This window comes from Stegostoma tigrinum, chromosome 47 (assembly GCF_030684315.1).
Source record: "Stegostoma tigrinum isolate sSteTig4 chromosome 47, sSteTig4.hap1, whole genome shotgun sequence".
Lineage (NCBI taxonomy): Eukaryota > Metazoa > Chordata > Chondrichthyes > Orectolobiformes > Stegostomatidae > Stegostoma > Stegostoma tigrinum.
In genome coordinates this window covers 7,723,172-7,795,260 of record NC_081400.1, presented here as the reverse complement: position 1 = coordinate 7,795,260, position 72,089 = coordinate 7,723,172, and the positions used below count along the sequence as shown (strand labels likewise).

At 45.3% G+C, this 72,089-nt stretch overlaps 1 protein-coding gene, 1 long non-coding RNA gene and 6 other non-coding genes across 8 annotated transcripts; 4 read left to right on the top strand and 4 right to left on the bottom strand.

Moving 5' to 3' along the window:
• Positions 1 to 26,415: 26,415 nt before the first annotated feature.
• Positions 26,416 to 26,489, top strand: trnai-aau (transfer RNA isoleucine (anticodon AAU)). The gene has a single exon. It is a non-coding gene; the product is annotated as a tRNA-Ile (tRNA).
• A 3,348-nt stretch (positions 26,490 to 29,837) lies between these two features.
• Positions 29,838 to 29,911, top strand: trnai-aau (transfer RNA isoleucine (anticodon AAU)). Its single transcript has one exon. It is a non-coding gene; the product is annotated as a tRNA-Ile (tRNA).
• Positions 29,912 to 30,406: 495 nt separating this feature from the next.
• trnar-ucu (transfer RNA arginine (anticodon UCU)) lies at positions 30,407 to 30,498 on the bottom strand. Its single transcript is given in 2 exon segments — positions 30,407 to 30,442; positions 30,462 to 30,498. It is a non-coding gene; the product is annotated as a tRNA-Arg (tRNA).
• Positions 30,499 to 36,828: 6,330 nt separating this feature from the next.
• Positions 36,829 to 42,458, bottom strand: LOC132207458 (uncharacterized). Its single transcript, XR_009443473.1, has 2 exons — positions 42,412 to 42,458; positions 36,829 to 37,376 (listed from the first exon to the last, which is right to left on the bottom strand). It is a non-coding gene; the product is annotated as an uncharacterized LOC132207458 (long non-coding RNA).
• On the top strand, positions 41,044 to 41,117 carry trnai-aau (transfer RNA isoleucine (anticodon AAU)). The gene has a single exon. It is a non-coding gene; the product is annotated as a tRNA-Ile (tRNA).
• trnas-cga (transfer RNA serine (anticodon CGA)) lies at positions 41,314 to 41,395 on the bottom strand. The gene has a single exon. It is a non-coding gene; the product is annotated as a tRNA-Ser (tRNA).
• On the bottom strand, positions 41,664 to 41,737 carry trnai-aau (transfer RNA isoleucine (anticodon AAU)). The gene has a single exon. It is a non-coding gene; the product is annotated as a tRNA-Ile (tRNA).
• Positions 42,459 to 47,259: 4,801 nt separating the features above from the next.
• Positions 47,260 to 69,787, top strand: LOC125449773 (toll-like receptor 13). The gene is made up of 2 exons (XM_048525663.2): positions 47,260 to 47,463; positions 66,703 to 69,787. The coding sequence occupies exon 2, from the start codon at positions 66,789 to 66,791 to the stop codon at positions 69,624 to 69,626; it is 2,838 nt and encodes a 945-aa protein (XP_048381620.2). The 5' UTR covers positions 47,260 to 47,463; positions 66,703 to 66,788; the 3' UTR covers positions 69,627 to 69,787.
• The last annotated feature ends 2,302 nt before the right edge of the window (positions 69,788 to 72,089 follow it).

Genomic DNA, 72,089 nt, shown 5'->3' with positions numbered 1-72,089 from the left:
CTCTGGAGGTGCATGAGGGTAAATGTATCTTCAGTACCTGATCAAGTCTGCCCTAAGCATTGTAGGAAGCTAAGAAAAAAAATTGCAAGGCTCCTGGCAGAGACAGTTGTATCATCTACAGCCACAGATAAGGTTCTGGAAGACTGGAGGTTGAGCCGGTGGGTTTGGTTGTAAACGTTTCGTAACTCTGCTAGGTAACATCGTCAGTACATCTCCAGTGAAAAATCAGTGTTCTATCCCACGGGTTATATATACATACCTTGGTTAGTTGGGCATTTGGTACCTCTTCCGGTTCTGTTTCTCAGTGGTTTGTACACAGGGTCTGACTCAATGTGTTTGTGAATGGAGTTGGCGTTAGAATACCAGGCTTTTGGAAGTCCATGGCGTGTCTCTATTTGGCTTGTGCAATTATGGGTGTGTTGTCCCAGTCGGATTCATATTCCTCTTTGACTGTGTGTGCTGAGACAAGTGAGAACTGCTCACGTTTCTTGGTGCCTAGTTGGTGTTCATGTACCTGTATTGTTAATTTTCTTCCAGTTTGGCCTATGTAGTGTTTCTCACAGTCTTTGTGTGGTGCATTGCATATTACACCAGTTTTGCTGGTTTTGGGTATGGGATCCTTTGCACTTATCAGTAGCTGTCGTAGGGTGGTTGTTGGTTTGTGGGCTACCCTGATACCTAGGGGTCTGTCTAGTCTTGTGGTCGTCTCTGAAATGCCCTTGATATGCGATAGGGTGATTAATGAGTCTGGTCGTGTTGTGGCTTCCTGTTTCGGAGGTAACGGCGGATTGTGCTTTTTAGGTATCCATTCCTTTTGAAGACTCCATAGAAGTGCTCCCTGTCTGCACTTTTCACTGCACTCCCACATTTGAGTACACTTGACATTAAAATCTAAATCTAAAATTCAAATCAGTACCATGATCTTTATCTGTTTGCCCTCCTCTTTCAGAAGCCATTCCATGTCAACAGGGAGGCAACACAGCATCCCACAGTCTCTTTTGCAAATGCAGAAACTGTTCTTACAATTTAAGCCCCCACTACTATAGCTCAGCCATTCGTCTTCCTCCCCCTTATACAGCAGACCCATCCATGGTGCCATGAACTTTATTGTTACTGCTATTCAGTGCACCGACATTTCTCCCAGCAGCATCTGTTGGATAGTGTGCTTGCTACAGGGAACTCCTGCACTATCCATCTTCCCCTGCAGTGTCTGGTAGTCACCAGTACCCTATTATCTGCCACATAACACAACAGAGGCATTTCAAAGGCATGAACTCTGCTCCCATAACTTCCTTTAAGCCCCTTAATTACTCCCTATTTTTAAATTATTTCATAAATTTTACCATGGCAGGATTTGAATCTGGGTCAAATGAACAAATGAAAAAGTATAGCAGAAGAACAGGCCCTTCGGTCTTCCACGTCTGTGGTAACTATCATGCCTTAATTAATCTAAAAACAAACCTGCCATTTTTCGATCCATATCCCTCTATCCCCTCCCTATTCATGTACCCATCTAGGTGCCTCTTCAATGTCTTCAACATGTCCACTTCCACCACCTCTTCTGGTAGTGCATACCACTCTCTGCATGAAAAACTTTCCTTGCACATCTCACTTAAACTTTCCCCTCTGACCTTGAACCTGTGGCACCAGAACCTGGGTCTTCAGAACATTACCTGGGTCAGTGGATTAATAGTCTAGTGATTATACCATTAGGCTATAATCCACCTTTCTGCAGATTCGATTCTACAATCTCTGTTAGTTACTCCAGGAACTGGAGTAAACCCAAGCATTGCTTTCCATTTGGAATATGTGTGGATTCTCTTCATTGCATTGCAAATCTGTTTCTATTAAATTTTGAATTCCATTATTTTCCTTGTGCAGATATTATTTTAACTGCTCTTTGTTTTTTTCAGACTCGATCTGTTTTAGCTCTGTTTTAGGTACTGGAATCTCATTCGCTGCATCTCATTCCCTTGCTGACGATTTTATTAGAGAATACTGTTGTCTCTTTGTTTCTCAAATATATTTGGATGTCATTATTCAAACCCAAATGTTTACATTTTCTTTGATTATTTTATCCAATAACCCCCACCCACCCTTTAAATGCATTGATGTTTTTTGGGTTTTTTTCCATGAATATTTTAGAGTTGAATTCCTCTCCTCAGAGCTCTCTCTCCCTTTTTCAGGCTCTAACTTCACATCCGTGATTGGTTATTCCTGGAGTGCCTGGAAACATTAGCGACTTCTTCCATCCTGGGCTCCGAGATCAGACGTTAATTGCTATTTCATCTAAGTCTGTCTTTCTCAGGATGCTGCAAAGTGAAGGTATCCTCAATTTGTCCTTAAGACCCTTGGTTGACGGACACCATGAGACCCTAAATTTGACAATTTTACTTCACCACATTCAGCTGGGCCTTTCTGAGGATGACTATTGGAATGAAGTTGTTTAGCTGCTATTTTGCTACCTATGACCCACTAAAGCTGCTCTCATAGAGCAATAGGATCAGACAGCATGGAAACAGAACCTTCAGTCCAACTACTCCACGCTGACCATAATCCCAAATGATACTAGTCCCACTTGCTTGCATTTGGCCCATATCCCTCCAAACTTTACCTTTTCATGAAAATATCCAAATGTCTTTTAAATGTTGTAAATGTCCCTGCATCCATCGCTTCCTCTGGCAGCTCATTCCACACACGAACCACTTACTGTGTAAAAAAGTTGCCTCTCATATCCTTTGCAAAACTTTCTCCTCTCACCTCAAAAAGTTTGGAACTCTATGCACTAGGAAAACGACCCTTGCTATATTCACCATATCTATGCACCTCACAATTTTATAAACTCCTATAAGGTTGCCCCTCAATTTTGTTGGCTCCAGTGAGAAAAGTCCCAGCCTGTCCAGGCTATTTTTATAACTCAAACCCTCCAGTCCTGGCAACATCCCCGTAAATCTTTTCTGAACCCTCTCCAGTCTGCTCATAACCAGGTCGTCCTATTTTTATTTCAAAGTCATGGATTCTTTGCCCCCCAGTCCTGCTGATGACTCATTTTTCTCATTTTAGCCTTTGGCATTTTGGTGACTATGATGCTTCCTTTTTCTTTGTGGTTTGTTATTAACTGGGCAGCTCACTCAACACTACTTGTAAATTCCGCCACCTTTAATGATTTGACTCTTGGCATTCCCTTCCATTCAGCTCGCTCAGTTGTACTTCTACCCTTCAATTTCTGGAAATCTTGCTCCAAGATGTCTCTATGCAGCGATTCCACGTGTTTTCATCGTTATAGGGATAAAACATTTCAGATTACAACCACCTTTACTCTTTTTCAGAAGTGTCTGTGCTGGTAATGCAACCTGATAATGCTAAAATTGCTGGGAGTGGAGGCCTGGATGATAGCATTCAGGGTGTACAATATTCTATTTGCACCAAACTAGCCAGTAGGTCTACCCCCTGGTGGCTTGTTATGAGTTACCATCCCTTTATTGGGTACTGGAGTCCGCAATAACTCACCAAGTCACCCTTTGCTTACAAGTGGACAGTCCTTGACACTGATCCAGCTCCATCAGAAGCAATTCTCAGAATGAGCAGAACACCCGACACTCTGTTTGCATCTGTCAGCCAAGATTCCCTGGCTGGACCATATTAACAGCCCCAATCAGGGAACTCATATTCTATGCGGTCTGCCTGGCTAAACTCACTACAATCATTACATCCTTAGCTGGGCTCAAAGACGTAGGCTTGTTCTTTCTTTTGCAGCTCCTCCTGTGGCATTTTAGCTCTTGGTCAGGTTCTTCCAACTCTGCCTCTGATAGGGGCGGCGCGTAGGGCACGGTAGCTCATCTTGGAAGAAATGCACTCTCTTTATCAGGAGGCAAAGGCATCAAAGCAGCGAAAATCTGCTGTGTCCATCTCAGATTCGGAGGTATCTTCATGCTTGACAGAGACGGAGAAGCCATGGGCTCGGCAACAGTCAGAAAGGCTGTCGAGAAGCCGGGCATGTTTTGCTCCTGCGCCATTTGTGAGTTTGCAGCCTCCATGCTTGTTTAAGACCATTGAACATACCCGAACTTTATATAATATATATTATATATTCCTTAACGAAACATGTTAACTCTTGAGGGCTTTTAATAACTGGTGTCTCAGGGAAAGTTAGGCTCCGAATAACCAAAAAAGCTGCCAGTCCCCAAGCCATCAGGAGATTTACTTGTTGCTTTTAATCTGTTCCAATATCATTTGCCAGAAAGAAAGCTATGTATTCTTTCCACATATTGGGTCCAGCATTTGACAGCAGGATCAAATGAGTCAAGCTTCCCAAATAACTGCATGATGCCAGAAAAGCTTAGCCCAACTTAAAGATAACTGATGCCAGCAAGGTTCTTCAGGAGTGTGCTTTTCTCTCACTGCCACTGAAATAACTCCAGAGAGACTGGTATCCTATGGCCAAGTCACCCTTTATTTAGTTGTAGAGAGTCCTTGACACTGATCAAGCTCCCTCAGAGTCAGTTCTCAGAGAGAGAACAGGATGTCTGACACTCCTGTTCTTATCTTTCAGCCAAGATTCCCTGATTAGACTAGATTAACAGGCCCAATCATGGAACTCACTTTCGATGAGGTCCATCAGGCTGATCTCATTAGAATCATTAGAGTCTTTCTTTGTATACTGCAGTTGGTCAACTGGAAATACCTCCTGACACCCAAAGACAATCCATCATTGACTTGGCATACGTTTTGAGTATGATGATATACATCCCACTTGCCTGGATGAGTGCAGCTCCAACAACACTCGAGAAACATAACGCCACGTCAAAGCTGCCCCATTTGATTGATACAACATCCACAAAAAAATCCAGTGCCTCTACCACCATTGCTGAGTAGCTGCAGTGGATGCACTGCAGAAATTCACCACAGCTCCTGAGACTGCACTTTCCAAACCACCACCTAGAAAGTCAAGGGCAGCAGACACTTGGGAACACCACCCCCTGAAAAGTTCCCCTCCAAATCACATATCATCCTGACCTGGAAATACAATACCATTGGGTCAAAATCGGATTTTGATTCCCCAAGGATTGAGCCCCAGGATTGGGAACCCCTTCTCGCATGATGGAAGCAAAAGTGATTTGACAAAGGGATCAGGCTGAGCCAGAAGGAACATCGGCTCAAGAAAATCAGATCTGATCGAAGCAAGTGGTCTTATCCCGAGTCGTACATGATCCTGGGAGATTCTAGCTAACAGTTGGGAGAGAGGTCAAAAATGGGGGATGCCTGATCTGATAGAACTGATTGAACCTGGGCTTTTTCCCCTTACTGAAGTGTGTCCTGAGCTCTTGTTGTGGGTCTTATTCAGTGTGGAGTTGAATAACTGACACCCATTATAATCAAATGCATGATTGGAGGGGGATGATTAATGGAGAAAGGTCTGACATTTGGTGGGGATTTGTGATGGCTCAGATCTTGTTTGATGAGGGGTGCGGGATCTGATTGTAGAAACCAGGGGGTCAGAGTTAAACTTGTAAATTAGATTAAATCAGAGGCTTCCAGTCTTAGTAAAATATTTAAATTGCAGATTCCCCTCTTGGCACCAATGGTCTATCCAAAGCCTGTACCAAGTCTACTAAATCCAACTGAGCATATTGGAGGTGAGTTACTGTAAGTGAGGAGAATTATTTCTCATTTTAAACTCTGAACAACGTATCCTTCCTGCCGACACCAAACCATCTCACCTTTTATTTTGTTAGTCAGAATCACAGAATTGTTACAGGATAAAAGGTGACCATTCGAGTCCCATCACGCACGCACTAGCTCTACCACATCACATCAATCTCCTGCCCTTTCTCCTGCACACTATTTCTGTCCAAATAATCATCCAACGCCCCTCTCAAATGCCTCAGTTGAACTCAACCTACTCATATTTCTGAAAACTTCTAAAAATTTCCTCTCAGCCTTCCTTCTCCATGAAGAACAGTCCCAATTTCTTCAATCTATCCTCATGAGTGAAGTTTCTCATTACTGGAATCATTCTTACAAATCGTTATTTCACTCTCTCCAATGCATTCACATCTTTCCTACAACGTGGCACCCACAACTGTACATGATACTCCAGCAGAGGTATAACAAGTTCCACACCATCTCCCTCCTCTTGTACTCCATGTACTTATTAGTAAAGCTGAGAACACTGTACGCTTTACAAACTACACTCTCCATGTGTTGCACCTTCAATGATTATGCATATCCACACTCAGGTCCCTTTAAAATCATAACCCCTAATGAAGAATGCCTTTACAGCCTGAGTCAGACAGTGTGCATGTTTGTTCAGTAATTTTCAGTCACTTGTCTTTTCTCTCCCTTACCATTAATTTAGTGGGAATTGTAGTCCTGTCATGTGGTATTGGCTTTTTTTCCTAAATGCACCACGCAATACTGATATCCATGGTAACTGTGGATCTACTGGTCAATATCATTGCTGTAATATTGGGACAAATCAATTACTGTAATTTCCCAGTGTCTTTCCTGGATCCGACCCTTGTCTACAGTGTTCACAATATCCTGATCTACACAGCTGCAGACCATTGTGTCTGGTTCACCGTCATGTTACCACTTCATCGATTTGTGGCCAATTTGTTGTCAGCAGCTAAACACCAAATATTTCTCAGTGGAAACTGTGGCTGTGGTTCTAGTTACAACCTGCACTGTGCTCTATTTAAAAAGCATTATATCATTTGTACAGTTTGTGCTAATTAACACGTAGAATGGCTCTCTCTTGTGAAGCGGAGCTAAATGCAATGACTCCAATGGGGGCTTTTGGCTGGTTCATGAATATTTTGATGCCCATTGCTCTCATTTCTTTCAAATCTGTTGGTCAATGCTCAGACAATCAGACATTATAGCAGCGTAGAGTCCTCAAGGGGCTAAAAGTCAGACAAAGGAAGAGAAACATACAGATCCAGAGATGGAGAGTTGAATGAAATCTCTTCTCACCACGTTCAGAACCTTCTTACTGTTACAAAATGTTTATGTTAACAAACTTAAGGAACAGATCCTGTGGATTACAACCATTCTGAATATATATTTAAACAAGTTTTTAATGTTTTTGAATTCATGTTGCTGCATGAATTCTTTATTTATGGGACAAGGTAATGCAGGATCAGAGAACAGCTCAAGTGCATGGTGAAATATCCAAGAGCATCAATTATTGAGTTTGTCAGGAAACAAATCAGAGAAACACCTCTCACACTGAAGTGACAGTCAGGTCGGCTAATCAGGAACCTGCCTACAGTCAGATTGGTGCACCTCTATAAAACTGCACTCTGATAATGAAACTGTCTGTATATCCCGCTACCCAGGAATGCAGCCAACATAATCAAAGAACCCTTGCATCCTCTTCCATTGGGCAGAAAATGCAAAAGTTTGAAAACACATATGAACAGGTTCAAGAACAGCTTCTTCCCTGCTGTTATGAGACTAATGAATAGACCTCTCACATATTAGGGTTGATCTTTCTGTGCATCTTCTCTGTAGCTGTAATACTATATTCCCTATTCTGTCTGGATAGTGTGCAAAACAATACTTCTCACTGTATCACGGTACCTAAAGTCATAGAGTCATGCAACATGGAAACAGACTTTTAAGTCCAACCAGTCCATGCCAAACAGAACGCCAAACTAAACTAGTCCAACCTCCATGCTCCTGATCCATATTCTTCCAAACTTTTCCTACTCATGTACTTACCTAGGCGTCTTCTTAATACTGCCTGTATCCACCACTTCTTCTGGAAGTTAATTCCACGCACAAACCACTCTCTGTGTAAAAATAAATTGGCCACACATTTTTTATAAATATTACTCCTCTCACCTTGAAAATGCACCCTCGTCTTGAAATCATCCACCACAGGGAAAAGATACCTGTCATTCACCTACTCCATACCCCTCATTATTTTGAAATCCTTGATAAGGTCAACCCTCAACTTCCTACACTCCAGTGAAAAACGTGACAGCTTCTCCTTACGATTCAAATCTTCCACTCCTGAAAACATCCTGGTAAATCTTTTCTGAATCCTCTCCAGCCTAATAATATCGTTCCTGTAGCAGGGAGACCAGAACTGGACACAGTACTCGGGTACAGGCCTCACCAACATCCTGTACAACCTCAACATAACGTCCCAACCCCTATATTCAAAGGTAAGCACACCATGCACCTTCTTATCCACTTTCTCTACATGTGTTACAAATTTCAAAGAATTATTTGCCTCAATCACTAGGTCTCTCCATTCTACAACACTATCCCATAACCCCCCACCCCCCACCGACACCCACCGCTCAAGGATCTATTTTCAATTTATAAATCCTGCCCCTTGTTTGTTTTACCAAAATGCAATACCTCACATTTATCCAAATTAAACTGCATCTGCCACTCCTCCAACCCACTGAACCAATCGATCAAGATCTCATTTTAATCATAAATAACTATCTTCATTGTCCACTATACCACCAATCTTGGTATCATCCATAAACGTACTATTGCTGCCTTCTATATTTTCATCTAAATCGTTTAGATAGATGACAAACAAAAGCAGACCCAGCACCAGCCCAGCTGGTAACAGGCCTCCAGTCTGACAAACAACCCTCCATCACCACCCTCCATCTCCTGCCATTAGGCCAATTTTGTATCCAGTTAGCAAGCTCACCCTGAATCCCATGTGATCTAACTTTACTAATTAGTCTACAATTCAGAATCTTGTCAATGCTTTACTGAAGTCCATGTAAACAACGTCTACCACTCTGCCCTCATCAATCTTTTGGGTACTTTCTCAAAAAACTCAATCCAGTCTGTGAGACATGATTTTTCTCGCACGAAACCATGTTCACTTTCCGTAATCATTGCTTGCACCACCAAATACACAGAAATCCTATCTTTCAGAATCACCTCCAACGACTTACCTGTCACCAAAGTCAGACTCACAGGTCCACGGTTTCAGGCTTCTCCTTATATCGTTTTATTTAAACAAAGGCATAATATTAGCCACTATATAGTCATCGGCACCTTACCCACAGTTACAGACAATACAAATATTTCTGAACCAGGCCCTGCAATTTCCTCCCTAACTTCTCACAATGGCCTTGAGATTTATGCTCCTTTATGTTTTCTAAGGTATGCAGCACACCCTCTTCTGTATTATGAACTGTTTTCAAAGCATCATTATTTATTTCCCTGTGTTCATGAGACTCCATTTCTTTCTCTACAGTAAAAACTGATGCAAAATATTAATCACTCTCCAATCTCATGAGGTTGAACACAGTGAGGATCTCTGATGTTTAAGGGCCCTACTGAATCTGTAGTTGCTCAGTCACATGCACTTTCAGTCTCTTCCTCTCTTTCTCTCTTAGTTACTTCCTCTCTCAGTCCTTTCCCACTCTCCCATTCTCAGTCACTCCCTCTTCCTGCTTCTCCCATGCTCCAAGATCCACCCCTGGTTCCTGGACTAGACTAGCGGCCTTTTGAACCTTAGGAGCAGGAAGGCTGACGTTTCAGGCCTAGACCCTTCATCAGAAATGGGGGAGGGGTAGGGGATTCTGAAATAAATAGAGGGGGGGGGAGGCAGATCGAAGATGGATAGAGGAGAAGATAGGTCGAGAGGGGACAGAAAAGCTAAAGGGGCGGGGATGGAGCCAGTAAAGGTGTATATGGGTGGGGACGTAGGGAGGAGATAGGTCAGTCCAGGGAGGACGGACAGGTCAAGGGGACGGGATGTGGTTAGTAGGTAGGAAATGGGGGTGTGTCTTGAGGTGGGAGGAGGGGATAGGTGAGAGGAAGAACAGGTTAGGGAGGTGGGAACAAGCTGGGCTGGTTTTGGGAGGCGGTAGTGGGAGGAGAGATTTTGAAGCTTGTGAAATCCACACTGATACCTTTGGGCTGCAGGGTCCCCAAGTAGAATATGAGTTGCTGTTCCTGCAACCTTTGGGTGGCATTGTTGTGGCACTGCAGGGGGCCCATGATGGACATGTCATCTGAGGAATGGGAGGGGGAATTGAAATGGTTCACGACTGGGAGGTGCAGTTATTTATTGCGAATCGAGCATAGGTGTTCTGCAAAGCGGTCCCCAAGCCTCCACTTGGTTTCCAAGACGTAGAGGGAGCCACAATGGGTACAGCAGATGGCACATCTGCTCAGAGATGCTATTACACACCACTAAAGCAGGTGGAACTTAAACCCAGGCTTCCCAATGCAGGGATAGGGATGGCCATGGCCATTGCATCATAAAAGTAAAGTTTTTTTTCATTCTCAATTTTCTGTTCACCAGCAGTAGGTGCGGCTTGGAGAACTCCACCTCTGCAGCGCCACCATAGACTGGAGGACTGGCTGGGGGGAGCATCCACTTGCAGCGCCACCTTGTACTGGAGGACTGCCTGGGAGGAGTCATCCATTTGCAGCGCCACCAATGGCTGGAGGACTGACTGAGAGGACACATGCCCATTACAGCACCACCTCTGGCTGGAGGGACTCAACTCCTCAGTTCCGGGCAGCTCCACCACCACTGGAGCTGAAGGACTGTTGGGGAGGCCGCGTCCCGTCTGCCACTTGCAGCGCCACCGCTGGTGAACTAACTGGAAGGTCACCGCCTGAGGTGTTTAGCGCCACCCCTGGCCCGGAGGACTCAATAGGAAGTTAGAACATCACCTGAGCTTTGCACAGGTATGACTGGCCTGGAGAATGCAGATTTCTCCAGCATCTGCAGTTCCTCCTATCTCAGGACAGTTCCAGGTTTCAGTGCCGCTCCTAGAGAACTCCGGAGGAGGCAACCAAAGGTAGAAGACGTGCCACATTTGCTTTCTAATCGTTTATAACAAACTGAAGTTGAATTTCTTCATAATCATGGAATCACAGAATCCCCTACAGTATGGAAACAGGCCCTTCGGCCCAACAAGTCCACACCGACCCTTGGAACATCCCATCCAGACCCATCCCCCTGTAACCCACCTAATCTCCAGACCCTGGGCAACTTAGCATGGCCAATCCACCAAACCTGCACATCTTTGGACTGTTGGAGGCAACCGGAGGGAACCCATGCAGACACAGGGAGAATGTGCAAACTCCACACAGACAGTCACCCGAGTGCAGAATTGAACCCGGGTCCCTGGCGCTGTGAGGCAGCAGTGCTGCCCCACCCTATGAAGTCCTGTTCCTTTATACAAAAGACACATATTGTTTAAGTCCATCTGCAGGTTTGGTGGGTGTGTCTGAGGGTATCAGTGGTCTGTGTGCAAGTGTTCTTTATTCACTCATTGTTGACTGAGTTTATTGCATTTATTGCTCATCCCTAATTAGAGTCATAGCGTTATACAGCACAGAAACAGACCCTTCCGTCTATCCAGTCCATGCCGAACATAATTCCAAACTAAACTAGTCCCACCTATCTGCGCCTGGCTGACATCCATCCAAACATTTCTTATTCACATATCTATCTAAGCATCTTTTAAATGTAATTGTACCCACATCCACCACATCTTCTGGAAATTCACTCCACACGTGAACTACTTTCTGTGTAAAAAAAATTGTCCCTTGTCTTCTTTAAATATGCCCCCTACTCTTGAAATTTTAGGGAAAAGATCTTTGCTGTTCACTTTATTTATATCCCTCATTGTTTTATAAACCTCTGTATGGTCACCTCTCAGCCTCCTACACCCCAGTGAAAAACACTTTAGCCTATCCAGCCTCTCCTTGTAACTCAAACCCTCTATTCCTGTCAACAACCTGGTAAATCTCTTCTGAAACCTCTCCAGCTTAATAATATCCTTCCAATAACAGAGCAATCAGAACTGGGCCCAGTACTCCAGAAGATGCCTCACTAACATCCTGTACAATCTCAACCTTACTACCCAACTCCTACACTCAAAGGTCTGAGCAATGAAGGCTAGCATGCTAAAAGCCCTCTTAACCACCCTCTCTATATATGATGCAAACTTCAAAGAATTAGGCCTCTCTGTTCCACAACACCACCTAAAGCCCTCCTGATAAATGATTTAAATCATATTAAATGTATAAGGCTTCTCTTTTGTTTTACCGAAATGCAACACCTTGCATTTAACCAAATTAAACTCCATTTGCCACTTTTTGGCCCATTGAACCAATTGTTCAAAATCTCTTTGTAATCTTCAATAACCTTCTTCAGTGTCCACTATACCACCAGTCCTGATGTTATCCACAAACTTACTAACCATGCTTTCTATATTCTCATCTAAATCATTTATATAAATGACAAATAAAAGTGAACCCAACACCAATCCCCGTGGAACACCACTAGTCACAGGCCTCCAGTGCGACAAACAAATTTCTTTTGAGAACGTGGTGGTAAGTCAATTTGTGTAGATAGACCCACAGTGTCTTTAGGGACGGAATTCCAGGATTTTGACCCAGTTTCTCTAAAGGAGCTGCCGATATATTTCGAAGTAAGAATGGTGAGTGGCTCAGGGGAAAACAAGCAGGTGGATGGTGTTCGCATGTGTCTGCTGAACTTGTAATTCCAGATGAAAGTGGACATGGGCTTGGAAGGTGTCCAGTAAGCACTGGCGAATTTCTGCAGTATGTTGTAGATGATACACTTTTTCACTACTGAGCATCAGTGATGGAGAGAATAAATATTTTCTTTCTCAAGCAACATTGGTTCCGCCACGAGACCCTTGCCTTCATTTTGGTCACCCCTCAGTAGAAAGTATCTGATGCCTTTGAGTGTCAATGATGAGCTACAGTGATTGATCAATTAGGGATTTCAGTGACATGGATACACCATTGAGCCTGGATCCTGGAAAAGAGATGATAGAGAGTGTTTAAAGACCAAAAGAACTGCGGATGCTGTAAATCAGGAACAAAAACAGAAGTTGCTGGAAATGCTCAGCAGGTCTGGCAGAATCTGTGAAGAAAAGAATTAGAGTTAACATTTCTAGTCCGGTGACCCTTCCTCAGAACAGGGAATAGAGAGTATTTGATCCAGGTCTTCATCATCATGGAGGTCTAGGCAAAATTGACAGGGAGAAATGGCACCCAATGGTTAAGAATCAGAGAGCAACGATTAAAGATGATTGGTAATAGTACCATCAATCACAAAAGTAACATTTTAAGAAGCATTTAGAAAGATGCACGAACAGGCCAGAAACAGAGGGATGTAGACTATGTGCAAACAGATGGAATTAGTTTATAATGGCATCATGATCAGTGTAGACAAGGTGGGCTGAAGGGTCAGTTCCTGTCTTCTATGTTAACATTTTTTCACTTGGCTACTGGCTAGGACCTTCAGTGACGTTTGGATCATTTTCCAAAGAGGAGCAACATGCAGAATGAGGATGGAGCAGTGGGTCCTACTGAGTTGTTCTTGCAATGAGCCACTTCCTGAAAAGTATTCAAAATGGTGAATATTCAAGATAGCACAGATAGGAATAAACAGTTGATACTCATGACAGGACAGATTCACGGATGTTCACAACACCAAAGGAGGTCATTTGGTCTATCATGCCTCGTCAACAACCCTCTGACTGCATTAGCCCCATTTTCCAGCTCGAACAATGCAAGTGAGCATCTAAATGCTGCTTAAAAAGTACAAGGATTTCTGACTCAACCACCCTTTCAAGCAATAGGCTCCAAACTCCCACTATCCTCCCAGTGGAAAAAAAATTTCCTCAATTCTCCTCAATTCCCCTAAATCTCTGTGTTCTGGTAGAGGGACAAAATGTCGCCCTATCTTGTCGCTGTTCCCCTCACAATCTTGTACTCCTCGATCAGCACCCCTCTGAAGCCAGGGAGTTACAGAGTCTCACATCAGTGCTAGAGAAACTATTAGAAAATGTTCTGAAGGTGAAAATTAATCTGCACTTGGAGAGTCAAGGGTTGCCTTTCCAAGGACCAGCAGTAGTCAACGTTGGTTGTCAGAGAGAAATTGTGCCGAGCAAAATTGACTGCATTTTTCATGGAGGTGACCAGGTCTGTAGATGAGGGTAGACAGTTGATGTAATTTGTATCAATTTCAGCAAAATCTTTGAGAAAGTCTCACACTGGAGACTGATAAAGAAGATAAAAGAACATGGAATTCAGGGTAAGAGATAATGGGAACTGCAGATGCTGGAGAATCCGAGATAACAAAGTGTGGAGCTGGATGAACACATCAGGCCAAGCAGCATCTTAGGAGCACAAAAGCTGACGTTTCGGGCCTAGACTCTTCATCAGAGAGGGGGATGGGGAGAGGGTTCTGAAATAAATAGGGAGAGAGGGGGAGATGGACCGAAGATGGATAGAGGAGAAGATAGGTGGAGAGGAGAGTATAGGTGGGGATTCAGGGTAACTTGGTAGGGTCCAGAACTGGATGAGTGACCAGAGACAGAGGGTGGTGGTAGAAGGCTATTTGTGTGACAGGAGGCCAGTGTCCAGTGGTGCAGCACAAGGATCAGTGCTCAATGCCTTATTGCTTGTGATATATATAAATGATGTAGAAAATTTGCAGGGATTGATAAGTTTGTGGACAATACACAGGTTGGCCACATGGTTAATCATGATGAATTATGGCTGAGGATACAGGAACACATGGGCATGCTGGTCAGATGGGCAGACCAGTGACAGATGAAACTGAAGCTGATAAGTGTGAAATGATGCATTCTGGAAGAAGTAAGAGATGAGGGAGTACCGAATGAATACACTCAAGTCCCTAGGAAGCCCAGAGGAACAGAAGGTATCTTGGGCACTTGTCCACAGATCCCTGAAGGTAACAGGATAGGGTCAGAGGGTAGTTAAGAAGGCATACAGGATTCTTACCTTTATCGGTCATTGTATAGATTATAACAGCAGGAAGGTTACGTTGGATCTATGCAGGACTTTGATTAGGCCACAGTTGGAGAACTCTGTGCAATTCTGGTCACCACACTATAAGAAGGATGTGATTGCACTGGAAGGAGTGCAATGGAGATTCACCAGGATATCATCTGGATCAAACATGTTAGTTATGAAGAGAGACTGGATAAGCTAGTGTTGTTTTCTTTAGAGCACAGAAAATGAAAAGGGACAAGATAGATGTGTATAAGATTATGAAGAGCATGGGTGGGGTGAATGGAAAGCTGTTATATACCTTTGTCAAAGAGTCAGTAACAAGGAGGCATAATTTTAAGGTGAAACACATGAGGATTAGAGGGGAGCTGAGGAATTTTATTTTGATCAAGTAATGGTGGGAATCTGGAATGTAGTGCCTGGGAGGGTAGCAGAGACAAGAAAGCTCACAACCTTCAAAAAGAACATGGATCAGCATTTGACATCTGCTATTAGAAAGTGCTAGAAAGTGGGATTAGTGTCGATAGATCAGTATAGACTTGATGGGCCAACAGGCTACTTCAGTGCTGTATGACTCTATGACTTTCAGAGGTAATGGCTGGGATGAAGAGACAAAGACGTTTATATGTGGGCTTGAGCTCACAGAACATGCGTTCAAACTTTGCAGATGGCACATAAACTGGCAATGGTGTAAACAGGGAAGAAATGATACCCTCTTATTTGATTGTATGTATCTCCATGACTCTGACTATGTAGTCTAGCATTACATTAGCAACGAGACAATAAATATCCCACAGTTGAGGGTCAATCTCCATTAAGAGAACTTCTGATTGACAATGTAGTGATTGGAACTAAGACAGCAAACCAGAGTCCACTGATTGGGACTGTTAACCTGGTCTATCAGGGAATCCTGGCTGACAGATGTAAACAGGGGTTCCATTCACTTTAGAAGCCAGCTTTGAGCTAGCTGTGTCAATGTTGTGTACTATGCATGTGTAAATAAAGAACGACTTGATGACAGGATACTGGTCTTTATGGAGATATTGCAGTGGTGATGAGAGAAAAACATGCCCCTGAAGAGATTCGCACGCAGCAGTTGTTTTTGAGTTGGAGTAAGTGTTTCTGGTATCATGCCACTACGTGGGAAGCTTGGCTTGTTCGCTCCTGCTGTCGAAGATCCTGCCGTCCCAATATGTGAAATATATTTCTTCCAGGCAAATGATATTGGGGGCAGATGAGAAGCAATGGGTAATTTTCCTGACAGTTTGTGGACCCGGTGCTTTCTCGACTATTAGAAACTTAGGCTAGAAACTAGATACTAAACCTTTCAAGAGTTGACAGATTTGGTCAAGGAATATTACAATCCCGAGCCTCTTGCAATTCTGAGATGTTATCAGTTATACTTGGCAGTTTGAGAATTAGGTGAATCTGTATCGGGATTTAAGACAAGGTTAAGATGATTGGCAGGGGCAGTGTGATTTTGATTTAACCCTAAGTGAGATACTGAGAGACCATTTGGTATGTGGGATTAATTATACGACCGTGCAAAAGTGCCTACTAGGTGAGGCCCAACTGGATTCCAAACAGGCATAGCAACTGGCTTTGTCATTAGAAAATGCAGTAAGTGGAGAATATGAGTAACAGGGTATTCCGATGGAAATGGACACCCTCGCCAACTTGGGGAACACTACTTCAGTGAAGGCAATTGCATTACCTCACTCGGGACATATCCTGGACAGAGGGACTCTAGGTCAGCCCACAGCAAAACCCCAAAACAAAGCCAAGCCTTGGCCAAACGATCAAAGTTTTCCCGAGGATCCAAGCCAATAGGCCAGTGTAGTTGCTGTTCGTATGCAGACTCTAGGCAGCAAAAGAGGCCAACCTGGTCTGAGTTGAATAAGAGAACTCATTCACTCGTATCCAGGAGGTTGCACAAAACTGGAATGTCCACCTACATCTGCTTTGGAACAGTTAAATTGCTTCACAACATCCAAGTCAAAACCAATCAAAATAACCGTCTGTTTAAATGGTCACCTAGTTCTACTGGAGGTTGATACTGGCACAGCTCTATCAGTGATTGCAGACCCATTCACACCCTGTTTAAATGGTCACCTAGTTCTAGTGGAGGTTGATACTGGCACAGCTCTATCAGTGATTGCAGACCCATTCGCACCCTGTTTAAATGGTCACCTAGTTCTAGTGGAGGTTGATACTGGCACAGCTCTATCAGTGACTGCAGACCCATTCGCACCCTGTTTAAATGGTCACCTAGTTCTAGTGGAGGTTGATACTGGCACAGCTCTATCAGTGATTGCAGACCCATTCACATCCTGTTTAAATGGTCACCTAGTTCTAGTGGAGGTTGATACTGGCACAGCTCTATCAGTGATTGCAGACCCATTCACACCCATTCACACTGGACTCCAACCCTTAAGATTGCTTAAGACCTCAGCAATTCCTACAGATTAAGGGCACAACTTCAGTTCCAGCTTCTTATGAGAAGTAACTGGTTCAGTTACCACTGATTGTAGTAGAAGGCTCAGGTCCCAAGCCTGATGAGGGTTAAACTGAAAAAGATTCACCTTGATTGGCTCAACATTTCTCAATTGGAAGATGGCTGCCTGAGTGAAATCCTAAGTAAACGCTCAGAGGTTTTTCAGGGAAGCTCTAGGCTACCGTGCATGTTGACCAGGAAGCAATTCCACAGATCTGCAAGGCCCAACCAGTGCCATTTGCCTTATGGGTAAAAGTAGAGGCAGAAATCAGGAAGCTGGGAAGCAAAGGAAATGTCAAACCAGTCCAGTTTGGAGAATGGGCACTACCAGTCATACCGATTGTGAGGTCCCAATGGGTTGGTTCGCCTTTGTGGGGATTTCAAGCAAACAGGTGAGCAGCTCTTCACCGCTAGATAAATACCCAATCCCTCGCATTGTGGAGTGATATGCAAAACTGGCAGCGGGTCTGTCCGTCACGAAGCTAGACATGAGCCCTGTGTACCTGCGATTGTGCTTAGATGGGGATTCCCACAGTACGCTATAATTAGCAGCCATAAGGGTTTGTACCAATATACGAGATTGCCTTTTAGGGTGTCATCAGCCTGGGCCCTTTTCCAGCAGGCAATGGAGAACATTTCACAAGGTCTACCCCAGGTCGCCAATTATCTGGATGATGTACTAATAACCAGGAAGACTAATAAATTTATAACAGTAATAGACCACAAACTCCTGCTAGGGCTAATTTGAATAAGATAGAACCATGCCTCCAGTAGTTTCAGGTTAAATTCAAAGGCAGGTTCTTATTGAGTGCGTATAATTCCAAGTTGGAACACCAATTCAGGGGACCAAGTGGCAAATGTGGATGGCCTGAGCTGCCTCTCACTGGCAGATACCCCATTAGTGGTGCTACCATAGAAGAGTGCATTCAGGTTTTAAACATTTTGGACACCCTTTCAGTCACCACTGATAATACCAGGCTGCAGACATAGAAAGATCCTGTACTGGCAAAACATAGATCTTCATAGAGGACGGTGTATTATTATAGGGAGCAAGAGTGATTGTCACGAGCAAAGATCACTACCAGATGTTGTCTGAACTCCAGCAGCGTCATCAAAATGAAGGAGCTTTCAAAAAGAAGGTGCTGGCAAGAAGTCAGGTCTGGTGGCCAAGTTTGGATGCTGACACAGCCACGTTGATGGAGCAGTGCCCAGAGTGCCAACAAGGACAAAAATTACTGCCAGCAGCTCCCTCACATTCATGGGAATGGCCGGGAAAACGCTGGACTCGGTTTCATGTCGATTATGCCAGTCTTTCCATGTGTTCAATGTTTTTATTCATTGTGGGTGCTCACTCAGAGTGATTGGATGTGCACAAAGTTAATTCATCAAACACAGGGACGACGATTGAAAAGCTGCAATACGCGGGCCCTCGGAAGCATTGGTATCAGACATGGGTCATGATTTAACAGCAGAGAATCTGCGTGTTTCTTGAAGTTGAATCGCATGCGTTGTCCAATAGTCTGGTGGAAAGAGCAATCCAAACTTTGAAGGCAGCCTGAAAGAAGCAGCCTCCAGGTTTATGGTTCCTGTTTGATTATCAGACACACCTCATGCAACTACTGGGATAGGTCCTGCAGAGTAGCTAATGCGGAGAAGATTCCGCACCACGTTAAATCTCATCTTTCCAGACATGGGTGGCAGAGGGTGAAACAACATCTTGATAGCCAATGCCAGACACAGAACTCCCTAAGCAAGAGAAGCAGTTTACTTAAGGGGGTGAAGTTTGGGAGTTGAAACCATGGGAAACAGCCCTGCATGGGGTAGGAGGCATGGTCGACGAGAGGTTGAGTCCCATGAGGCACAAAGTTCAGGTAGGAGGGGCAGTCCTGAACAAGCGCATGAACCACCTGAAACCCGCAATCTCACAAACTGGGCAGGAGCAAAACATACCCGGCCCCTCAGAATGTCCAGCAAAGCTGTCAGAACCTGTGGGTCCTCCCCCCTCCACCTGGCACCAAAGAAATCTCTGAGAACGAGAGGACGAGATAGACATGGCAGAAGTTGTGGCCTTGACAGTGTTACCACCTGAAGATGATGAATTTCAGCGGAGATGCTCTGGGCACAAGAGGCAGGTTACAGTCCGGTACATGCCGCCGGTATCTGAGGCAGAGTCAGGGGAATCGGACCTGGTGTGAACACACCCCTGGAGAAGCTGCAGGGAAATGAATGGACCTACACCCTGGACTTAGAGGAACAGGGATGTAGTGATTCTAACAAGGTCAGCCAGGTCAATCTCATAGTGCATGAGTTCCCTGATGGGGCTGTTGCCCTGGTCTAATCAGGGAGCCCTGGATGACAGATGTAAACAGGAGAATCAGGGGTTTTGCTCACTCTCGGAGTAGGCTCTTAGCTATTTGGGTCAGTGTCATGTACAATGCAAGTGCAAATAAAGGGTGGCTTGGTGATGGGGTGTAAGCCTTCATGCAGTTATTTCAGACTCCTTTTTAATCATTAGTCTCTATTTGTTGATTAAAACACATCCTGCGCTTTTCAACCTCCTCTTTGCGTTCTGCAGTCTCTTATGACCCACCAGCAGAGGGTGCCATCGTATCACATTAATCCCTAGAAAGAGGCAATAGGGAGAGAGTCTGTGAGCCTTTCTTTGTTCGTCCCCACCAACCCAAAGAAAAAGAAATCCGGCATTATAAGAGCCAGTTGCTGCTGAAATGTAATTAGGTGAACAGCCTGTTTGTGTATGTGTGTTTGTGAATATGATTTTATCTGTGTGTATAATGGTGTGGCAGGAAGAGGCTGTGTAGCTTGTGTGCATTAATGAGAATATGCGACGTGAGGAAGTATGTGCAAACTGTGTGATAGTTTGTCATTGTGCCAGTGTGAGTCTCAAGTGTAGATATTTGTCATCAATTTCAAGTATGTTAGATTCCAATCTGTAACTCACTCCTGGGTATCTGTTATTTTATGTATACCCACACCGAACTGCTCGATTAGATTCCAGTCTGTAACTCACTCCCAGGTGTCTGTTATTCTATACATAAACTCCCCAAACCACTCAATTAGATTCCAGTCTTAACTCATTCCTGGGTATCTATTAGTCTATGAATAAACCACCCCAAATTCCTCAATTAGATTCCAGTCCGCAAGTGATTCCCAGGTTTCTGTCATTACAGGGAATCTCCTTCGTTGCTGTCAACTGTTGGAAAAATCTTCGCCAAGGTCCTCCTCGACCATCTCCACCCCGTGACTGAGGAACTCCTCATGGAATTACATTGTGTCTTTTGAACGAGTCAAATGGACATGATTTTCACTGCACGACAGCTGCAGGAAGAATGCAGAGAAAAGAACCTTACCCCAGTACGTGGCTTTCTTTGACCTCATAGAGGCTTTTGACACCATCAATCAGGGAGCAGTATGGAGTGACCTTCTCTGATTTGGCTGCACCATGAAGTTTGTCACTACCCTTCGCCCGTTCCGCGGTGACATGGAAGTCGTGCTAATGACAAATGGCTCCACCACTCCCCATGTGGACCGTTCCCACTGTCCTTTATGGTTCTGAGATGTGGACTGTCCAAGGCAAACACCTCAAGGCACTGGAGCAGTACCACCAACGCTGCCTACGCAAGATTCCGCAAATCCACGGGGAAGACAGACACACCAACACCTCGACCAGGCCAACATTCGCCAGCATCAAGGCACTGACCCCAACTTGATCAGCTACGATGGGCCGGGCATATCGTCCATGTGACTCCCCAAGCACACGCTCTGTTCCCATCTCCAAAGCGTCGGGCGATCCCCAGGTGGACAGAGGAAGTGCTTCTGTGATACCCTCAAGGTCTTGCTGGCAAATTGCCAGCGCTTTGAATAGGTTCCAGTCTGTTACTCACCCCCAGAGTGTCTGTTATCCTGTATATAAATCCCTCGATTAAATTCCAATCTGATTTACTCCCAGTTATTTGTAGTTCTAATTTTAGCAGTTGAGTAGCAGGAAACAGTCAGGGTAGCAGATCGTACAAAGAGGGAATCTTGTATTAAAAACTGCAACCTCACACGCACACAAGACAAAAGCAGAGACTAAAACCACACTCACACGCACTGGCTGTCTCACTCTGACTGGTACAGGCATAAATGAGTAAAATCAATGGCGACCTGGTATTTATTGCTGGGGATTTGGAGGACAGTGTTTGGGGAAGGCTTGCTGTGTTGACACACACATTTGGTGATAAAATTTTCACTGCATTGTAAAAATGGGAACCTGATATTGCTGGGACTTTACAGATACTCTGAGAGAGGAGAGGGAAACATAGAAGGTGAGACTTGGGACTAATGTCTCCATGAGGAAGAGATAAAGTCTCAGACTTGAACAATGAAAAAACTTGACAGAACCAATTGTTCAGAGTGGAGGGAGCTATGGAATGTGTGAGGTGATGCACTTTGGTAGGAGTAACCGGAAGGCAAAGTACAGGGCTAATGGTAAGATTCTTAGTAGTGTAGATGAGCAGAGAGATCTTGGTGTCCATGTACACAGATCCTTGAAACTTGCCACCCAGGTTGACAGGGCTGTTAAGAAGGCATACAGTGTTTTAGCTTTTATTAATAGAGGGATCGAGTTCCGGAACCAAGAGGTTATGGTGAAGCTGTACAAAACTCTGGTGCGGCTGCACTTGGAGTATTGCGTCCAGTTCTGGTCACCGCAGTATAAGAAGGATGTGGAAGCTTTGGAAAGGGTGCAGAAGAGATTTACTAGGATGTTGCCTGGTATGGAGGGAAGGTCTTATGAGAAAAGGCTGAGGGACTTGAGGCTGTTTTCATTAGAGAGAAGAAGGTTTAGAGGTGACTTAATTGAAACATATCAAATAATCAGAGAGTTAGATAGGGTGGGTAGGGAGAACCTTTTTCCTCGGATGGTGACGGCGAGCACGAGGGGGCATAGCTTTAAATTGAGGGGTGAAAGATATAGGACAGATGTCAGAGGTAGTTTCTTTACTCAGAGAGTAGTAAGGGAATGGAACGCTTTGCCTGCAACGGTAGTAGATTCGCCAACTTTAGGTGCATTTAAGTCATCATTGGATAAGCATATCGACGTATATGGAATAGTGTAGGTTAGATGGGCTTGAGATCAGTATGACAGGTCAGCACAACATCGAGGGCCGTAGGGCCTGTAGTGTGCTGTAATGTTCTATGTCTATCCCCGTTGTCCCACATTAGGACCACCGCCTTTTCTGTCATACATAAATGAACTGGACTTGTATTCACAGGATATGTAATAACAGGGAAGAGAACAGTAGCAGACTTGCGGATGATAGAGAAAATGGACAGACATATGACAGGATGCATGTCAGAAGGAACACAGATAAAAATAAACTAATGTTCAGGAATGGTTTGTGTGTGTGTTTGTTTCAAGGTGACTCTGAGAAAGTGTGATGTTTCTGTCTATGAATCTGTGCATTTAAGGCAAGTTTTAAAGAGTGTGTATGTGTGTGTGTTTAAGGTGCAAGTGTGTCTGTCTGTGAGTTTGTGTGTTTGTGTGTGTGTGCGCGCGTGTGTGTGTGAATGTGTTTTTGAAGGTAAGTCGGAGAGTGTGCGTGTTTTTGAGGGTAACAGTGGGCACGTGTGAGAGTGTATGAGTATGGGTATGCATTTTAGGGTAAAGTTGAGTTTCTGTGTGTGTGAGTGCCTGTGTGTGTATGTGTGCATTTGAGAGCAAGGCAGAGTTTGTGTGTGTGTGTGTGTGTGTATCAGGGAATGTGTGTTTAAGAATGAGTCAAAGAGTGTGTGCATGTGTGTGCCCATGTGTTTGAGGGTGAGACTGTGAGTGTGTGTGATAGCAGGTGAGAGTGTGTGAACATCTGTGTCTTTTAAGATGAGTCAGTGCACGTTTATGTGTTTGAGGATGAGTGTGTTTGAGGAGTGTATGTGTCTGTGTATTTGAGGGTGAGTGTGTGCATTTGTGAGTATGTGTTTGAGGGCGAGAGTTTAAGTATGACTGTGTGTGTTTGAGGGTGAGTATGTGTATGTGTGAATGCCTGCATGTTTGAGAATGAGAATGTGTGTATCTGTACATTTTGAGAGTGAGAGTGTATATGAACCAAACCTCCTTCCCCACACGTCTAAAGTATGTGACCAAGAATTAAACAAGGCTTAGACCAAGTGCATAAAAACCAGTCCAAACCCTAACAGTAGAATCAACAAGTAAAACAAGATCCTGAAGAAATCCAGGAAATTGTCTGGAGGGATAGTCTGTGGAACTAGAGACATATTAACCTCTAGGCCAGACTATTCTGCTATGTAAAAATGGAACGAACTGCAGATGCTGTAAATCAGAAACAAAACAGAAATTGCTGGAAAAGCTCAGCAGGTCTGGCAACACCTGTGGAGGACAAAGCAGAATTAACATTTCAGGCCTGGTGTGAGTCTAGAACTGAAAGGGATTAGAATTTTGACAGAGGCAGAAAACCAATACAAAATACAAAGGGATTGACCATGATGGAGAAAAAAGGATTAAAAATGGATGTACATTAAGGTGTAAAATTGAGAGAATGGACATTGACTCATAGAGCTCCGCAGCACAGATAAACGCTCCTCAGCCTTTCTGCACCAATCAAAAAGAAGCAGCTAACTATTCTAAACCAGTTTTTCAGCACAAAGCCATTGCCCCGGCATCGCAGGTGTACATCTAAGTGTACATAGCCCCTCAGATCCTTCCAGTAAGATGACAGTGAAATAAAATACACTAGCTGGAGCACCTCCACTCTGCCTGTTACTTTTCTTCTTTTAATCCCTCTTTCCTCCCTTCTCGCAATCTCAGATTCCTGGCCCCAGCTTCTGACTCCAAGCCTCCGATGCATGGATGGCTGACGGCAGCCTGAAGCTGGTATGCCAGTGACTGGTGGCCCAAAGTGAAGCGGGGGCAGTGTGCCAGTGTGGAGCATGGTGACAGCAGCCTGGACCAAAGCGGGGGCAATTGTCCAGGGCAGTGTGCGGCCAGCCCCCTGGCACTGGTCTGTTGCAGACGATCCTGGAGAGAGGTTGTGATGTTTGCATTTCAGATTCTTATTTTTCTGACTTTCTGACCTATGACTATACTGTGTATAGCTGTTGTGTAACTTTTTTCTTCATTTCTCTATTCTGTAACTAAGGAATGTACCTAGATGAAGGGTCTAGGCCCGAAACGTCAGCTTTTGTGCTCCTGAGATGCTGCTTGGCCTGCTGTGTTCATCCAGCCTCACATTTTATTACAATGTACCTAGGTACTCTGTACCTAATATGGCATCATGTGTTGGTGATATTGTTACACTGTAATTAATGTGTAACTGAAGCATCTGTACCTAGGTACTCTGTACCTAATATGGCATTGTAAGTTGTAATTTACCAAGTGAGTACATGTGACAATAAAGCTAATTCGAGTCAATTCAAGGTGGCAGCAGAGTAAAACTCCTCAGCTGAGGCTCGTCTATTCAGTCCATTTCCTTTTTTTCTCTCTCTCTCTCTGTCTTTCCTCTTCCCTTTTGTGTTTCTTTCTCTTCTTTCTTCTCTGCAAGGTCCTGAACTGTCGGCGTCAGCTTGGACATGGACTCTCGGCCGCAGCGCAGACCCGGCGTGGTGATCACTTCGCTCAGCATAGAGGTCCCTCAGTGGCCCTTCCCTGTGTTCTTTCATCACAACACAGACTTCCAACCTCGAGATGATTCCAGAGCGATCTCCCAGCCTTGAGAGCCCTGTTGAAGCCCAGCATTTTCTGGAAGCAGGGCTAGGTGCCAGGACTGAGTTGGGAAAGACTGTTACTCTGAACTTTTTATTTCTTTATTTTTCTAATATTTTCACGAATAATTTGCATTTAAGAATCTGTACCTATAGCTTTGTATCTAAGACAGCACTGTAAGTGGCGACCTGTAAACTTTCCCTGTATGTGACAATAAACCTAATTCTGTTCTAAGAATTCAGTTTCCTCTGTTCCAAGGAAAACAGGCCCAATCTCTCTAATGTCTCCTGAGAAGAGAAACTCTCCAGCCCAAGTTACATTCTGGTAAATCTGTATATACAGCTGCAAATAGCTTGTAATTTAAGGTGGGGGTACAGACAGATTTAATGGCAGTTGTCTTTTGCCTAGGCTGGGGGATTTCAAGACCAGGAGCATATTTTTAATGTGACAGGAGGAAAGTTCAAAAAAGTCACGAGAGACAATCTTTTCACAAAGAAGGTGGTATGCGTGTGGTGAACTTCCTGAGGTGGATGTGGTACAGTTACAACATCTAAAGGCATTTGGATAAGTACAGGAATCGGAACGGTTTGGAGGGATATGGGCCAGGAACAGTCAAGTGAGACGAGTTTAGTTTGGGATTATGTTTGGCACGGATAGTCGCTCTGAAGGGTTTCTTTCCCTGCCGTATGGCGGCATGACTCGATGAGCAAGGTTCTGAGATATGATAGATTGGGACATATCCCTCTGGGAGCAGAGTTTTAAGGTAAGGAGCGGGAGGGTGAGAAGGAATTTGAGTGGAAAAGGAAAACTCCCAGAGTCTGGTAGTTGTCTGGAACTGATTGAAAGGATGCTGGAGGTGGGAGCTCGCAAGACATTTAAGATTTGAGTGCCAGTGCACGAAAGTGTGCTGAATTGCAGTTCTTTCAGTCAGAGGACGTGCCTCAGCCAGAAATGATAGGGGTAGGGGGGAGGGGGGGGGGGGGCTTAATAAACAAGGTGCGTTGGATTGTCAAAGAGTGAGGAAAGTAACAGTGTGGGGTTAGCGATAACGAAATGTGAGGCTGGATGAACACAGCAGGCCAAGCAGCATCTCAGGAGCACAAAAGCTGACGTTTCGGGCCTAGACCCTTCATCAGAGAGGGGGATGGGGTGAGGGTTCTGGAATAAATAGGGAGCGAGGGGGAGGCGGACCGAAGATGGAGAGAAAAGAAGATAGGTGGAGAGGAGAGTATAGGTGAGGAGGTAGGGAGGGGATAGGTCAGTCCAGGGAAGACGGACAGGTCAAGGAGGTGGGGTTGTTGTGTGCGTATGTTTCAGAAAAAGTGATGGCTTTAAGTGCTTGTTTAACAGTTTTACCAAATTCCACAAATAACAGGGAATCTGGTCAGCCTTTTCAGCAGATCTTGGCCGGTTAGCTCAGTTGGTTAGAGCGTGGTGCTAATAACGCCAAGGTCGCGGGTTCGATCCCCGTACGGGCCAATGGAGTTTTTTATCGGAAATTTCACACGCTTCGTTTATCTCTGCCTTGAACAGATTTGATACTTAATTAAACCGATTTGCAAGACTCCAAACCGACCCACCCAGACAACGTGGATCTCAAAAATTACAGAGATAATGGGAACTGCAGATGCTGGAGATTCCAAGATAATAAAATGTGAGGCTGGATGAACACAACAGGCCCAGCAGCATCTCAGGAGCACAAAAGCTGACGTTTCGGGCCTCGACTGATGAAGGGTCTAGGCCTGAAGGGTCTAGGCCCGAAACGTCAGCTTTTGTGCTCCTGAGATGCTGCTTGGCCTGCTGTGTTCATCCAGCCTCACATTTTATTATCTCAAAAATTACATTTGGCTTCATACCCATGTGGGAGAAGTGGTTACTGTTTCAAAATCTGACTAATAATTCCCCATCGCTGCAACAAGTCTTTTTAGGTTATCCCATATAATTCTGAGCAGCATCAGATTACTTCCAGGAGCTGCGAATGCTTTTGAAAGATTCCAACAATCGCTGATTCACCTGCAAATTCTGTTTTGCTTTTAAATCCAATTCTTTGCTCTCCAATTGAAGGTAATCCAATTTAATTGCCAGCAACAATGCATTGAAGAGGCTGCAAGGTGAGCATCGCTACCGCGAACTCGACAAAACAAATTCCTTTTCTTATTATAGGTAACAAACTGTGGAGCTGGATGAACACAGCAGGCCAAGCAGCATCTCAGGAGCACAAAAGCTGACGTTTCGGGCCGAGACCCTTCATCAGATTGATAACAAGGTGGAGAGCTGAAAGAACACAGGGACCCTTCTAAGGGTCTAGGCCCGAAATGTCAGCCTTCCTGCTCCTCTGATGCTGCTTGGCCTGCCGTGTTCATCCAGCTCTACACCTTGTTATCTCAGATTCTCCTTCACCAGAAACGTTGACAGCTCCTTTCCTCTAGATGCTACCTGGCTTGCTGTGTTCTTCCAGGCCCTGTTTGTCAGCGGTGTTGTGTTCTGCTTCTTCCAAAACCAGGGTTTCTCCCATCAGGAATGATGTTCTAAGCTTAAGAAAACAGTACAGACAGCTTTCTAGCTTGAGGATTTTATCAGCAGAGTTAAGGAGTACTGTGATCTGTCCTTCTGTACACGAACTGTAATGATCCCCTCTGTATATAAACACACTGTGATCATTTCCCTCATGTATCTGCACACAGTAATCAGCCCCTCCGTGTATTCATACAGTGATCAGTCCTTCTGTGTATATTCACAGTGTGAGCATTCCCTCATGCACATGCACACAATAATCAGCCCCTTGTGTGTTTACACAAACTGATCAGCCCCCCCCCCCAGTGTATACACTGTGATCAGCCCCTCTACATGTACACAGTGTAATCAGCCCCTCTGTATATATACAGTCTGACCAGTCTCTCTATACGTATGCACACAGTGTGATCATTCCCTCTGTATATGCACATATTGAGATCAGTCCCTCTGTATATACACACACTGTGATCAGTCCCTTATGTATATACACAAACTGTGATCAGCCCCTTTTAATATACACAATGTGATCATTCCCTCTGTATACACACAATGTGATCAGTCCCTCTGTATACACACACTGTGATCAGTCCCTTGTGTATATGCACAAACTGTGATCAGCCCCTTTTTAATATACACAATGTGATCATTCCCTCTGTATACACACAATGTGATCATTCCCTCTGTATACACACACTGTGATCAGTCCCTTGTGTATATGCACAAACTGTGATCAGTCCCTTTTTATATACACAATGTGATCATTCCCTCTGTATACACACAATGTGATCAGTCCCTCTGTATACACACACTGTGATCAGTCCCTTGTGTATATGCACAAACTGTGATCAGTCCCTTTTTATATACACAATGTGATCATTCCCTCTGCATAAATACACAAACTGTGATCAGTCCCTTTTTATACACACAATGTGATCATTCCCTCTGCACAAATACACAAACTGTGATCAGCCCCTTTTTATATACACAATGTGATCATTCCCTCTGCATAAATACACAAACTGTGATCAGTCCCTTTTTATATACACAATGTGGTAATTCCCTCTGCATAAATACACAAACTGTGATCAGTCCCTTTTTATACACACAATGTGATCATTCCCTCTGCACAAATACACAAACTGTGATCAGCCCCTTTTTATATACACAATGTGATCATTCCCTCTGCATAAATACACAAACTGTGATCAGTCCCTTTTTATATACACAATGTGGTAATTCCCTCTGCATAAATACACAAACTGTGATCAGTCCCTTTTTATATACACAATGTGATCATTCCCTCTGCATAAATACACAAACTGTGATCAGTCCCTTTTTATATACACAATGTGATCATTCCCTCTGCATAAATACACAAACTGTGATCAGCCCCTTTTTATATACACAATGTGATCATTCCGTCTGCATAAATACACAAACTGTGATCAGCCCCTTTGTATAGACACACTGTGATCAGCCCCTCTATATCACACTGTGATCAGTCTCACTGTGTATACACACAGTGATCAGTCCTCCTGTATATATACACACACTGTGATCAGCCCCTCTATATCACACTGTGATCAGTCTCGCTGTGTATACACACAGGGATCAGTCCTCCTGTATATATAGACACACTGTGATCAGTTTGCCAGTGCACGTATAATACGCACTGTAATCTGTTCCTCTCAGTCCCACAATGAAATCGGTGCGTGCCGCTACGCCTTTCCCCCTTCCATTCACACATAATAATTACAGGGACAACAAGGTGTAGATCTGGATGAACACAGCAGGCCAACAGCACCAGAGGAAAGCGGTCTCCAGCATCTGCAGTACCTACTATCCGTAATAATTACAATCGCAATTCTGATTGTCCTGCAGAGATGAGAGGCCCAGTAATGGGCGTGCGAGAGCAATGTTGGAGCTGACAGCTTCTGGTTGGAAGTTTCTCATGAATTTCGAGCAAAGATTATAAGCGGAGGGGAGAGAGCTGTCCATCAGCTGTTTCCGAGAAAGTGAGTTAGTCACGAGAAAGGTGGAGCACGGGTTTCTATCAGTAGTCTATCAGCAGTGTTTCTATCAGCTCTACAGAAAGAGATGTAGCAGTGTGTTGTGCGCTTTTGTGCGTGTTGTGTGCATTTTGCAGAGGGAGAGATTGAGGGACCTAGTTTGGAATCCGGAGGCTCTTGTGTGCAAACCCAACAATGTTTGATCAAAGTTATCAAGTGCAATAGTAAATGACAGGGAATTCAATGTAAGCATCAGAGAGACAGAGAATGATAGGGAATCTGATGTAAAACAACCGTACATCAGGGCCGGTTAGCTCAGTTGGTTAGAGCGTGGTGCTAATAACGCCAAGGTCGCGGGTTCGATCCCCGTACGGGCCATCGTGTTTTTACCAGTTCGGATGGCGCTAGTCTGTATTTGTCAGTTAACCACTGCGCGAATGGACGGGATGGGCTAAATAGGGGGCACTTTCCGTGAGACATACGCACACAGCAAGATCACAGTGAACAGAGAACTCTGCTGGTTTAATAATGATCATGTGTATTTGTGTGTGCGAGAGAGTGGGTGTGTGTGTGTGTGTCTCGGGATGAAATTCCAAGGTTATTTCCCAGACAGGAACGTCTCTGAAAACGGAAGTTGCTGTTGGCTTTTCGTTGCAAATTAACACAGAGCAAGCCGTTTCTCAAAATATAGCTTCTTTTTTAAAAAAAAACACTCGACAAAACAAAATGAATCAAAACAATCATGCCCACGTTCCAGACAGGTCCGCCAGCTTGATGTCTTATGGTCCGTCCCGCAAGTTAATTCTGAACGTTAAAGCAAGAAGGCGCGCTGACAAAATCCTGACACTGCTCCCAGGAATGCAGCTCAAAACCCGACTCTGGTGGGACTCGAACCCACAACCTTTGAATGCCTTCAACAGCCTCAGACTAGAAGTCCAACGCGCTATCCATTGCGCCACAGAGCCTCTTATGAAGCCAAATTTTCGCATTCTTCTTATGAAGATGCATGTGAAGAACCTGATCTGGTATCTCGATATTTGATAGAGTGCCGCTTATAAACAAACTGAAAAGCCCAATTTAAATGAAACGATCCGCCCTCGGATTGTTTCTGGGCTGCAAGGGAAAGACGTGACTTTAAGAGATAGTAGGAACTGCAGATGCTGGAGAATCTGAGATAACCAGGCGTAGAGCTGGATGAACACAGCAGGCCAAGCCGCATCAGAGGAGCAGGAAAGCTGACGTTTCGAGTTTGGACCCTTCTAAGGGTCTAAGGAACCCTTCTAATGATCCAGACCCGAAACGTCAGCTTTCCTGCTCCTCTGATGCTGCTTGTCCTGCTGTGTTCATCCAGCTCTACGCCTTGTTATCTCAGATTCTCCAACATCTGCAGTTCCCACTATCTCTTAATCTATGACCACTCGTTCTAGATTCCTCCACTACTGAGGTCATCCTTCCTGCATCTAACATTGTTTTCTAGCCATCTAGAAATGAATGCCAGCGTTGCATTTGCCCTCCTAACCACCAACTGAACCTACCTTAAGAGAACCCTGAACTGGGACTCCCTAGTCCCTTCATGCTTCATATTTCCGAAGCCTTACCCCATGGAGAAAATAGTCTACACCTTAATTCTAATAGAATTTTATGGGTTTCTATGAGATCCTCCCTCATAGTTAATACAATCCTAACTGACTCATTTGTCAGCCCTGTCATCCCAAAAATCAGTTTCCTAAACCTCCACTGCACTCGCTCGATAGCAAGAACAACACTCTTCATCTCTGCTCTTGTTTTCTAGCCATCTAGAAATGAATGCCAACGTTGCATTTGCCCTCCTAACCACCAACTGAACCTACCTTAAGAGAATCCTGTACTGGGCTCCCTCGTCCCTTTGCCCTTCAGTTTTCTGAGGCCTTTCCCCATGTAGAAAATAGTCTGTGCCTCAATTCTGACTAAAATATATAACCTCACACTCTTCCACATTGTATTTCATCTGCAACTTCTTTGCCCACTCAGCTAGCATGTCCAAGTCCTTCTGCAGTCTCCCTGTCTCCTTAAAACTACCTGGCCTTCCACCTATCTTTGTGTCATTTCCAAACTTAGCAGCAATGCCCTCATTTGTGGGGTTGTACAGCATGGAAATAGACCCTTTGGTCCAACTCATCCATGCTGAGCAGATATTCTAAATTAATTTAGTCCCATTTGCCAGCATTTAGCCTATAGCCTTTAATGCCTTCCTTTTCAAGTACCAATCCATATGCCTTTTAAATGTTGTAATTGTACCTGTCTTCACCACTTACTCTGGCAGCTCATTCTTTTGTTCAGGTCATTAATGTATGACATGAATAGTTGATGTCCCAGCACAGTTCCTTGCAGAACTCCACTAGTCACTAGCCACCACCATGAGAAAGACCCCTTCATCCCTACCTTCTGTCTTCTGCCAGTCAGCCAATTCTCTACCCATGCCACTGCTTTGTCTGAAACACCATGGATTCTTATCTTACTTAGCAGCCTCCTGCACAGCATCTTGTCAAAGCCCTTCTGGAAATCAAATACATCACATCCAATGGCTCTCCTTTGTCTAACTTGATCATTGCCTCCTCAAAGAATACTAGCAGTTTTGTCAGGCATGACCCCCCCTTTGATGAAGCTGTGCTGATTCCATACAGTTTTACAACACTGCACTTCCAAGTACTCATCCTTAATAATGGACTCTAAAATCACCAACAACTGAGGTCAGATTAACCAGCCTTTAATTACCTGTCTTCTGTCTCCCTCCTTAAACAGGGGTGTTACATGAGCAATTTTCCAATTCTCCGGGGCCCTCCCTAACTCCAGTGATACCTGAAAGATCACCACTGATGTGTCTACAACCTCCTCAGCATTCTCCTTCAAATCTTAGGGGTATAGTCCATCCGATCCAAGTTATTTATCCACCATCAGAATTTTCAGCTTCCCCAACACATTCTCCTTAGTGATGGCCACCACACTCACCTCTGCACACTGATTCTCTTGAAGTTATGGTATATTGCTGGGTCTTCCACTGTGAAAACTGATGCAAAGACCTTTTCAGTTCTCCCTTTGTTGCCCATTGCTAATTCTCCAGACCCATTTTCCAGCAGTCCAATGTCCACTCTTGTCTTGTTCTGATGCTTTTGGCTATCTAAAAATCTCTTATGATCTTTTACATTACTAGCTAGCTTAGTATCATATCACATCTTCTCCCTGTTATCCCTTTATTCAGTTATCCTCTACTGGTTTTTAAAGGCTTCCCAGTCCATTGGCCTCCACTAATCTTCACAACATTGTATGCTTTTTCTTTTGCTTTTCTGCTGTCCCTGACTTCCCTTGTCCACTGAGGTTGCTTCATCTTCCCTTTAGTAGGCTTCTTCTTCTTTGGGATGAATTTCCGCTGTGCCGCCTGAGTTACCCACTGAAACACCTGCCATTGCTGATCCACCAGCTTCCCTGCAAGGCTCCCCTTCCAATCAATTCTGGCCAGCTTCTACCTCATGTCTCTGTAGTTATCTTTATTCGATTGTAATACTGTTACATCTGATTCAATCTTATCCCTCCCAAATTGGAGGGCGAATTCCATCATATTATGGTCACTGCCCCCGAGGGATTCCTTCACCGTCAGCTGCCTAATCAAAGTCCACATCATCGCACATCACTAAATCCAGAATTAACAAAGTGTGAAGCTGGATAAACACAGCAGGCCAAACAGCATCTCAGGAGCACAAAAGCTGACGTTTCAGGCCTCGACCCTCTCTGATGAAGTGTCTAGGCCCAAAACATCAGCTTTTGTGCTCCTGAGATGCTGCTTGGCCTGTTGTGCTCATCCAGCTTCACACTTTGTTATCTTGGATTCTCCAGCATCTGCAGTTCCCATTATCTCTGACTAAATCCAGAATGCCTGTTCCGAAACAGTATCTACCACAAGCTGTTCCAACAAAAGCTATCTCATAAGTATTCCACAAGTTCATTTCCATGCTATCTGCTGCCACACACCAACCTGAGTTCCCCAGTCCACCTGCCTATTAAAGTCTCCCATGATTATTGCATTTGTGTGTGTGTGTGTGTGTGTGTGTGTGTGTGTGTATATGTATGTCTGTGTGTCTGCGTTTGTGTGTGTGTGTCTGTATGTGTGTGTGTGTGTGTGTGTCTGTGTCTGTGTGTGTGTGTGTGTGTGTGTGTGTCTGTGCCTGTGTGTGCACGCATGCTGTGTACAGTTCCAATCAGTTTTGCAAGGGGCTGCTTTGTGGTTGAGATGGTGCTGGTTAGATCTAAGACCACGCCTATGTGAATACCAAACTTGGTCAAGGACAACAAACAACAACGAGGCAAGGGCAAGGAAGACCTTTCTTCCCCCCTTAGTCCACTCATTGTTAAAGGGGCAGGGGTAGACATAAGGGACGTTCAGTCAGGTAAATGAGCGATTGCCAGGAGATGTAGGCAGGCAATGCAGGAGTCTCCAGTGGCTATCCTCCTCTCAAAAAAAAAACCATTTTGGATACTGTTGGCGGGAGGATAGCCCCTCGAGGGAAAATGGCTGCAGCAGCCAAGTCTTTGGCATCATCTTTGGCTCTGCTGTAAAGCAGATTATGGCAAAGTACAAGCGAGCAATAGGGGACTGTCTAGTCAGGGGCACAGACAGGCATTTCTATGCCCACAAGTGAGATTCCAGAATGGTGTTTGGCCTCCCTTCTGCCAGGATCAAGGAAATCCCAGAGCGGTTACAGTAAATTCTCAAAGGGGACCATGAGCAGCCAGAGGTCATTGTATGCATTGGTATCAATGACATAGTTTCAAAAAAAGGTATCAGGTTCTGCAGAGTAAATATAGGGAGTTCAGCAAGAGGTTAAAAAGCAGGTCCTCAAGGGTCAGGATATTTCCTGGATTACAGCCTGTGCCATTGCTAGCGAGAGTAGGAATAGGAGGATAGAGCAGATGAATGTGTGGCTGAGGAGCTGGTGCAAGGATTTTTGGATCATTGGGATCTGTTCTGGGACAGAAGTGACGTGTACAAGAGGGACAGATTTCACCTAAACTGGAGGGGGACCAGTATTCTGGCAGGCACATTTGGTAGAGCTACTTGAGAGTGTTTAAAGTAGTCTGGTGGGGATGGGGGGTATTGGTAGTGGAATTCTAAGCCATACTGAGACAAGACTGAAGATTGAGGCTGGTACAGAAATTGAAGACAGGAAGTTAAGTAGACAAGGCAGGCAAGAGCATGGCAGATTCTATGAATTGTCCCTGACCTGCTTCCAATGCGTCCATCATCTAGGTAGGGGACTAAAAATATGTACAATACTCTAGATATGGTCTCACTAGTGTCTTGGACAATTGCAGCAACATTTCCCTAATTTTATATTCTATTCCTTTAGCAATAAATACCAAAATTATATTTGCCTCCCTTATTATCTGTTGTACCTGCATACTGGTTTTCTGTGATTCATGAATGAGGACACTCAGATCCCTCTGCACTGAACCACTCTGAAGTTTATCTCTATTTTGATAATAAGTCACCTTCTAACAGATGACCACACTGTTATCCGCATTAAACTTCATAGAGTCATACAGCATGGAAACAGGCCCTCTAAACATTGCAATTGTACCCACATCCACCACTTCCTCGGAATGTTCATTCCACATTAAAGACTCACTGTGTAAAACATTTTCCCACAGCCTTTCTTTACAACTCAAACCTTCCATACCAGGCAACATCCTGGTAAAATCTCTTCTGACCCCTCTCCAGCTTAATAATATCCTTCCTATAACTGGGTGTCCAGAACTGGACACAGTATTCCAGAAAAGGCTCACCAATGTCCTGTGTGACCTCAAAATGACTTCCAACTCTTATACTCAAAGGACTGAGCAATAAAGGTAAGCATGCCAAACACCTTTTTTAACTATCCTGTCTATATTTGATGCAAACTTCAAAGAATTTTGGATCTGAACTCCCAGGTCCCTCTGTTCTACAACACTACTCAAGGCACTACCATTAATTGTATAAGCCCTACCCTTATTTGTCATACCAAATGCAATACCTCGCATTTATCCAGATTGAGCTCCATCTGCAATTTTTGAGCCCATTGACCCAATTAATGAAGATCCTTTTGTAACCTTAGAAAACCTTCTTCACTTTCTGCTGTGCCACCAATTTTTTGTTGTCATCCACAAACTTACTAACCATGCCTTCTATATTCTCATCCAAGTCATTTATATAAACGACAAAGAGAAGGGGACCCAGTACCAATGCCTGTGGAGCACAGCTGGTGACAGGCCTCCAGTCTGAAAAGCAACCCCCCACCACCATTGTCTGTCCTGTTGTTAAGCCAATTATGTATCCAATTGGCAAGCTCACCCTGGACCCTGCAACCTAACTTTACTAATTATTCTACCATGCAGAACCTTGTTTAAGACTTAACTCTGCCACATTTTGGCCAATTCACCTAACCACTCCATGTGCAGTTGTAAATATCTCAATTTCTTATTTGCAACTGGCTTTGCCACCTATTTTAGCATCATCTGTGAATTTAGCTTCAATATTTTCTTTCACTACATCCAAGTATTTTTTATACATTGTAAATAGTTGCTTTCAAAGGCCCAAGCTCTGTGGAACATCACTAGTTACACTTGCCGACCAGAAAAAGACCAGCATTTCTGAAGAAGGGTCTAGGCCTGAAACATCAGCCTTCCTGCTCCTCTGATGCTGCTTGGCCTGCTGTGTTCATCCAGCTCTACATCTTCTTATCTCATTTATCCCAACTCTCTGCTTCATGTTGATGAGCCAACTCTCTATCCAAGCTAATACTCCTGGACTGGCGGCTGGGCATCGGCTGCAGCAACTGTGCAATGGGGTTTCCTGCTTTAGCAGGCCTGGAGCATGGACTCTTTTGATAGCAGTGGCAGGGTGTCGATTGTGGTGAAGTTGATCACCAGAGCAGGGGTTCCTGGCTGCTATAGGCCCAGAGCAGGGACCTTGTGGAAGTCCAGGATCCATGTTTGGGACACTGACCAATGGAGATGAACTCTATTTAAGTGCTTTTTTTAATCTTTTGTACCTCAAAATGGCTTCAGATTGTGGTGGCAGAAAACTTTCACTGTATTTCCCTAGATATATGTGCCAATAAGTCATTTATTCATTCATTCAGTAATAAATTACCCCAACCTCAGGTCATCCTACCTTTGTATTAACGTCCAGTGCAGTACCTTTTCTGGGTATACTACATCTGTAGGTTCCTATTGGCCACATTGCTTGTCACATCTTCAAAGAACTCCAGCAAATTGGTGAAACATGATTTCCAGATTGTACTTTATTTTCTTCCTTAATAATGCATTCTAGCAATTTCCCAACAACACATTAAGAGAAATCAGGTGCTGAGACAATCCAAAGAAAGAGAATAATGAGGTGCAGTAACAAGTCTGAGAATGAGAACAACAAGGTGCTTTTAAATGTTGTGACTGTACCATGCTCCACTGCTTCCCCTGGCAGCTTATTCCAGCATCTGGATGGATCTAGTGTCTCAAATTGGGCGAACTGTTGAAAATGCAAACGCAATGCCATTAATTCTTGGCTCTCCCAAGTTGCTGAAAAAGGTGATTCACAGCATTGTTGGAAAGACAATATCTGTTGCAAAGGAGGTGTGGTACGTGCTAAGTGATTACTGAGGTCCTCTGCAAACCCTCTGGAGTTCCACATTCCATCACAAGGGGAAGTGATGTCTGCTTGCATGTTTTTTTCTGGTGAAGGGTCTAGGCCTGAAACGTCAGCTTTTGTGCTCCTGAGATGCTGCTTGGTCTGCTGTGTTCATCCAGCTTCACACTTTGTAATTTTTAACTTAGGCTGTCGGTATAACAAGAACAGTGTGTTACTAGTTTTTGAAGCCCTGGAAATCTACAGCGTCATTTGGCCTCTTGTGTAATTGATGGAATATTTGTAAAAGTAACACTTGAATAAATCCAATATTCTGCTCTCTTTCTACACTCAGTACTTTTCTATGCTGGTAAATGTAAACTTACTGCAAAGTAATAATTTGGCAGATACTGCTGAAGGAGATCTGGTAGGGAAGTTGAGCAGCAGGAGGTTGAAGTCTGGAGATAAGCCCACTTGACCATTTCTTTGTTGCTGAATTAAAAGACCTGGGAACATTTTCAACATATATCATCAATGATTTATCTTCACGGGTCAGATTAGAGTCAAATCTTTCTTAGAATAACTCTGAATATTGTAGTACAAGTTGACTGGTCCCAATTGCCTTCTAAATGCAATTTTAAATTCATTTTTGTTTTATCTCCTCTTCAGGGTAGGTAGATAACCTTTAGTGGAATGCATTGCCAGAGAGGGTAGTGGAGTCAGCATCGTTAAGGACATTTTAGTGGCTATTAGACAGGTATATGGATGATAGTAAAAGGTAGGGATGGAGGTCAGATAGACCTTAGGCTTAGGGTAAAGGTTTGGCACAACATTGTGGGCTGAATGGCCTATACTGTGCTGTACTGTTCTATGTTCTTTGTGCTAGTAAGGGTTTGAGGGGTCTAGGCCAAATGCTATTAAAAGGACTAGATTTATCTAGGATATCTGGTTGGCATGGACGAGTTGGGCCGAAGGGTCTGTTTCCGTGCCGTACATCTCCCTGACTCTAAAACACTAATTGATTGAATGATTATAGTCACATGTACGAAGATCGAGTGAAAAGTGTTGTTTTGCATGCTATATCATGCCTTACAAAGTGCATCAGAGTAGCAGAACAGGTACAGAATACAGTGTTACAGCCACAGAGAAGGTGCGGAGAGAAAGAGAGCGTAGAGTTAACATCTGAGAGGAGATCAGAGATAATGGGAACTGCAGATGCTGGAAAATACAAGATAATTGTATGTTGGATGAACACAGCAGGCCAAGCAGCATCTTAGGAGCACAAAAGCTGACGTTTCGGGCCTAGACCCTTCATCAGAGAGGGGGATGGGGAGAGGGTTCTGAAATAAATAGGGAGAGAGGGAGAGGCGGACCGAAGATGGGTAGAGAAGAAGATAGGTGGAGAGGAGAGTATAGGTGGGGATATAGGGAGGGGATAGGTCAGTCCAGGGAGGACGGACAGGTCAAGGAGGTGGAATGAGGTTAGTTGGTGGGAAATGGAGGTGCGGCTCGATGTTGGACGGGGGGATAGGTGAGAGGAAGAACAGTAAGGGAGGTGGGGATGAGCTGGGCTGGTTTTGGGATGCAGTGGGGGGAGGGGACAAGCTGGGCTGATTTTGGGATGCAGTAGGGGAAGGGGGAGATTTTGAATCTTGTGAAGTCCACATTGATACCATTGGGCTGCAGGGTTCCCAAGCGGAATATGAGTTGCTGTTCCTGCAACCTTCGGGTGGCATCATTGTGGCACTGCAGGAGGCCCAGGATGGTCATGTCATCTAAAGAATGGGAGGGGGAGTGGAAATGGTTCAGTGACTGGGAGGTGCAGTTGTTTATTGCGAACCGAGTGGAGGCATTCTGCAAAGCGGTCCCCAAGCCTCCGCTCGCTTTCCCCAATGTCGAGGAAGCCACACCGGGTACAGTGGATGCACTATGCCACATTGGCAGATGTGCAGGTGAACATCTGCTTAATATGGAAAGTCATCTTGGGACCTGGGATGGGGGTGAGGAAGGAGGTGTGGGGGCAGGTGTAGCACTTCCTGCGGTTGCAGAGGAAGGTGCCGGGCGTGGTGGGGTTGAGGGGGAGTGTGGAGTGGACAAGGGAGTCCCAGAGAGAGTGGTCTCTCTGGAAGGCGGACAAGGGTGGGGATGGAAAAATATCTTGGGTGGTGGGGTTGGATTGTAGATGGCGGAAGTGTCGGAGGATGATGAGTTGTATCCGGAGATTGGTGGGGTGGTATGTGAGGACTAGGGGGATTCTCTTTGGGTGGTTATTGCGGGGGTGGGGTGTGAGAGATGTGTTGCGGGAAATGCGGGAGACACGATCGAGGGCGTTCTCGACCACTGCGGGGGGGACGTTGCAGTCCTTTAAGAATGCGGACATCTGGGATGTGCAGGAGTGGAATGCCTCATCCTGGGAGCAGATGCGGCCGAGGTGAAGGAGTTGGGAATAGGGGATGGAATTTTTGCAGGAGGTTGAGTGGGAGGAGGTGTAGTCTAGGTAGCTGTGGGAGTCAGTGGGCTTGAAATGGACATGAGTTTCTAGCTGGTTGCCTGAGATGGAGACAGAGAGGTCCAGAACGGTGAGGGATGTGTTGGAGATGGTCCAGGTGAACTTGAGTTTGGTGTGGAAGGTGTTGGTGAAGTGGGTGAACTGTTCGAGCTCGTCTTGGGAGCAGGAGGTGGCGCCGATACAGTCATCAATGTAACAGAGGAAGAGGTGGGGTTTGGGGTCAGTGTAGGTGCAGAACAGGGACTGTTCCACGTACCCTACAAAGAGGCAGGCATAGCTTGGGCCCATGCGGGAACCCATGGCCACCCGCTTTGTCGATAGGAAGTGGGAGGTATCAAAAGAGAAGCTGTTGAGGGTGAGGACGAGTTCGGCTAAGCGGATAAGGGTGTCGGTTGGGGGGCACTGGTCGGGCCTGTGGGACAGGAAGAAGCAGAGGGCCTTGAGGCCACCTGCATGAGGAATGCAGGTGTATAGGGACTGGACGTCCATGGCGAAAATAAGGTGTTGGGGACCAGGGAATTGGAAGTTCTGGAGGAGGTGGAGTGCGTGGGTGGTGTCACGGACATAGGTGGGGAGTTCCTGGACCAAGGGGGAGAAAATGGAGTCCAGATAGGTGGAGATAATGGGAACTGCAGATGCTGGAGATTCCAAGATAATAAAATGTGAGGCTGGATGAACACAGCAGGCCAAGCAGCATCTCAGGAGCACAAAAGCTGACGTTTCGGGCCTAGACTCTGATGAAGGGTCTAGGCCCGAAACGTCAGCTTTTGTGCTCCTGAGATGCTGCTTGGCCTGCTGTGTTCATCCAGCCTCACATTTTATTATCCAGATAGGTGGAGATGAGTTCGGAGAGGCCCATTCAAAAGTCTGATAACAGCAAGGAACAGATTGTTCTTGAATCTATTCGCACCTGCATTCAACCTTTTATATCCTCTGCCCAACAGAGGGTGGAAGAGAGGATAACTGGAGTGAGAATTTGATTATGTTGGTTGCTTTCCAACAGCAGTGGGAAGTATAGATGGGCTCTGGATGGTTTGCAAGATGAATTGACTGTGTTCACAATTCTGTGTGGTTTCTTGGAGTCCTAGGGAGAGCAGTTGCAAACCACTTTGTAACAGTTCTGAGAGAGTAATCAAGAGCTGTTATAATAGTGAGAGTAATAAGGTGCTGTCACACAACATGTTGTGAGTGCAGTGAACTAGGTGCTGTAGTGTCACAATTCTGGAATGAGACTAGTAATGGGATGTAGCAATTTTGAATGAGAGCAACGAGTTGGTGCAACAACTCAGCGTGAAAGTAAGAATGGAGCAAATCAATCTCAGAATTACTTAATATGACAGTTCTGTGCAACAACAGCACCTAACAGTTGGCCGGTTAGCTCAGTTGGTTAGAGCGTGGTGCTAATAACGCCAAGGTCGCGGGTTCGATCCCCGTACGGGCCATCACCTTTCGTTTTTATTGCGTGAATTTATTTCGTGGTTTGTATCTAGAATGAGGGATCAACATTGCATGGGGTCAGAATGTGGGTCAAAATGGAAAGAACTGTGCCGGATGCTGGAAAGGGAACCTCGGAGAATTTAATATTTAATTCAAAGCGCCAGTCGGTGATGCCTGAGTGGCTCAGTAAAACGTGAAGCCCGCTGCGAGCAGGGTTCGAACCTGCGCGGGGAAACCCCATTGGATTTCGAGTCCAACGCCTTAACCACTCGGCCATCGCAGCTACACGAAAACGAGCTTGCCCTTTACTTATTAATAGCAAGCCGCAAGATTTTGGCCACTTTTTTTCCGTAACTAGAGGGGTTTTCACCCTCTACATTCCTGCTTTCCTCCTTCTTTCAGTGTGTTTTCTTTTACAAAGCAAGCTCCCCTGTCTGGGAAACAGAAGGCCGATTTCGGAGCACCGATCTACAGCAGCAAGCAGGCTGTAAAAAGAGAGACCAACACGGCCTGGTTAACCTCAACTTCAGTGCCTGTTCCAAAACTAGAAATGGCCCGTACGGGGATCGAACCCGCGACCTTGGCGTTATTAGCACCACGCTCTAACCAACTGAGCTAACCGGCCACGCCTCGTTTAAGCGTGTTGTCAAATATCCTGTCATTTAGTGTGAGCGTTGCAAGTTTTGGAAAAATGTCATTTCAATTTTAGCTCTTTAGTGACTCCCTCTGAAATATGTAACTACGTCGCAGCTCACTGCACCCACTCTCTCCCTGTCGCTGTGCAGGGTTTACTGGCACTGCAACACTGCTTGTTTGCTAAATCACAACCGTACCACTTGCTAAGGCACTTCCCTATCGCAAAACAGCACGCTCTCCACTCAAAAGTTCACTCAACACATCACAAACTTTCACTCAGAGGTTTTCTGCTCCTACATTCCTCTCTCAGCCGAAGAGATACCCTGATTTCTAATCTAAGCAAGTCAATCAGACGTATTTTAAGAACATAGGAGTTGGACTGGGCCATTCGACCAGGCAATCCTACTCCACCATTCAAGAGGTCACGGCTGATCATCCTACTCATTCGCAACTCTCAGAGTCCAAACAGATCCAGTCTCTCTTCGTCCATCAGTCCCGTGAGCCCAGGAATCAGCCTTTGCTGTACTCCCTCTATAGTTAGAACATCCTTCTTCAGATAAGGATACCAATATATCAGGTCTGGTCTCACAAAGGTCTTGTTAAATCGCAGCGACACATCCCCCTCCCCGTACCCAGGTCCTCTCGTAATGAAGGCTAACATACCATTTGCATGCTTCACCACCGACAGACACAGTGAGGTCAGTCTGCTCTCCCACGTTTCAATAAATAGACTGTTACAGTGAAGGGAAAGCCGAACCCCTCTGATAGATAAACCAAAGCATAAGACCCAATCTGTTATGGCAGGCAAAACAGGGTCCCTCCTAATAATTCAACCCGAAACACTCAGAAACTCACCTTGCTTTTATAATCTGTTAAAAGTGTGGTTAAATGAAAGAAAATTCCTGATATCCACTTTAGAAGTAACAAGTAACAACTTATTTATTTGACCCTAACAGTGAACAAACTAATAGAATTACTAACAAACCGAACAATTCCCCCTTAGATTACTAACTGCTCCCTAACCGGCCTACATTCTACTGGACTGCTGTTCAAATAAACACGAATCCCATTTATGCAAACTTAATTGAAATACAATGATAAATTAAAACTTAAACTTTCCAAATACTGCCTTCTTCAATAAGCCACAAATGCCTTTCTTCCACTGATTCTGCTGTTGGGGATATTTTTCTTTGTAACTTCTTTGCTGAGGACTTTGAGCTAAAATGCCACCGTACCTTTTTCAGATAAATGGTGCTTTCTTAGAGAGCTTAGTGATTTCTTGTGAGAACTTGGGGCCTATTTCTCAGATGACAGTTGGCTCTCACCCTGATTTTCAAAAACCCTCGTCTTATATACCCTCCGATAACACATCAATTTCTTATAATATGTTTGGTTTCAGGTTGCCAAAACTATCATTTTTAAATTTAATTGGTTTTCTGTATCTAGGTGTTTGATTTAAATTAATGAACTAAATTCAAACTTGTTGTCTTGATATCAAAACAAAACTGCTGTTTTGTCTGCCAACTGTGGCCTTTTGATACCAAAGAGAGGGTCTGATGAAGGGTTTAGGCCCAAAACGTCAGCTTCTGTGCTCCTGAGATGCTGCTTGGCCTGCTGTGTTCATCCAGCTACACACTTTGTTATCTTGGATTCTCCAGCATCTGCAGTTCCCATTATCACTGTGGCCTTTTGATACACTCATTTCAATTTTGGGCCTCTGTGTACAGTGCTTGTAAACTTTCAAGCACAGACTAAGCACAATCTCTTAAATGGACCATGCACTGCTTTCCCCCGCTACCATTTTAACAAACAAATTCTAAATTACTGCCTTCCAATTCATGAATACTCTGCACAACTTCATAACAAGACACAATGGAGTCAGTTTGCTCTCCCTCAGTTCAATGATACAGATACAGCGGGGTCAGTCTGCTCTCTCCGGGATCAGTGATACAGGTCCTGTGCAGGCAATCCGCTCTTCCCTGAGGTCAGTGGTACAGACACAGTGGATTCAGTCAGCTCTCCCCTGGGGTCAGTGATGAGACACAGGGGGGTTAGTCTACTCTCCCCAGGATCAGTGAACAGATACTGTAGGATCAGTCTCCTCTTCCTCCTTTCAGTGATACGAATGCAGTAGGATTTGCACTTCTTCCTGGGTTCAGTGATACACAGTGAATGCAGTCTTCCCTCACTCCTGGGGTCAGAGGGACGTCCTGCAATATGTGCCAAAAGATCTGTGGGTCAAGAATTGGCCCATTCCATGAAAATCAACAGCAGAAACTCACATCCCTGAGTAGCTGTAACCCTGGAACTGAGGAACTGTCGCCACCCACGACAGAACTATGCCACTATACAGAGAGCAGGGTAGCATTCGTTTCAGTGCTCAGGCCTCTGCTGAATTCACAAATCTTATCCATGGTAGCTAAGACCAGGAAATTCCCAGGTATGATAATGTTTACTATTGACCAGAAATTGTTCTGAACTGAGCCTACAAGAACAGGTCCTGTAGCAAGTAACTCCCCTCCTGCTCTCCCAAAGCATGTCCACCATCAATAAGGCACAGTCAGGGCACTGATGGAATACGCTCCACTTGCCCGGGCAAGTGCAGCTTCAAACACACTCAAGAATCTCAACATCATCCAGGCTAAAGTTGCCAACTTGATTGGCACTCCATCCACAAAAATCCATTCCCTCCGCCACCAACACTAGGTAGCAGCTATGTGTGCCATTTACAAGATGTACTTTGGCAACTCTCTTTCAACAGCGCCTTCCAAACCCGGGACCTTTACCCCCAGAAGGACAGGAGCAGCAGACATATGGGAACACCATCCCCTGCAAGCTCCCCTCTGAGGTGTACTCTATACCTACTTGGAAACACTATCAGTGTTGCTGGGGTCAAATTTTGGAACTTTCAACCTGAAGCCACTGTAGGGTGTTCCCACACAATACTGACTATAGCAGTTCAAGAAGGCATCTCACCACCATATTTGCAGGGGGATTTTAGAGACTGGCAACAAATGCTAGTCTGGCTGTGTTGAGATAATTGTTGTCACTCAGTCTGGTACTGAGTCCCACAGGAGAACACACAGAAAATGCATAGACAGGCCAAAACAGGAGAGTACAAGCTGTGGTAATAGGGACTATAGATGCTGGAAAATCCAAGATTACGTGGTGTGGAGCTGGATGAACACAGCAGGCAAAGCAGCATCTTAGGAGCAGGAATGCTGATGTTTCGGGCCTAGACACTTCATCTGAAATGGGGGAGGGGGAGAGGTTTCTGAAATAAATAGGGAGAGAGAGGGAGTCGGATCGAAGGTGGATAGGGGAGAAGATAGGTGGAGAGGAGACAGACAAGTTAAAGAGGTGGGGATGGAGCCAGTAGAGGTGAGTGTAGTTGGGGAGATGGGGAGGAGATAGGTCAGTCCTGAGAGAATGGACAGGTCAAGGGGGCGGGATGAGGTTAGTAGGTAGGACATGGGGGTGGGGCTTGAGGTGGGATGAGGGGATAGGTGAGAGGAAGGACAGGTTAGGGATGCGGGGACAAGCTGGCTGTTCTGGGAGGCGGTAGGGGGAGGGGAGATTTTGAAGCTTGTGAAATCCACATTGATACCATTGGGCTGCAGGGTTCCCAAGCGGAATATGAGTTGCTGTTCCTGCAACCTTCGGATGGCATCATTGTGGCACTGCAGGAGACCCAGGATGGACATGTCATCTGAGGAATGGGAGGGGGAGTTGAAATGGTTTGCGACCGGGAGGTGCAGCTGTTTATTGCGAACCAAGCAAAGGTGGTCTGCAAAGCGGTCCCCAAGCCTCCACAAAACTTCTCTTTCCAGTCCTCTCACTTCCTACAGACAAAGGGGGTGTCCAAGGGTACTTGCACGGGCCCACGCTATGCCTGCCTCTTTGTAGGTTACGTGGAACAATCCCTCCTCCATACCTACACTGGCCCTAAACCCCACCTCTTCCTCCATTACATTGATGACTGTATCAGGGCCACCTCGTGCTGCCATGAGGAGCTCAAACAGTTGATCCACTTCACCAACACCTTCCACCCCAACCTCAAGTTCACCTACCTCATTTTCCTGGACCTCTCTGTCTCCATCTCAGGCAACCACTTAGAAGCCGGTATCCATTTCAAGCCCACTGACTCCCACAGCTACCTAGAATACACCGCCTCCCACACACCTTCCTACAAAAATGCCATCCCCTATTCCCAATTCCTTCGCCTCCACCGAATCTGCTCCCAGGATGAGGCACACCACTCCCATACATCTCAGATGTCCTCATTTTTCAAGGACCGCAACTCCCCCCCACCCCCCGCAATGTCAACAACGCTCTCAACCATGTATCCTGCATTTCCCACAACTCATCCCTCACACCCTATCCCCGCAATAACCACCAAAAGAGAATCCCCCTCATCCTCACATACCACCCCACCAACCTCCACATCCAATGCATCATCCTCCAACACTTCCGCCATATGCAATCCAACCCCACCAGCAAAGATATTTTTCCCTCCCCACCCTTAACGGGTTTCCGGAGGGACCACTCTCTCCGTGGCTCCCTTGTCCGCTCCAGAAGCCCCTCCAGCCCCACCACACCTGGCACCTTCCCCTGCAACTGCAGAAAGTGCTACACTTGCCCCCACACCTCGCCCCTCACCCACATCCCTGGCCCCAATAAGACTTTCCATATCAAGCAGATGTTCACCTGCTTACCTGCTAATGTGGTATATAGCATCCGCTGTTCCCCTTGTGGCTTCCTCTACATAAGGGAAACCAAGTTGAGGCTTGGGGACTGCTTTGCAGAATACCTATGCTCGGTTCACAAAAAACAACTGCACCTCCCAGTCACGAACCATTTCAACTCCCCCTCCCATTCTTCAGACGACATGTCCACCCTGGGCCTCCTGCAATGCCACAACAATGCCACCCGAAGGTTGCAGGAACAGCAACTCATATTCCGCTTGGGAACCCTGCAGCCCAACGTTATCAATGCGGACTTCACAAGCTTCAAAATCTCCCCTCCCCCACCACCTCCCAAAACCAGCCCAGCTCATCCCCGCCTCCCCAACCTGTTCTTGCTCTCACCTGTTCCCTCCTCCCATCTCAAGCCACACCGCCATGTCCTACCTACTAACCTCATCCCACCCCCTTGACCTGTCCGTCCTTCACGGACTGACCTACCCCCTCCCTAACTCCCCACCTACACTCGCCTTTACTGGCTCCACCCCCCGCCTCTTTGACCTGTCTGTCTCCTCTCCACCTATCTTGTTCTCTATCCATCTTCTATCTGCCTCCCCCGCTTTCTCTATTTATTTCAGAACCCCCTTCCCCTCCCCCATTTCTGATGAAGGGTCTAGGCGGAAACGTCAGCCTTCCTGCTCCTAAGATGCTGCTCGGCCTGCAGCTGGTTTCATCCAGGTCCACACCTTGGTATCTCCACTTAAAATGAAACTGTGATCAAACGTAAAACTGAGACTGCTGATGTTGTGTCCGTTGGATTCCACAGTTTAGATAGCACATGACCACAGCCCATCTGTATCTACTGTCATCCACCGATCTTGAGGTCAACTTTCACTCGCTGTTCCTCCTTTTTGAGATTAAACTTCCAGCGTCTAACCCACATCCTCCCTGACTGTCACTGCAGAATAACTGCACTGTCTGGATAGACATCTCGGAAGTCTCTAGACTCAACAGGGCAAAATTCGAGCCACAGGTGAGGTTGATTCTCTCTCAGTGATCAATGAACCAAAAGATAGTGTTGTGTCATTGTCATGTGTTGAAGTCAACTCTCGTAAAGGATGCAGAGGTGGTTTTCCTGGAACGGGTCTGGGGATTGGGCAGGCTTCATTTTGTGTGGTTCCGGGGCAGAAACTGGTATGGTTCTCTGCGGAGCGGTGGAAGCTCGCAGGGAAAATCGATCGAGTCATCGCAAGGGTGTGTTTTCAGTCGCATCAGTCGGGAAGAAACGGTCCCACCGGCTGCAGGGTCGGTCACCAGAGAGGACACAGATTGAGGAGAATCGGGAAAACCGGATGAGAAGCAGTTTAGGGTTTTTTCCGCTTCCTGTGATCTGAAATACAGGAAGGTTCAGCAGTAACTTTCCAACGCGGAAGCAAAGGGGGGGAAATGTACAAAGCGATTCTGATGAAGGGTCGAGGCTCGAAACGTCAGCTTTTGTGCTTCTAAGATGCTGCTCGGCCTGCTGTGTGCATCCAGCTCTACACCTTGTTATCCGGGATTTAAATTGGACGCCTCTTTCAAAGAAACACGCAGTGCTGTCGAGACGCAGCAAAGCAGTGATAATGGGAACTGCAGATGCTGGAGAATCCAAGATAACAAAGTGTAGAGCTGGATGAACACAGCAGGCCCAGCAGCATCTCAGGAGCACAAAAGCTGACGTTTCGGGCCTAGACCCTTCATCAGAAAAGGGGAAAGGGGTTCTGAAATAAATAGGGAGAGAGGGGGAGTAGGATCGAAGGTGGATAGAGGAGAAGATAGGTGGAGGGGAGACAGACAAATTAGAGAGGTGGGGATGGAGCCAGTAGAGGTGAGTGTAGTTGGGGAGGTAGGGAGAGGATAGGTCAGCCCAGGGAGCACAGACAGATCAAGGGGGTGGGATGAGGTTAGTGGGTAGGAAATGGGGGTGCGGCTTGGGGTGGGATAAGGGGATAGGTGAGAGGAAGGACAGGCTAGGGAGTTGGGGACGAGCTGGGCTGGTTTTGGGATGCAGTAGTGGGAGGGGAGATTTTTGAAGTTGTGAAATCCGCATTGGTAACATTGGGCTGCAGGGTTCCCAGGCGGAATATGAGTTGCTGTTCCTGCAACCTTCGGGTGGCATCGTTGTGGCAGTGCAGGAGGCGCAGGATGGACATGTCGTCCAAAGAATGGGAGGGGGAGTCGAAATGGTTCGCGACTGGGAGGTGCAGTTGTTTATTGCGAACCGAGCGTAGGTGTTCTGCAAAGCGGTCCCCAAGCCTCCACTTGGTTTCCCCAATGTAGAGGAAGCCACAACAGGTACAGCAGTGCCACAACAATGCCACCCAAAGGTTGCAGGAACAGCAACTCATATTCCACTTGGGAACCTTGCAGCCCAACGGTATCAATGTGGATTTCACAAGCTTCAAAATCTCCCCTCCCACTTCTGCATCCCAAAACCAGCCCAGCTCATCCCTGCCTCCCTAACCTGTTCTTCCTCTGACCTATCCCCTCCTCCCACCTCAAGCTGCACCTCCATTTCTTTCCTAATAACCTCATCCCGCACCCCCCCCCCCCCTTGACCTGTCCATCCTCCCCGGACTGAACTATTCCCTTCTTACATCCCCAACTATACTCACCTCTACAGGCTCCATCCCTGCCCCTTTAACCTGTCTGTCTCCTCTCCACCCATCTTCTCTATTCACCTTCGATCTGCCTCCCCCTCTCTCTTATTTTCCTTTGGGACAGAGAGAGTCAGACAGATGAGGCATGATTGAGATGCATGAAATTATGAGGGACATAGATAGGGAAGACAGAAAGTAACCCTTCCCCTAGGTGAAGGATCAATGATTGTGGGCATAGATTTAAAATAAGGGGCAGAAGGTTTAGAAGGGATGTGACAAACATTTTTTCACTCAGAGTTTGGTGAGAATCTGGAACTCGCTGCCTGTAAGGTTAGTACAGGCAGGAACCCTCATAGCATTTAAAAAGTATTTAAATGAATACTTACAATATTAAGGTATATAAGGCTTTGGGCAAAACGCTGAAAGATGGGATTAGAATAGTTAGGTGCTGTTTTTGACAGGTGCACCCTTGATGGGCCAAAGAGCCTAATTCTGTGTTTGCAAACCTCTATGACTGTACGACAAACAATTCATGCACCTTCATATCACTGGCCTTACTTCACAAATCAGACAGCCCACACCTCTGATACCATTTCACCAAAGGCTCAGAGATAGTAGGAATTGAAGATGCTGGAGAATCTGAGCTAACAAGCTGTAGAGTTGGATGAACACAGCAGGCCACGCAGCACCATAGGAGTAGGAGAGATGATGTTTCGGGCCTAGACCCCTGCTCCTTTGGTGCTGCTTGGCCTCTTGTGTTCATCCAGCTCTACACCTTGTTATCACCAAAGGCTCACATAGGACAAGGACAAAACCATGAACAACAGCCTTCTGACTCACTCCCCATTTTGAGTTCAGTTGCCTGGCCTCAGTCGGGCTTAGCCGCTGTGGCTCACTTTGTTTGCTGTCCCAGTGAGATGCTGACATTGTGAGCTTTTGACAACAAGAAGCCAGGCTGCATCTGACTGTAACTTCCCATGAGTTGATCAACATGGAGGTGCTTACAGTGGGTGTTTGTACATAGAAATGGCTTCGCGATGTGGGATCCAAGGGGCTGAAGATACTTGAAGAGCTTGGAGGGAGAAGACTACCCGCGATATATTTAATTTAGTTTTATTTAATTTATCATTGTCATATGTAACAAGATACCATAAAAAGTATTGTATTCCATGCTAACCAGGAAAATTATATCTGACATAAGTGCATCAGGGTAATGGAACACAATGCAATATATGCAGTTACAGCTACAGAGGAGATGCAGAGTCTGGCCATAAGTCTGATGACAGCAGGGAAGAAACTGTTCTTGAATTTTATTGGTAACAAAGTGTACAGCTGGATGAACACAGCAGGCCAAGCAGCATCTCAGGAGCACAAAAGCTGACATTTCAGGCCTAGACCCTTCATCAGAGAGGTAGTGCTCCTAAGATGCTGCTTGGCCTGCTGTGTTCAACCAGCTTCACACTTTGTTATCTCGGATTCTCCAGCATCTGCAGTTCCCACTATCTTTGAATTTTATTGGGATGTGTCTTCACACATTTGTATCTTTTGCCCGATGGAAGAGAGTATAACTGGGGTTGGAGTGTTCTTTCATTATGTTGGCAGCTTTCCTGAGGCAGTGGGAAGTGTATTTGGGTGGCACTATGGCTCAGTGGTTAGCACTGCTGCCACATAGTGCCAGACACATGGGTTTTGTTTCCAGCCTCAGGTAACTTACTGAGTGGAGTTTGCATGTTCTCGCTGTACCTGTGTGGGTTTCCCCCAGGTGCCCTGGTTTCCTCCCAGAAATGTGCATATTTCTTGGAGCCCATATCGCGAAGCCATTTCTATGTACAAACACCCACTGTAAGCACCTCCATGTTGATCAACTCATTGGAAGTTAGTCAGATGCAGCCTGGCTTCTTGTTGTCAAAAGCTCACAATGTCAGCATCTCACTGGGACAGCAAACAAAGCGAGCCACAGTGGCTAAGCCTGACTGTGATCAGGCAACTGAACTCAAAATAGGGAGCGAGTCAGAAGGCTGTCATTTGTGGTTTTGTCCTTGTCCTATGTGGATTGGCTATGCTAAATTGCCCATAGTATACAAGGATATGCAGACTAGGTGAGTTAGCCATGGGAAATGTGGCATTATGAGGATAGGGTGGGTAGCTGGATCCAGGTGGGATGCACTCAGTGCAAAACTGATGGGTTGAATGCCCTGTTTCTGCACTGTAGGAATTCTGTGCATACAACTCGCATATGTTTGAGGACATATGTGGTTCTAGCTTTTGTCTAGGATTACATAAGCACCCATGCACATCATTCCTGAGGGCTGGGACATGACATGTTAAAGAATGTAATCAGCTTCTCACCATGAAAAGCTGATATGCCTGAAAGGTTCCAAGAACTTATGAGCAAAACTTTAATTGCTCCCCCACCACCACCACCACCCCTCCCCCCATCCCCCCACACACTCCTGGACAAAAAGCTGAATTTTTAATAATTTCCCTTTGTCTGTCCTTCCAAAATCTTCGGCTGTGTCTGGAAAACTCTGCCCCAGAGCATTTTGTCCCCTTGACAACATCACACAGAGAGTGGTGGGTGTGTGGAACACGCTGCTGGCAGTGGTAGTGGAGTCAGATACTTTATAGACTTTTAAACAACTCTTGGATAGGCACATGGAGGATAGTATAATGTAGGGTGTGCAGGGTAGAATGATCTTAGTGGGATAACAGGTCGGCACAACATTGTGGGCCGAAGTGCCTGTATTGTGCTGTACTGTTCTATGTTTTTATGTTTTGAGAAGAGATTAGTTTAATTTGGCATCATGTCCAGCACACTATCATGGGCTGAAGGGCACATTCCTGTGCTGTACTGTTCTATGTTTTACATTCTATACTTCCTGTAAGATATCAGTTGTCTGATTTTCCACTGGCTTTTCAAATAGAGGAGGCAGCACTCCCACCTGTCATCCATCTCCACTCTATCCAGGCCCTTCAGTGTTATGTAAGTTTTAATGAGATCCCCCCCTCATCCTTCTAAACTCCACTGAATACAGACCCAGAGTCTGTAGCCATAAGAATTATATCTAACCTTTTCTTAAAAACATTCAGTGTTTTGGCCTCAAATGCTTTCTGTAGCAGAGAAATCCAAGGCCCAACACTCTCTGAGTGAAGAAATTTCTTGTTAATCTCAGTCCTAATGGCCTACCCATCAATCTTAAATGATGACTGCTGGTTCTACATACTGTTCTATATTGTATGTTGTATGTTCTACGTGGACAAACAAACCAGGAACAAGAGCAGACTGAGATAACACAGTGTAGAGTTGGATGAACACAGCAGGCCAAGTAGCATCAGAGGAGCAGGGAGGCTGACGTTTTGGGCCTAGACCCTTCTTCAGAAAATCTGAGCAGACTGCTCAGGGCTTCAAAACTGCACTGCTATTCAATAAGATCATGGCTGATTCTGGACTCTCTGGTCATCAGGAACATCCATCCTGTGTTTCCCCTTTCTATTCCCATCAGAATTTGAAAGGCCTCTCTGAGATTCCACCTCATTCTTATAAACTCCAGTGAATATAATCCTAACTAATCCAGCCTGTCTTCATACATCAGTCCTGCCATCCCAGGAATCACTGGTAAACCTTTGCTGCACTCCCTCCATAGCCAGAACACCCTTCCTCAGGTAAGTGAACTGAAACTGCACTCACGTCTCACCAAGGCCGTGCACAATTACAGAAAGGCAGCCCTGCTCCTGTACTCAAATCTTCTCGCTGTGAAGGCCAACTTAGCATTCTGCTCTGCCTGCTGAACTTGCAATGCTTACTTTCAACAACTGATGTATGAGGTCATGTAGGTATTATCACACTTCCCCTTTTTCCAATCTAGCACCATTAGGTTAGTAATCTTCCTTCCTGTTTTTGCTACCAAAGTGGATAACTCACAGTTGTCCACTTTATTCTCCATCTACCAAGCCCACTCATTCAACTTGCAGATTACACTGCAATATCTCTGCATCCTTCTCTCAGTTCACCCTCCTACCCAGCTTTGTGTCATCCGCAAACCTGGAGATATTACATATAATTCTGTCATCTAAAGCATTACTATATATTGTGAATAGCTGGGGTCTAAGCACTGAGCCCTGCAGCTCCTCACTAACCACTGCCTGCCACTTGGAGACCCATTTGTTCCCATACTTCATTTCTGTCCACCAACCGCTTCTTTACCCATGTCAGTACATGATCCCCAATCACACACACTTTAATTTTATGTCCCAATTTTTTTTTTCAATTCACTCATGAGATGTGGGTGTTGCTGGCTGGGCCAGCATTTATCGCTCGACCCTGTTTGCCCTTGAGAAGGTGGTGGTGAGCTGGCTTCTTGAAACACTGCAGGCCATGTGCAGTGGGTAGATCCATATTGTTCTTAGGGAGGGAGTTCCAGTATTACTACCCAGCAAATACAAAGGAACATCGGATGTTTTTCCAAGAGAGAATGATGTGTACCTCACTTGCTATGGCTGGTGTTCCCATGTGTTTGGTACCTTTGGCCTACTAGATGGAAGTGGTCATGGGTTTGGAAGGTGCAATAAATTTCTGCAGTGCAGCTTGTAAATAGCACACACTGCTGCTACTGAGGCGGAGTGACTACATATTTGTTGATGTGATGCCATCAAGTCATCTGCTTTATCCTGGATGGTATCAATCTTCCTGAGTGTTGTCGAGATTGTACTCATCCAGGCTAATGGGGAGTATTCTATCACATTCCTGATTTGTCCCTTGTCAATGGTGGACAAGCTTTCAGGAGTCATGAGATGAGTTATTCATTGCAGTATTTCTAGCCTGTGACTTGTTGTTGTAGCCATTTGTATTTATGACTTGTGCAGTTATGTTTCTGGTTAACAGGATGTTGATAGTGGGCAATTCAGTTGATGATAACGTTATTGGATATCAAGGGGGTAGTGGTAGATTATCGCTTATTGGAAATGGTCATTTGTGTGGCACGAACATTACTTGTTACTTTTCACCCCAAGCCAGGATATTATCCATATCTTGCTGCATATATGTGAGATCTTAAAGAAAACCTTCTGAAAGTCCAAGTAAACTACATCCACTGGCTCTCCCTTATCAACTCTATGAATTACATCCTCAAAAAATTTCAGTAGATTTGTCTAGCATGATTTCCCTCTTGTAAATCTTGCTTACTGTGTCCAATCATCTCACTGTTTTCCAAGTGTTCTACTATTAAATCTTTCAGCATGAATTCTAGCATTTTCCACGCTACTGATATCAGGCTAACTGATCTGTAATTCCCTATTTTCTCTCCACCTCCTTTGTTGAAAAGTGGAGTTTTCAACTTGTGAAGGACAAAATTACCTTTTGAATTTAAGTGAACCCCAAGACCTATACCTCAGAAAATGTAGCATAAACAATCTGTTTCTAATTTACAACTTAAAACATAGAATGGTACAGCACAGAAACGGGCTAGTCAATCAAAGAGTCATAGCGTCATACAGCACAGAAACAGGCCCTTCAGTCCAACCAGTCTATGCTGACCATAATCCCAAACTAATCTAGCCCCACCTGCCTGCGCTTGGCCCATCTTCCTCCAAACATTCCTTACTCATGTACTTATCCAAATATCTTTTAAACATTGTAACTGTACCCACGTCTACCACTTCCTCTGGAAGTTCATTCCACGCATGAACTACTCTCTAAAAAAATTGCCACTCATGACTTTTCTAAGTCTTTTCCCCCCTCACCTTAAAAATATGCCCCCAAGTCTTGAATTTCCCCACTCTGGGGAAAAGACACCTGCCATTCACCTAGATAACAAAGTGTGAAGCTGGATGAACACAGCAGGCCAAGCAGCATCTCAGGAGCACAAAAGCTGACGTTTCGGGCCTAGACCCTTCATCAGAGATGATTTTATAAACATCTACAAGGTCATCTCTCAATCTCCTATGCTCCAGTGAAAAAAGTCCCAGCCTATCCTAATAATTCAAACCCTCCATTCCTAGCAACGTCCTGGTAAATCTCTTCTGAACCTTTTCATATAACAGGGCAACCAGAACTGGATACAGTACTCCAGAAGAGGCCTCACCAATGTCCCGTACAACTTCAACATAACATCCCAACTATTATACTCAAAGGTATGAGCAATGAATGCAAGCATGCTAAATGTTTTCTTAACCAACCTATCTGTATGTGATGCAAACTTCAAACAATTATGTGCCTGAACCATTAGGTCTCTCTATTCTATAATACTACCCAACACCCTACTTTTAATTGTAGTCTTACCCTTTGTTTGTTTGCAACACCTCACATTTATCCAAATTAAAATCCATCAGCCACTCTTCAGCCCCCTGACCTAATTGATCAAGATCTCTTTCTAATCCTGGATAACCTTCTTCACTGTCCACTATACCAACAGTTTTGGTGTCATCCACAAGCTTTCTATCCATTCCTTCTATATTCTCATCTAAATAATTTGTATAAATGACAAACAAAAGTGGACCCAGGACTGATCTCTGTGGAACATAGCTGCTCACAGGCCCCAGTCTGAAAAGCAACCCTCCACTGTCACTCTCTGTCTCCTGCCATCAAGCCAATTTTGTATCCAGTTGGAAAGGTCACCCTGCATCCAATGTGATCGAACTTTACAAAATTACTCTACTATGTGGAACCTTGTCAAAGGGTTTACTAAAATCCAAGCAAGTAATGTCTATCATTCTGTCCTCATCAATTTCATCAACCTTTGAGCCTGCTCCCCCATTTAACTGGATCATGGATGATCATCCAACTCAGTCCCCTGTTCCCATTTTCTCTCCATACTCTTTGATTCCTTTGGCCCTAAGAACTATATCCAACTCCATCTTGAAAATATTCCACATTTTGGCCTCAACTGCTTTGTGCAGCAGAGAATTCCACAGATGACAAATGATTTGATGTAAGATTTTTGTTGTCACATATATCCAGGGAGATAAGGTAAAAGGAGTTTTGTCGCCACAATCCAGTGCCATTTCAAGTTACAACAGAATTAAAAGAAAGGACTTAAATAAGGTTCATCTTCATCAACCGGTGTCCCAAACACAGTTCCACGGCTTCTGCAATTTCTCTGCAAGGTCGGCCTCAAAGAGCTCCCATTCCAGACACAACAATGACGACACTGATGCCCCAGGACATCTGGGCTTCTAATGCTGCCACTGTCGCATCAACACTGCCAAGTGTCCTTGCTCAGAGCCAGCGGAATTCAGGAATCCCCTCTGCGGGCCTACTGAAGCCAGGAGTCCTGGTTCCAAGACTACCAAAGGCAGGAGTCCCTGCTTCGGGCCTACTGAAGCCATGAGTCCTTGCTCTGTCTATACTTCAAGCCTACCGAAGGCAGGAATCCCTGCTCTAAGCCTACCGAGGTCAGGAGTCCCCACTCCGGACCGATGCCACTGTAATCAATGACCTGTCACCATTTTCAAAATTCCCTGCTCCAGGCCAACTGAAGCAAGGACTTGCGACTCGAGCACTGACACTGCCTCAGTCAATGACCTGACACTGCTGTCAAGAATTCCCACTTCTCGCCTACCACAGCCTGGTGTCCCCACTCTGCCATTGCTGCAGTCAAAGCCTGGCCACCACCGTCAAGAGTCCAGGCTGCAGGCCTACTGAAGCTGGTAGTTCCCACTCCAAGCACTGCTACCTCTACAACTTCCCCATGACATCAGGAAGATGAAAAGAAGAGAAAAGAAGAATAGGAGAGAGAAAAGGATGCAGCTGGCGTGGAGCATTCGCCATCCTTGGGGCAATGACATTTCTCCTCATCTCAGTCCTCCCCCTTATCCGAAAACTATGACCCCCTGGTTCTGAACTCCCTTGGTCATTGGGAACATCCTTCCTGCCTAGAGATAGTAGGAACTACAGATGTTGGAGAATCTGAGATAACAAGTTGTAGAGCTGGACGAACACAGCAGGCCAAGCAGCATCACAGGAGTAGGAAAGCTGACATTTCAGGCCCAAAACATCAGCTTTCCTGCTCCTGTGATGCTGCTTGGTTTGGTGTGTTCATCCAGCTCTACACCTTGCTATCTCTCATCCTTCCTGCCTAATCCTGTTAGAATTTGATAAGTTACTATGGTATCCCTTCCACATTCTTCTGAATTCCAGTAAATACAGATCCAGTCTCTCTCCACACAGCAGTTGTGCTATTCCAAGAATCCATTTAGAAATTGTACACATCTAGAAGTTGTACACATCTGGTACCTTTTTGGGTGGTCTACATTCGTCAGTCACCATTCTTGCTCTCAAGGGTTGTACTTTTTTGAGCTCAATAAAAACCAAGATATCACTAGCTACAATACCCTACAACTAAGAGCATTTGCAATGGTCAGACTGGCTGAGAGGGCAAATACTGATCAAATGCAATATAATGTGGATAATGTAAGGTAATTCATTTTGGTCACAAAAACAGGAAGGCAGATTATTATCTGAATGGTGGCAATTCAGCAAAAGGTGAGCTGCACCAAGACCAGGATGTCATGGAGTAGTTGTTGAAGGTTGGCATGCAGGTGCAGCAGGCGGTGGGGAAAGCTAATGGCATCTTGGCCTTCATAGTGAGAGGATTTGAGTATCAGAGTAGGATGTATTTATACAGGGCCTTGAGTATTGTGTGCAATTTTGGTCTCATAGTCTGAGGAAGGACATTCTTGCTATTGAGGGAGACCAGCAAAGGTTCACTGATTCCCAGGATGGCAGAACTGACATATGGGGAAAGGCTGGATGGGCTTGCAAAGGCATCTGGATGGGTATATGAACAGCAAGTGTTTAGAGGTATAAGGGCCAAATGCTGGCAAATGAGACTAGATTAATTCAGGATATCTGTTTGGCATGGATGAGTTGGACTGCAGGTCTGTTTCTGAGTTGTCCAGCCCCAACACCCGTCCTTATATGTGTAACATCCCCAGCTCCTGAACTCCTTCCTGTAACTGTAATGTCCGCCCATCTATGTCTCTTTGTAGGGTGGCATTGTAGCTCAGTAGTCAACACTGTTGTTTCACAGTGCCCGGGACCCAAGTTCAATTCCTGCAACTGTTTGTGTGAAATTTGCATATTCTCCCCGTGTCTGTGCGGGTTTGCTCTGGTTTTCTCCCACAGTCCAGAGATGTACAGGTTAGGTGGCTTGGCCGTTCTGAATTGCCCTTAGTGTCCTGAGATGTGCAGGCTAGGTGAATTAGCCATAGGAAGTGTAGAGTTACAGGGATACAGTGGCTCTGGGTGGGCTGCTGTTTGGAGGGTTGGTGTGGATTTGATGGGCCAAATAGCCTGCTTCCACACTGTAGGAATTCTATGATGTCTGTACCCTCTACACCTCTCCCTATCTCTGTAAACTCCTACATACCTACTATCCCACATGTGCCTAGCAATGGTGCAGATTATTAATTTCAAAGCCCAAATGTCTGTCATTGTCCATAGGTTACAAAGGGACATTGACAGGATTAAGAGCTGGACTGAGAAGTGGCAGATGGAGTTTAACCCTGAAAAGTGTGAGGTGATTCATTTTGGAAGGACAAACTTGAAAGCAGAATACAGGGTTAACGGAAAGATTCTTGGCAGTGTGGAGGAGCAGAGGGGACTTGGGGTTCAAGTCCATAGTTCCCTGAAAATGGCCACCCAGATGGATAGAGTTGTTAAGAAGGCGTACGGCGCATTAACCTTCATTAATAGAGGGATTGAGGTCAAGAGCCGTGATGTTAGGCTCCAGCTATACAAAAGCCTGGTTCGGCCACATGTGGAGTGTTGTGTCCAGTTCTGGCTGCCTCATTACAGGGAAGATGCAGAAAAGAGGAGATTTACTAGGATGTTGCCTGGAATGGAGGGAAGGTCTTATGAGGAAAAGTTGAAAGAGCTTGGGCTTTTCTCTTCAGAATGACAAAGGATGAGAAGTGACTTGATAAAGGTGCACAAAATGATCAGAGGTATAGAGTGGACAGTCAGAGGCATTTTCCTAGGGTGGGAGGTAGCTATTTCGAGGGGGCATAGTTTTAAAGTGAGTGGAGGTAGATATAAGAGAGACATTAGAGGTAGGTTCTTTACTCAGAGTGTGGTTGGAGCATGGAATGCATTGCCAGAGAGGGTAGTGGAGCCAGCCTCATTAGGGGCATTTAAATGGCTATCAGATAGGCATATGGATAATAGTATAAGGATTGGAGGTTAGATAGACCTTAGGGTTAGGGTAAAAGTTCAGCACAACATCGTGGGCCAAAGGGCCTGCACTGTGCTGTACTGTTCTGTGTTCCATGTTCTATGCTTAATCTCTGTAACCTGCCACATCCTTCCCCCTCTACACTTACCGCTGCCTCAGGAAAGCAGCACATAACCAAAGACCCCTTCCACCCTGGTTATACTCTCTTTCATCGGGCAGGAGATACAGAAGTTTGAAAACAGATTCAAGAACAGCTTCTTCCCTGCTGTTGTCAGGCTTACTCTTAAACATCAGGGTTGATCGTTCCCTGCACCTTCTCTGTAGCTGGAACACTGCATTTTGGATTCTGTTCAATTACCCTGATGTACTTATGTAAGATATGATTTGTCTGGTTAACATGGAATAAACGCTTTTCACTGTATCTGATTACATTTGACAATAATAAATCAAACCAAACCTCCGTAGCCTCATCAAGCCTCATCACTGCTCCTTATTTCTGTAACCTTCTCCAGTATCTACACCCTTCCCTATTCCTGTAACCTCCTGTGAATCTTATGCCTTTCCCTGTCTCTGTAACCTCCTGCAGCTTCTACTTCCATCCGCATCTCTGTAGCCTCCTCCAACCCCAAAGCCCTCAAATCCCTGTAATCACACTCCAGCCCTATACCCCTCCCTATCCCTGCAATGTCCTCTAGCCCTTACATCTCTCCCATCTCTCTGTAACCTCCACTCATTTGAGATTGATACAGACCTTAGTGGTGAGAAGGGAATAGTGCAATTAATTTGGGAATAGATACAGGGTTATGGGGCAGACAGCAGGGAAATGGGATTAGTATGGGCATTTATGCAGGGTCCTGACCCAAATGTTTATTTCGTCACTAGCCAGAGGCCAGAGAAACTAAAGGGCAGCTAATGTGGTTCTACTTTTCAAGAAGTGGAGTGTGGTAGAGTTGGACCAGAGAACTCACATCAGTGGTAGGGGAAATATTGGAGAATATTCTGAGGGAGAGGATTAATCTCCACTTAGAAAGGCAGGGTTTGAACAGGGATGGCTAGCATTGCTTTGTCAGAGGGAGGTCACATCTGACAAATCTGGTTGAAATTTTCAAGGAGGCGACCAGGTGTTCAGATGAGGGTAGTGCAGTTTATGTAGTTTATATGGATTTCAGTAAGGCTGTTGACATCCATAAGGGATACCGATAAAGAAGGAAAAAGCGCATGATATCCAGGATAACTTGGCAAGATAGATCCTAAATTCACCAAGTGATGGGAGACAGATGGTGGTGGTAGAAGGCTGTTTGTGTGACTGGAGTTTGGTATACAGTGGCATTCTACAGGAGTTCAGTACTGGGTCCCTTATTGTTTATGATTTGAAACGAAATAGGTGAGAATGTTGCGGGGGGGCAGTGATGAAAAAGTTCGTGGATGATTGATCAGTTGATTGACAGTGAGGAGAAAAGGTCTTTGGTTACAGCAGGATATAGATGGATTGGTCATGAGGGACATAGATAAGAGGAATGGCAGGTGTCTTTTTCCGAGCGTGGGGGATTTCAAGACTAGGGGGCATAATTTTAAGAAGAGAGAGAAAAGATTTAAGAAAAACATGAGGTGCATTTTTTTTATTACACACAGAGTCGTTTGTGTGTGGAATTAACTTCCAGAGAAAATGATGGATACAGGTACAGTAACAACATTTATAAAACATTCAGATAACGACATGAATAGCCAATGTTTGGAGGGATATCAGACAATCACAGGCTGGTGGAACTAGTTCAGTTTGTCATTAGGGTCGGTATGGATTGGTTGGACCAAAGGGTCTGTTTCCATGCTATATGACTCTATGACGATCAGGTGTGTGTTAAAGACTGTTTAGGTCAGCTCTTTAGAGCAACAAATTCTTCAACTAAAAGTGAACAAAGCTATTTTAGAACTAGTAATGTCAAATATAACACTGTAGGATTCAGGGTCAGGGAATCTGTTAGAGCAGTGAGAAGAAATGTCATTTTTTAAAACGTAGAATCCCCACAGCATGGAAACAAGCCTTTCAGCCCAACATGTCCACACCAACCGTCCAAAGGTCATCCTGGTCGGACCCATCCCAACCCTGTAACCCTGCATTTACCATGGCTAATGCACCTAATCTGTGCATCACTGAACACTATTGGCAATTTAGCATGGCCAATCCACTTAACTTGCACAGCTTTGGACTGTGAGAGAAAACTAGTGTACCCAGTGGAAACCCACACACACACAGTTGCCTGAGGCTGAAAGCAAACTCAGGTCCCTTGTGTTGTGAGGCCGCAGTGCTGGCTACTGAGCCACTGTGCTGCCTAGCTCAGGAGACTCTTCACTTAAAGCGATATGGGTAAAACGTAAAAGCCATAAAGGAATAATCACATTGCTGGGAGTGTACTATATACCCCTACCATTCCAAAAGAAATAGAAATGCAGATATGTCGGCAAATTTCAGGGAAGTGTAAATGAACTAGGACAGTGATAATAGGGGATTTCAACTTTCCAGCTTAACAGTGGCAGTTACAGTGGGAGAAAGTAAGAACTGCTGACGCTGCAGTCAGAGATAACATAGTGTGGGGCTGGAGGAACACTGCAGGCCAGGCAGCATCAGAGGAGCAGGAAAGTTGATGTTTCGGGTCAGGACCCTTCTTCAGAAATGGGTGAGGGAGAAGGGAGCTCAGAAATAAATAGGGAGGAGGAACTGGGGCTGGGGAAGGTAGGTGGGATGGTGACAGGTGAGTGCAGATATGGGGTGTTGGGTATTGGTCAGTGAGATGGGAGGAGCGGATAGGTGGAAGAAAAGATGGACAGGTTATATAAGGTCAAGGAGGTGAGGGTGACAGGGAGGGTTGGTCATGGGATGAGGCTGGAGCTGGGGAGATTTTGAAACTGGTAAAGTCCATATTTAGGCCATTGGGTTGTAGGCTCCTGAGGCAGAATATGAGGTGCTGCTCCTCCAGTTTCCGGGTGGCATCATTGTGACACTGGAGGAGGCCCACGATGGACATGTCATCCATAGAGTGAGACGGAGAGGTGAAATGATTCGGACTGGAAGGGGCTGTCCTTTGTCGCGTACAGAGCAAAGCAGTCTCTGAGCCTCCACTTGGTCTCACTGATGTAGAGGACGCCACATCAGGAACAGTGGATTCAACAGAACACATTGACAGCTGTGCAGGTGGACCTCTGTCTGATGCAAAAGTTTTGTTTGGTGCCTTGAATGGAAGTGAGAGAGGAGGTGTAGGGGCAGGTGTAGCACTTCCTACAGTTGCAGGGAAAGGTGCCGGTGGTGGTGGGGCTAGTGGGGAAAGTGGAGTGGACGAGGGAGTCGTAGAGAGCATGGTCCCTACAAAAGGCAGATAGGGGTGACGAGGGAAATGTATCTTTGGTTGTGGGGTAGGATTGCAGGTGGTGGAAGTGGTGTATTGGATGAGAATGATATATTGGATATTACAATGTGAAAGGTTTAGAGGGAGCAGAGTTCTTAAAATGCATGCAGGAGAGCTTTTTAAGCCAGTAATTAGAAGACATTACAAGCGAGGGTGCCGGTCTGGAAATCATTTTCGGGAACAAAGCTGAGCAAGTGGTTGAATTATCGATGTGGCAGTAGTTTGCAGACAGCAGTCACAACTCTGTTAAATTCAGATTGTCATGGAAAAAGACAAGGATGGGCCTGAAATGAAACTTCTCAGCTGGCTGACTTTAATAAGATCAGATATGATTTGGCCAATGTGGATTAGTAACAGATACTTTCAGGTAAATCTCTCTCAGAACAGTGGGATGCATTCAAGAAAGAAACAGCACAGGGCCAACAAGTTGCAATAAAGAGAAAGGATGCAACCATCAAATCCTGTGAAATGTGGATATTGAGGGATATACAGCATTGGATAAAGAGAAAAGAGAGGTTTCCACAGATACTGAGGGCTCAAAACAGCAAAAGTCCGACAGCACCATAGAAAGCATTCCATCTGGATGTATCACAGCTTGGTATGGCAACAGCTCTGCCCAGGACCATAAGAAACTATAGAGAGTTTTGAACATAGCCCAGACCATCAGGGAAACCAAACCTCCATTCATTGACTCCATCTATATTTCCTGCTGCCTCAGAGAAGCAGCCAACAGAATCAAAGATCCTACACTCCGCAGTTATAGTCGCATGGGGTCAGAGGTGAGCTTGCAAGATGGATAAAAAAAACTGGCTCAGTCATCGAAGACAGAGGGTAGCAGTGGAAGCGTGTGTTTCTGAATGGAGGGCTGTGACTAGTGGTGTTCCTCAGGAATCAGTATTGGGACCTTTGTTGTTTGTAATATATATAAATGATTTGGAGGAAAATACAACTAGTCTGATTAGTAAGTTTGCAGATGACACAAAGGTTGGTGGAATTGCAGATAGTGATGAGGACCGTCAATGAATGCAGCTGGATATAGGTCAGTTGGTGACTTTGGCAGTGAGGTGGCAGATGGAATTTAATCTGAAAAAATGTGAGGCAATATTTTGGAAGATCTAATCCAGATGGAAAATATACAGTAAATGGCAGAAGCCTTAAGGGTACTGACAGGCAGAGGGATCTGGGTGTACAGGTACACAGGTCACTGAAAGTGGCAACGCAGGTGGCGAAAGTAGTCAACAAGGCATACGGCATAAATCAGGAATAAAAACAGAAGTTGCTGGAAAAGCTTGACAGGTCTGACAGCATCTGTGGAGAAAAAAATCAGAGTTAACATTTCAGGTCAGAACTGAGGAAGTGTCACCAGAACTGAAACATTAACTCTGAATTTCTACTCCACAGATGCTGCCAGACCTGTAAAGCTTTTCCAGCAACTTCTGTTTTTGTTGTTGTTGTGCTTTTTTTTAACCATAATGTTGCCTGGTATGGAGGGCATTAGCTATGAGGAGAGTTTGGAGAAACTTGTGTTGTTCTCACTGGAATGATAGAGGTTGAGGGGGTGCCTGATAGAGGTCTACAAGATTATGAAGGACATGGACAGAGTGGACAGTCAGAAACTTTTTCCCTAGAGGGCATAAGTTTAAGGTGCAAGCGGCAATGTTTAAACGTGATGTACGAGGCAAGTTTTTTTTACACAGAGGGTGGTGGGTGCCTGGAACTCACTGCCAGGGGAGGTAGTGGAAGCAGATATGAAAGTGACTTTTAAAGGGTGTCTTGACAAATACGTGAACAAGATGGGAATAGAGAGATACGGTCCCCGAAAGGGTAGGATGTTTAGTTGTGATGGGCAGCATGTCGGTGCAGGCTTTGAGGACTGAAGGGCCTGTTCCTGTGCTGTAATTTTCTTTGTTCTTTGCTCTTTGTTCTTATACTCTCTTCCACCCTCTTCTGTCAGACAGAAGACACAAAATCTTAAACACACATACCAACAGATTCAAAAACAACTTCTTCCTCGCTGTTATTAGATTTTTCAATAGACTTCTCAAATTTTAAATTTAATGTTGACCTTGCTCTTTGTGCACCTTCTCTGCGTCTGTAATATTGTATTCCTTGTTCTATTCTATTACCCTCATGCACATTGTATGGTACAATCAGACTGTACTGCACGCATAATAAAACTTTTCACTGTACCTAGATACATGTGACAAAAATAAATCAAATCCAATCAGTATGGAATGTGCAAGAGGGAACTTAAAAAGATTAGGAGAGCTATAAAGGGGCATGAAAGGCAACTGACAGGCAAAATATAGGTAAATCCTAAGTACAGTACCTTAAGGCTAAAAGGTTAATGAGGGAAAGAGTCCAGCCCATTAAAAACCATAGCAGTGAGTTGTCTATGGAGTCAAAGCATGCAGGTAGGGTTTTAAATGAATACTTTGTATTGGTGTTCACTAGTGAGAGGGATGACTAGCATATAGAAATTAGGGAGGAGGTCTGTGATTCAGTTGAAGAAATTAGCAAAGACAGAAAGGAGGTTCTAAGAGGCCTGGAAGGCTTTAAAATAGGTAAATCTCCAGGGCCAGATGAAATATCTCCCAGGCTGTTGAGTGAGACAAGGGAGGAAATAGCAGAGCACTTGCAAAAATTTCCACTTCCTCTGCACCAATAGGAGAGATGCTGGGGAGCTGGAGGATGCCTAATGCGGTACCATTTTCAAGAAGAGGGTAAAGGATAAATCAGGAAACGATGGGCCGGGGTAGGGGATCCAGAACTTGGCGTTATAGGTTTTAGGTGAGAGGGGAAAGATTTAAAAGAGACCTAAAGGACAACTTTTTCACGCAGTGTATGGAATGAGCTGCAAGAGGAAGTGGTGGAGGCTGGTACAATTACAACATTTAAAAGGCATGAATAGGAAGGGTTTAGAGGGATATGGACCAAATGCTGGCAAAAGAGACTAGATTAATTGAGGATATCTGATCGAGTTGGACAGAAGTGCCTGTTTCCATGCTCTGATTGTTCAAAACTCTGATTGGAAAGGATATTTTATTGCAACACAAAGACTCACAAGGATGAACCATCCAGAGAGGGCTACAGTAGTGAAGGGTGGTAGCAAATCAAAAGCCAAGGCACACTGCAATGCAGAGGTTTGAGCAAATTCTAACTATAGCGAAGGATGTGCTCATATCTGAGCAAACGTTCATCCAAGAATTGGGCCTTTTCCACTTCACGGTGAAGAGGAAGGAGACTTGAATGAACCAAGTTGTGACCAAGTAGAACGGCAGGTAATGACTTAATGTGTAAGGGCTCTGAGAGAGTGAGGAGTTTGAAATGCTATGAGCAGGGATGACTGGCTAGATGGTGCAAGCAATAGAATAATTGTCTAGGCTCAACGCGAGCTAGTCTCTGTACCTACTTTATGTTGTTTCCAGGATTGAATTTCAAATTGCTCATCCGGGAAGATGAAGGTGTGACAGGGAGTGCGGGGTTGCGGGGAGGGGAAGTGGTTGGTGGTGGTGGTGGAGGAGGTGGTGGAGGATAGTGCAATGACTGAAGGCAAAGGATGAAATGGGAGGACAAATGGTTGGCAGGGGGGGGGTTGCGGTGAAAGGACTTTCTAATGGGCAAGTCAAAACGACAATAATGGGGGACTCAATGGAAGTAAACGACAAGGAGGTGGAAAGGATTAGACGGGGTGGGATTGGAGGTTTTGAGTGTGTGCGTGAGACAGAGAGAGATAGAGGCTGCTTGAAATGAGGGGTACGTAAAAGGGCCATGACTGGGCCTGACAGATGACCTGCAGCATGGGCTAGGATCAGTGTGAGAACAGGTTTTGGGTCTGTGGGGGAGGGCCCCAAGCTGGTACTGCTGACATGAAGGAAGTAGACGGATGTCCCTTCCTCTCTGTCAGGAAAGATGAACCAAGGCATTCAGAGAGGGATTTTTAGAGACCAGCTAATAGTCTGACAGAGAAGGAAGTCAGAAATATGAAACAGGATAGTTTAGAGCATTGGAGAGCTGGTTAATTTTTACTAAACCAACAACATAAACTATCTCTGATTTACAGGTTAGTGGGAGAGGGATGGAACACTGTATACCTGCAGCACTTGTCTGCTGAACAACAGGACTCACTGTCAGAAGAAGGCAGCCAAGATGGCACGATTGAGTGTGGACTGGCCACAGCTGTTCTGTGCCCTGTCCTGCATTGCACTGGCACCCCTGGTGCCTGGCTACAGTTTCAGGAACTGCATCCAGAATGCCAACCACAACGGCTCCTTCCAGTGCGTCCATCGGTTCTTGACGCAAGTCTCCAGCGCTGTGTTTGACCTGCCGCCTCACACCATTCACGTCAACATCTCCCACAACCTGCTGACCCAGCTGCCAGTGGGTAGCTTCAGCGGCATACCCAGCTTGCTTAGCCTGCGGCTAGACTACAATCAGATCAAGCATGTTGAAGGCAGCGCCTTCAATAACCTCAGCGAACTGCTGGTCCTCAACCTCTCCTACAACAAGATCTCCCAGCTGACACCGTCGGACTTCCTAGGATTGGAGAACCTGTGTCAACTGCTGGTTGACCACAACTGCCTAGCCACAATCCAGCCTGATGCCTTCACGACACCAAGGAGCCTGCAAACACTTGATATGAGCTTCAACCAGCTCAGGAACTTTTCTGAAGTGGTCAGCTCAATCACTGCCCTCCGCAAGTTGACCTTCCTGGATCTAAGCACCAACCATTTGGAGTCCCTCCAACATTCTGCTCCTCTGCCACCTTCCCTGAAGTTCTTCTACCTCTGCAACAACTTGCTCAAAGCCTTAGACTGCCAACGAGATTTCCTTAACCGCAATTTCACCCTGGACCTGTCTGATAACAAAATCTCTCAGTTTTCCAAAGTTGACCTGAGGAAGGTTGCCTGGTTGATCCTCAAGAACAACCCCTTGGACATCTCAGAGTTTCTCAGATTCAGGGATGTGGACCCTCAGAGGGTTGAATACTCTGGATTACGCCTGCACAGCCAATTTGCCAACCTGTGCCAACACCTGGGTAATGGGACGATGGAGCATCTGTTCTTACAGCACAATCAGATCTCACTCCGTAATCTAAAGTCCATGAGTAAATGCCCAGCCATCAAGGCCTGGGATCTATCGCACAATTATCTAATACGTGATGACTGCCTGGATTTTGTACCTCAGAAGGAGCAAGTTAGATCTTTTATCTTAGAGCACAACAGGATCCAAATGCTACCTTCCTGCTCCACGGGTGGGAACGGAGTCATCAAGTTCCCCAAACTGACCTACTTGTCCTATCGCTACAACCGGATTTTGGCCATTGCCAGTCACGCCTTCTCTCACACAGCCCACGTTCAGACCCTTCTGTTGAACATCAACAACATCGCTGTCATCAACAAGACTGCTTTTGCCAATCTCAGTGACTTGCTGACACTCCGACTTGACAACAACCTTATCACAGACATATACCAGGAGACCTTCCATGAGCTCACAAGCCTCCGGATTCTCAATCTGAGGAACAACAGGATCTCCATCATCTTCAGAAATGTCTTTGTAAACCTCAGCAGCTTGAATATCTTGGACTTGGGGGGCAACAAGATTCGGAGCCTCACCAACCTCTCATTCAGTGGACTGCACAACCTGACAAAGCTCTACCTGGACAGAAACTACATAACTCACATCAGCAGAGAGATCTTTGGTGACCTTGTATCTTTGAAGGTGTTGGACCTGGACAAAAACCGAATCAGATACAACAGCGGCCTGACTGAAAAATCTCCTTTCATCAACCTGACCAAACTCAACATCCTCAAGCTACAGGCCCAACAACCCTACGGCATTAACATTATCCCTCCCAAGTTTTTCAAAGGCCTCTTTTCTCTACAGGCCCTGTACCTGGGAGAGAACAAGATGTCACTGTCCAGGTATGAGTTTGAGGATTTGATCAACCTGAAGACCCTGTCCATGCCTGATACATGCAATGGTATCCACAGTCTAAACCCGGGAGTCTTCCAGAACCTCCAGCATCTGGAGAGGCTCGACCTTGAAAATGTCGGCCTCCAGTTCATGTCTGTTGATATCGTCGGGAGCCTTTGCAACCTCAGGACATTGGTCCTGGGCAAAAACGCCATTCAGACAGTAAACAGCACTGTCCTGGAGCACCTGCCTTCCCTCAGCTATCTGGATTTGAGGAAGAACCCATTCCCTTGCATCTGCAGCAACAGTTGGTTTCAAAACTGGTCCCTTTACAACCCCAGGGTCCAAGTTGTCTATTTTTACAACCAGACCTGTGCAAACCAGCAGACTGAATACCTGTACAGTTTCGACGCGCGGGTCTGTTACTTGGACATTGGGCATCTTATGTTTGAAATAATCTTACCATTCTTGTTCTTGTTCACCTTTGCCCCTATCATCTATGGCAAAGGATACTGGCACCTTAAGTATGGGCTGTACATTTTCCGCTCCTGGCTGAATGACTACAGGGGAAGAGAAGAGAGCCAGCAGTGCTACAGATACGATGCTTTCATCTCCTATAATTCCAAGGATGAAGGGTGGGTCTTACAAGAGCTGGTACCCAACCTGGAAACCGAAGGTTCTCAATGTTTCAAACTCTGCCTCCACCACAGAGACTTCGAACTGGGCAAGTACATCATCGACAACATTGTGGACAGCATCTACCAGAGCAGGAAGACCGTCTGTGTTATGAGCCGCAGCTACCTGGAAAGCGAGTGGTGCTCCATGGAGCTTGAGTTGGCCAGCTACAGGCTCTTTCATGAACTCAAAGACGTTGTCATCCTTATCTTCCTGGAGAAGATTCCGGAAGCCGAACTCTCCACCTATCACAAGATGAGGAAAGTGATGAAGAAGAAGACCTACATCCAGTGGCCGACAGATGTGGAAGCTCAAAAGCTCTTCTGGATCAAAGTGAGGGAAGCGATCAAAGGCTCCAGTCGAGCCAAAGACAGCGGCCCTGAGGTTGACAGCTAAACCTCAAAGTTTCCAAACCTCCTGCTGTTCTCTACCCAATACATCATCCTCACCCAGCAACCTTCACTAACTGTCTCTCCTTGCCATTACTGTGGTTCGGACCAAGATAAGCTGAAGCTGTGTTCAAAAAACAGAATAAACTCCGTGCATTAAACATCCAAGATCTGCACTGGCAGCTGTTTGTTGCATTTCTATCTAACCTTGCATCCTGGCCCAGAAATCGGAATGTTATCATTATCCCATCCCCTCTGGCAATCAGACCCGGAAGTACAGGGGCACGATGGAATTCAGCAGGAGCTTCAAAATAAGCAGAAACAATGCTGGAGAAACTCAGCAAAGCTGGCAGCATCTATGGGGAGAGAAACAAAGTTAACATTTCAAGTTCGCAATGACTCTCCTTCATTACAATTCTCTGCAAATGTAGCATCTTAACCCACCCACCCTCATTACCCTAGCCAAATTGATGTTCTGAAGACCAGCCATACCAGACTCAAAACATTAACTCTGTTTCTCTCTCCACAGATGTGCTGAGATTCGCCAACACACTGTGTTAGCTTCAGATTTCTAGAAGCTGCAGTATTTTGAGTTTATTCAGCAGGAGGTCCCCACCTGTAACTGCAAGCTGCCTTGGGATCTCCTGGGATGAGAAATAGATCCTGATTTTTTTTTTCTTTAAATTCATTTTTCCACAGGACACTTTGTTGCCCATCCCAATTTACCCTTTAGATTAAGGGCCATTGCACATTGCAGTTAAGAGTCAATCCTATCCCTGTGAGTCTGCAGTCACACCCAGACTAGGGATGGCAGACTTCTTCCCAAACTTAACAACTTCACCCTTCTCCACATTATATTCAATCTGCCACATTTCACAGAATCGCTGAAGTCAGAGTCATAGAGCTGTGCAGCACAGGAACAGGCACTTCGATCCAACTCAACTGTACTGGCTAGATGTCCGAAATTAATTGTAACTGTATCAGCCTCCACCACTTTCTCTGGCAGCTCATTCCATACATGCACGACCCTCTGCATGTAAAGGTTGCCCCTTAGTCCTTTTAAACCTTTCCCCTTTCACCTTAAACCTATGCCCCCTAGTTTTGGACTCCCCTACCCTGGGGAAAAGACCTTGACTATTCACCCAATCCATGCCCTTTTATCAACTTCTATAAGGCCACCCTTCAGCCTCCAGGGAAAATAGCCCCAGGGTCTTCAGCCTCTCCCTATAGTTCAAACCTTCTAAACCTGACAACATCCTTGTAAACATTGTCTGAACTCTTTCAAATTTCACATCTTTCCTAAAGCAGGCAGGCCCGAATTGACACTGTCCTCTAAATGAAGTCTGATAATCTTCCTGTACAGCGACATCATAATGTCCATCATAATGCTCTGACCGATGAAGGCAAGTGTGTCACATGCCTTCTTCACCACCCTGTCTACATGTGACGCCACTTTCAATGAACAATGTACCTGCACCTCTAGGTCCCACTCCCAGAGCTCTACCTTTAACTGTATACGCCCTGCCTTGCTTTGCCATACCAAAATTATCTGAATTAAACTCCATCTGCCATTCTTCAGCCCACTGGTCCAATTGATCAAGACCCTCTTGTACTCTTAAGCTTCTTCACTGCCCAATATACCATCAATTTTGGTGCCATCTACAAACTTCCTAACTATGCCTCCTATATTCTCATCCAAATCATTTAGTATAAATGATGAACAACAGTGGACCCAGCTCTGATCCTGAAGGCACTACCACTCTCTGTCTCCTACCATTAAACCAATTTAACACCCAATTGGCTAGCTTTCCCCGGATCCCATGTGATTTAAACTTACTAACCAGTCAAACATGCTTTCTGTATGACAAAGTTTCTCCCCACATCACTCTTTGCCTTGTCTGCACTTCACATTCATTTGTGCCCCTCTCGTTCTTGTTCCCTTTACCAGAAGGAACAGCTTCTCCCTGTCTACTCTATATAACCCATGCTCATGATTTTGAAAACCTCGATCAGATCTCCCTCCCAGCCCCCTGCTCTCCAAGGAGAATAGCCCCAGTCTCTCCAGTCTATCCTTATAGTTTCTCATTCCTGGAACTGTTCTTGTAAATTGCTTCTATCTCTCTCTGATGCTTTCACATCTTTCCTGCAGTGAGACACACATTACTGTACACAATGCTCCAGCTGGGGTCAAACAAGTGTCTTGTACAAGTTTAACATCACCTCCTTACTCTTATACTCTGTGCCCCTATTAATAAAGCTGAGGATCTGCCTGTTTATTAACTGCTCTGTCTATCTACCCTGCCACATTTGTATACATACATACCCAGGTCCCACTGCTCCTGCACCCCCTTTAGAATTGCACCCTCTATTTTATATTGTCGTTCAAACTCCTTCTGACCAAACTGCATCATCTCCACTTTGCTCCGTGAATATCATCTGCTACCTTTCTGCCCACTCCACCAACTTATCA

What these genes read in the sequence shown, in the direction of transcription:
- LOC125449773 (XM_048525663.2), top strand. Translation starts at nt 66,789, where the DNA reads ATGGCACGATTGAGTGTGGACTGGCCACAGCTGTTCTGTGCCCTGTCC.